The sequence below is a fragment of the Nerophis lumbriciformis genome, linkage group LG16 (assembly GCF_033978685.3).
Source record: "Nerophis lumbriciformis linkage group LG16, RoL_Nlum_v2.1, whole genome shotgun sequence".
In the NCBI taxonomy this organism is placed as follows: Eukaryota; Metazoa; Chordata; class Actinopteri; order Syngnathiformes; family Syngnathidae; genus Nerophis; species Nerophis lumbriciformis.
This window is the reverse complement of record NC_084563.2, coordinates 39,118,170-39,190,258: the sequence shown is the minus strand read 5'-3', so window position 1 is coordinate 39,190,258 and position 72,089 is coordinate 39,118,170. Positions and strand designations below refer to the sequence as shown.

The 72,089-nt window shown below is 40.5% G+C and overlaps 2 protein-coding genes across 7 annotated transcripts; both read left to right on the top strand.

Moving 5' to 3' along the window:
- Positions 1–11,861: 11,861 nt before the first annotated feature.
- LOC133617262 (SWI/SNF-related matrix-associated actin-dependent regulator of chromatin subfamily E member 1-like) lies at positions 11,862–45,342 on the top strand. 6 transcript variants are annotated; one of them, XM_061977144.2, is made up of 13 exons: positions 11,884–11,998; positions 12,220–12,340; positions 12,831–12,876; positions 14,842–14,887; positions 23,092–23,135; positions 26,992–27,096; positions 29,046–29,126; positions 29,438–29,569; positions 29,797–29,968; positions 32,771–32,943; positions 33,018–33,119; positions 33,519–33,765; positions 43,970–45,342. In XM_061977144.2, the coding sequence occupies exons 4-13, from the start codon at positions 14,881–14,883 to the stop codon at positions 44,173–44,175; spliced, it is 1,269 nt and encodes a 422-aa protein (XP_061833128.1). In that variant the 5' UTR covers positions 11,884–11,998; positions 12,220–12,340; positions 12,831–12,876; positions 14,842–14,880; the 3' UTR covers positions 44,176–45,342. The 6 variants fall into 6 exon arrangements, with proteins under 6 accessions (XP_061833129.1, XP_061833127.1, XP_061833131.1 ...); XM_061977145.2 differs by lacking the exon at positions 12,220–12,340 and having other exon boundaries at positions 11,862–11,998; positions 26,992–27,090; XM_061977143.2 differs by lacking the exon at positions 12,220–12,340 and having other exon boundaries at positions 11,862–11,998.
- Positions 45,343–56,536: 11,194 nt separating this feature from the next.
- Positions 56,537–71,278, top strand: ccr7 (chemokine (C-C motif) receptor 7). Its single transcript, XM_061977273.2, has 2 exons — positions 56,537–56,551; positions 66,745–71,278. Exon 2 carries the CDS (start codon positions 66,856–66,858, stop codon positions 67,789–67,791), a length of 936 nt encoding a protein of 311 aa, XP_061833257.2. The 5' UTR covers positions 56,537–56,551; positions 66,745–66,855; the 3' UTR covers positions 67,792–71,278.
- Positions 71,279–72,089: the final 811 nt, after the last annotated feature.

Below are 72,089 nucleotides of genomic sequence, written 5' to 3'. Positions count from 1 at the left end.
TGTGCAGTGATTTCTCCAGATTCTCTGAACCTTTTGATGATATTACGGACTGTAGATGGTGAAATACCTAAATTCCTTGCAATGACTTATTGAGAAATGTTGATCTTAAACTGTTCGACAATTTGCTCACGCATTTGTGGTGACCCGAGCCCCATCCTTGTTTGTAAATGACTGAGCATTTAATGGAAGCAGCTTTTATACCCAATTATGGAACCCACCTGTTCCCAATTAGCATGTTCACCTGTGGGATGTTCCAAATAAGTGTTTGATGGACATTCAACTTTCTCAGTCTTTTTTGCCACTTGTGCCAGCTTTTTTGAAACATGTTGCAGGCATCAAATTCCAATTGAGCTAATATTTGCAAAAAATAACAAAGTTTACCAGTTCGAACGTTAAGTATCTTGTCTTTGCAGTCTATTCAATTGAATATAGGTTGAAAATGATTTGCAAATCATTGCATTCTGTTTTTATTCACGATTTACACAACGTGCCAACTTCACCAGTTTTGGGTTTTGTAGAAAAAAATGTGAATCACCTTTTTTCTTGCTTAAAAGGAGACTGTTGGCTACATTTCTGAATATAAACACTAAAAATAATAACTTAAAGTCAAAAACCTGCAACGTTCGCTCACTCGACAGTACACTGGGGCCACGACAACGGAAGTGAAGCTCAAGAGACATTACGTAAAACAGAAAATCAGAAATTAATCAGTAAACATACTGCTGAAAATACAAAATATTAGGGTTATTTTTTGTACTTGTTTGTTACAAATGTATATCCGTTTTTTCTTTTAAAATATATTTATAGTTGAGGTTTGTTACTAAAATAAAAATTCATGTTTTCATATTGATGAATAATCGTGTTATTAATCATGATTTCAATATCTATCAAAATAATCATGTTTATAATACTCGATATGGAAGCGGTAAAAAACTACAACATGGCTGACGGGTAGAAGACAGTCGAAATAGGTGTTCACAAAACAGCCCACAAAAAAGCGACTTGAAGTTGGTCTGTAAAAGATAATCTATGCAACATTTTGACCAAAGAACCACCATTACATGTTATGTAGAGCAGTGTTTTTCAACCACTGCGCGGCGTGAGATACAGTCTGGTGTGCCATGGGAGATTATCTAGTTTCACCTATTTGGGTTAAAAATATTTTTTGCAAACCAGTAATTATGGTCTGCAAATTATTAGTGAGTGTGTGAATTATATTTATATAGCGCTTTTTCTCTAGTGACTCAAAGCGCTTTACATAGTGAAACCCAATATCTAAGTTACATTTAAACCAGTGTGGGTGGCACTGGGAGCAGGTGGGTAGAGTGTCTTGCCCAAGGACACAACGGCAGTGACTACGATGGCGGAAGCGGGGATTGAACCTGGAACCCTCAAGTTGCTGGCACGGCCACTCTACCAACAGAGCTATACCGCCCGTGTTGTTGTTGAGTTTCTGTACTGTCTGGAGATCAGCAGACTTACCACGTTATACTCTTCCATATCAGTAGGTGGCAGCCGGTAGCTAATTGCTTTGTAGATGTCGGAAATAACGGAAGGTAGGGTGCGGGTAAAAAGGTGTCTAATGCTTAAACCAAAAATAAACAAAAGGTGAGTGTCCCTAAGAAAAGGCATTGAAGCTTAGGGAAGGCTATGCAGAATGAAACTAAAACTGATCTGGCTACAAAGTAAACAAAAACAGAATGCTGGAAGACAGCAAAGACTTACTGTGGAGCAAAGACAATGTACATCCGAACATGACATGACAATCAACAATGTCCCCACAAAGAAGGATAAAAACAACTGAAATATTTTTGATTGCTAAAACAAAGTAGATGCGGGAAATATCCCTCAAAGCAAGACATGAAACTGGTACAGGAAAATACCAAAAAAAGAGAAAAAGCCACCAAAATAGGAGCGCAAGACAAGAACTAAAACACTACACACAGGAAAACAGCAATAAACTCAAAATAAGTCAGGGCGTGATGTGACAGGTGGTGACAGTACACCTACTTTGAGACAAGAGCTATATTGATGTATGCTTGGTTATGCTTTAAAGTCATATCCAACAATTGCGACAACAACTCTTTACTGTCAACTGAGTTTTGTTTTTTAATGATTTCTGCTGGTGGTGTGCCTCCGCATTTTTTCAACGCAAAAAATGTGCCTTGGCTCAAAAAAGGTTGAAAAACACTGATGTAGAGCACAATTTTAAATGTAGAAAAAAAATCATTAATATACCCCTTTAAATAAAAATAATCATTTAAATATATTTGAATACAAGTATGCTGTTAGTGTCAACGTTGGCGTATTCAAAACAGGCATACATTTATCATTTTATTTTTCTTAAGGCACAGGTTGGCTGACCCCCTTCCTCTCGGGCTTGGTAAATAAAAAGATACCAAGCAGAAATAAATGAAGTGTCCAGTCAATGTACGAGAAGGGCACATGGCCACAGTGAACACAATCAATTAATATAACTAAAACAAGCGTAATTCAGCATGAAGGGCCAGAGATGTAGGCTAAACTCAGAGGGGTTTGGACTGTGTATATTTAGGGATCTCACTATTACAACTACGACTCGGGCAACGCTCCAAAAATGTGAACAAGAATGCAAAGTATTTTACTTCTAATAACACACCGACCTGGATTTTTTTTCCCGCTGATATTTGCTACATAACCTACACGGCGGTGTAGGCCATTATGTACCGTAGTATAAAATAGGTGGGTGGGGGTGGCATGGTGTTTGGTGAGTTTTTTTGTCCTAGTATTGATAGTACAGATACCAAGGGGAGCATCAGTATCAAATCGATACTGACCTGATGAGATCGACTTTATATTTATTGCATTGTTGTATTTATATTTTGTCAAATTGTTAAATTTAAAATTAAAATTATTTAGAGGAGATAATGTGGTCGGCAACCCGTGGCTCTAGAGCAGACCTGTGCAATTATTTTGCCTCCGGGGGCCACATTTGGAGAAAAAAAATGTGTCTGGGGGCCGATATCTATTTTTAGGAACACTAATATACATACTTGCCAACCCTCCCGGATTTTCCGGGAGACTCCGGAAATTCAGCGCCTCTCCCGAAAATCTCCCGAAATTCAGGCGAACCTGAGTGACGTGTCGACAGCCTGTTTTCACGTCCGCTTTCCCACAATATAAACAGCGTGCCTGCCCAATCACGTTATAACTGTAGAATGATTGAGGGCGAGTTCTTGGTTTCTTATGTGGGTTTATTGTTAGGCAGTTTCATTAATGTCCTCCCAGCGCGGTAACAACACACAACAACAGCAGTCACGTTTTCGTCTACCGTAAAGCAGTTCGTCTGCTGTGACACTCATAAACAGGACAATACTGCCATCTACTGTAAATAAATATATGGGTTATACTTGTATAGCGCTTTTCTACCTTCAAGGTACATGCATATGTGACAATAACATCTACGGCTTTTAGAGAGTGCAGTGCACAACTGCGCACACAAGGAGACGAAGCAGAATGCATCATCAGAGAGGGTGTTCAGCATGGTTAGAAAAATAGTGACAGAGAATAGAACAAGGATGGACAATTTAACCCTTAATGATCTCAATGAGTAGATGAGTGTTATGTGTGTGTATATATGTGTAAATAAATGAACACTGAAATTCAATCAAGTATTTCTCTTATTTATATATATATACACATACATATATATATATATATATATATATATATATATATATATATATATATGTAATAAAATAAATATATATATAATAAAATAAATATATATATATATATATATATATATATATAAAAATACTTGACTTGGTGAATTCTAGCTGTAAATATACTCCTCCCCTCTTAACCACGCCCCCAACCACGCCCCCCGACCACGCCCCCACCCCTCGAAATCGGAGGTCTCGAGGTTGGCAAGTATGCTAATATAAAACCTCACAATAATGTCTGAATGCCAAAAACGTTATGACAGACAGCCTTAAAAAACTAAATGAAATTTTACATTTTTTTACTGAATGAGACACCCACAATGTGCATGAAAATAAAGAATGTGGGATTTACAATATTAACTATGAACGATAAAACACTGAATATTGACGACATATGAACGTCACACCCCCTCTCCATTGACATATTTTACAATCAACAAAAATGCAACAAACACAGCGAAATATGAACACGAAGGGTAAAAAAAAACCCACCTACTATCTGATATATCACTAATCTCCTTCCGTGTCTGTCTCTGACACCCACATTTTAGGCTGACACTCTGTGGAAACGCTCCCCACCCACACTGCTTGGTGCCTCAGCTGAGCTGCTGTGACTTAGATTACCATAGTAACTAATTAGATTACCATAGTATCTAATTATATAGTATCTAGTACATCATGCAAAAGTGCACATTCCAACCATTGAAATACTTTGTATAATTCAAGACTTATGGTCATTTGAAAACATCACTGCACATCACAATGATAGCTAGAGTTTTGATCTTAAAGATCTGACAAAATTATTTGGGAATGTTCGCTGAGCTCAACACAAGAATCTGGGCTCGAAGGCATTGCAAACTCCTTCCAGATAGCAAAAAATAATGAACCAATCAGGATTGCCGGGCGGGATTTCAAAGATGTGACGTAGCGTCGAAGGGACTGTTTGATTCAAACAACAATGCCACGGAGCGAGGAGTCGTGTGCTGACATTGATTCTGCTATTGCAACTGTTTTGCGACATCGATTGAATATTAATTATTTAAAAGATGAACAGAGAACGGTTTTGAAGGAATTTATTGGTTGCAAGGATGTTTTGGCTATTCTTCCGACCGGGTTTGGATTTCCCAGCGCCACTCTCATCAGCGTCACTGGTCGATTTCGATGTGAGTGGTTGAAGAAGTAGCACGTCATTCAAGATAATGGACAAGTGGTTTATCCAATCCATCCATCCATCCATCCATCCATCCATCTTCTTCCGCTTATCCGAGGTCGGGTCGCGGGGGCAGCAGCTTAAGCAGGGAAGCCCAGACTTCCCTCCCCCCAGCCACTTCGTCCAGCTCCTCCCGGGGGATCCCGAGGCGTTCCCAGGCCAGCCGGGAGAGATAGTCTTCCCAGCGTGTCCTGGATCTTCCCCGTGGCCTCCTACCGGTCGGACGTGCCCGAAACACCTTCCTAGGGAGGCATTCGGGTGGCATCCTGACCAGATGCCCGAACCACCTCATCTGGCTCCTCTCGATGTGGAGGAGCAGCGGCTTTACTTTGAGCTCCCCCCGAATGACAGAGCTTCTCACCCTATCTCTAAGGGAGAGCCCCGCCACTCGGCGGAGGAAACTCATTTCGGCCGCTTGTACCCGTGATCTTGTCCTTCTCATAGGTGAGGATGGGAACGTAGATCGACCGGTAAATCGAGAGCTTTGCCTTCCGGCTCAGCTCCTTCTTCACCACAACGGATCGATACAGCGTCCGCATTACTGAAGACACCGCACCGATCCGCCTGTCGATCTCACGATCCACTCTTCCTCCACTCGTGAACAAGACTCCGAGGTACTTGAACTCCTCCACTTGGGGCAAGATCTCCTCCCCAACCCGGAGATGGCACTCCACACTTTTCCGGGAGAGAACCATGGACTCGGACTTGGAGGTGCTGATTCCCATCCCAGTCGCTTCACTCTCTGCTGCGAACCGATCCAGTGAGAGCTGAAGATCTTGGCCGGAGGAAGCCATCAGGACCACATCATCTGCAAATAGCAGTGACCTAATCCTGGAGCCACCAAACCAGATCCCCTCAACGCCCTGACTGCGCCTAGAAATTCTGTCCATAAAGGTTATGAACAGAATCGGTGACAAAGGGCAGCCTTGGCGGAGTCCAACCCTCACTGGAAACGTGTCCGACTTACTGCCGGCAATGCGGACCAAGCTCTGACACTGATTATACAGGGAGCGAACTGCCACAATAAGACAGTCCGTTACCCCATACTCTCTGAGCACTCCCCACAGGACTTCCCGGGGTACACGGTCGAATGCCTTCTCCAAGTCCACAAAGCACATGTAGACTGGTTGGGCAAACTCCCACGCACCCTCAAGGACCCTGCCGAGAGTATAGAGCTGGTCCACAGTTCCACGACCAGGACGAAAACCACACTGTTCCTCCTGAATCCGAGGTTCGACTATCCGGCGTAGCCTCCTCTCCAGTACACCTGAATAGACCTTACCGGGAAGGCTGAGGAGTGTGATCCCATGATAGTTGGAACACACCCTCCGGTTCCCCTTCTTAAAGAGAGGAACCACCACCCCGGTCTGCTAATCCAGAGGTACCGCCCCCGTTGTCCACGCGATGTTGCAGAGTCTTGTCAACCAAGACAGCCCCACAACATCCAGAGCCTTAAGGAACTCCGGGCGGATCTCATCCACCCCCGGGGCCTTGCCACCGAGGAGCTTTTTAACTACCTCGGCAACCTCAGCCCCAGAAATAGGAGAGCCCACCACAGATTTCCCCAGGCCCTGCTTCCTTATAGGAAGACGTGCTGGTAGGATTGAGGAGGTCTTCGAAGTATTCCCTCCACCGATCAACAACATCCGCAGTCGAGGTCAGCAGAGCACCATCCCCACCATATACGGTGTTGACACTGCACTGCTTCCCCTTCCTGAGGCGGCGGATGGTGGTCCAGAATTGCTTCGAAGCCGTCCGGAAGTCTTTTTCCATGGCCTCCCCGAACTCCTCCCATGTCCGAGTTTTTGCCTCCGCGACCGCTGAAGCCGCACACCGCTTGGCCTGTCGGTACCTGTCTGCTGCCTCAGAGGAGTCCCATGAGCCAAAAGAACCCGATAGGACTCCTTCTTCAGCCTGACGGCATCCCTCACCGCCGGCGTCCACCAACGGGTTCTAGGATTACCGCCACGACAGGCACCAACCACCTTGCGGCCACAGCTCCAATCGGCCGCCTCGACAATAGAGGTACGGAACATTGTCCACTCGGACTCAATGTCCAGCACCTCCCTCGTGACATGTTCAAAGTTCTTCCGGAGGTGGGAATTGAAACTCTCTCTGACAGGAGACTCTGCCAGGCGTTCCCAGCAAACCCTCACAATGCGTTTGGGCCTGCCAGGTCTGTCCGGCATCCTCCCCCACCATCGCAGCCAACTCACCACCAGGTGGTGATCGGTAGAAAGCTCCGCCCCTCTCTTCACCCGAGTGTCCAAAACATGAGGCCGCAAATCCGATGACACAACTACAAAGTCGATCATGGAACTGCGGCCTAGGGTGTCCTGGTGCCAAGTGCACATATGGACACCCTTATGTTTGAACATGGTGTTTGTTATCGACAATCTGTGACGAGCACAAAAGTCCAATAACAGAACACCACTCGGGTTCAGATCCGGGCGGCCATTCTTCCCAATCACACCTCTCCAGGTTTCACTGTCGCTGCCAACATGAGCGTTGAAGTCCCCCAGTAGAACAAGGGAATCACCCGGGGGAGCACTCTCCAGTACTCCCTCGAGTGAATCCAAAAAGGGTGGGTACTCTGAGCTGCTGTTTGGCGCGTAAACGCAAACAACAGTCAGAATCCGTCCCCCCACCCGAAGGTGGAGGGAAGCTACCCTCTCGTCCACCGGGTTGAACTCCAATGTGCAGGCTTTGAGCCAAGGGGCAACAAGAATTGCCACCCCAGCCCGTCGCCTCTCACTGCCGGCAACGCCAGAGTGGAAGAGAGTCCATCCCCTCTCAAGAGAAGTAGTTCCAGAGCCCTTGCTGTGCGTCGAAGTGAGTTCGACTATATCTAGCCGGAACTTCTCCACCTCACGCACTAGCTCAGGCTCCTTCCCCCCCAGCAAAGTGACGTTCCACGTCCCAAGAGCCAGCTTATGTAGCCGAGGATCGGACCGCCAAGTGCTCTGCCCTCGGCTGCCGCCCAGCTCACACTGCACCCGACCTCTATGGCCCCTGCTATGGGTGGTGAGCCCATTGGAGGGGGGACCCACGTTGCCTCTTCGGGCTGTGCCCGGCCGGGCCCCATGGGGACAGGCCCGGCCACCAGGCGCTCGCCATCGTGCCCCACCTCCGGGCCTGGCTCCAGAGGGGGGCCCCGGTGACCCGCGTCCGGGCGAGGGAAATCTGGGTCCTTGGTTTGTGTTCTTCATCGAGGTCTTCGAGCTGCTCTTTGTCTGATCCCTCACCTAGGACCAGTTTGCCTTGGGAGACCCTACCAGGGGGCATAGAAACCCCCGGACAACATAGCTCCTAGGATCATTGGGACACGCAAACTCCTCTACCACGGTAAGGTGGCAGCTCAGAGAGGAGTTTATCCAATCACATACAATGATTTTTTTACAAGGCCCCGCCTTCTGAAATACATCTCCTATTGAGAACTCCCAGATCAATGTGTGGAGCTCAGCAAACGACAAGGATCTGGCGAGAGTCAGGTTAGGAATGTCCGGCAGGCCAGATTGAAAAGCTTAACGGGACGCATGTGGCCCCCGGGCCTTAATTTGCCCAGGTCTACTTGAGAGCCACATGCGGCTCTTTAGCGCCGCCCTAGTGGCACCCTGAAGCTTTTTCAAAAATGTATAAAAAATATGTTTTTGTGTTTCTTTTAATATGGTTTCGGTTGTGGGACAAACATGACACAAAACCTTCCTAATTGTTAGAAAGCTCCCTGTTTAATATGTTTGTGTTTTTGCTTCACTGATAAGGAGTACGTGGCAAGCACTGTTTTGTCCTACTAATATCGGCAGTCCATCCGTAGATGGACGTACTTGGTCTGAGGAAATATTCTAACTTTTTGAGATGGGATTTTTGAGTTTTCTTAAGCTGTATGCCATAATCAGCAATATTAAAATAATAAAAGGCTTGCAATATTTCAGTTGATGTGTAATTAATCCAGAATGTATGACATTTTTGTTTTTAAATTGCATTACAGAAAATAAAAGGACTTTATCACAATATTCTAATTTTCTGAGACAGTCCTGTATATTAAAGCAGTATGAAGAACAACGTTTTAATGTAGACACATAGAATCATCATACTGCTGTGATTATATGCATCAAGCGTTCATTCAAGGCAAAGGCAAAATATCGAGATATATATTGTGTATCGTGACATAGCCTAAAAATATCGAGATATTAGGCCATATCGCCCAGCCCTAATTACAGGTAAAAATCACAAAATCAATCAAGGATCTTGAAAAATGTCAAGTAAAAACTATAGGTATCGCAACCCTGGCCTGATATTTACTTGGTATCGGACACATGGGGACGGCGTGGCGAGGTTGGGAGAGCGGCCGTGCCAGCAACCTGAGGGTTCCTGGTTCGATCCCCAGCTTCTACCAAGCTCGTCACGTCCGTTGTGTCCCTGAGCAAGACACTTCACCCTTGCTACTGATGGGTCGTGGTTAGGGACTTGCATGGCAGCTCCCACCATCAGTGTGTGAATGTATGTGTGAGTGGGTGAATGTGGAAATAGTGTCAAAGCGCTTTGAGTACCTTGAAGGTAGAAAGGGGCTATACAAGTATAACCCATTTACCATTTGCCCTGGGAGAGGCAAAGTCGGACACACTCTGTCACCTGTGGTGTCCCTCAAGGATCAGTCCTCGGCCCCACCCTTTTCACACACTACATGCTCCCCCTTGGCCGTGTCATCAGCCAGCACGGAATATCATTCCACTGCTATGCCGATGACACTCAACTTTACCTGAAAACAAACCCAACCCCCTCTGCAGCCCTGCCATTATCCACACTTACAAACTGCCTGGAGGAGATAAAGGCGTGGATGAAACAATTTTCTTCAACTAAACAGCTCCAAAACCGAAGCCATTCTCGTCGGCACCCCACATCAGACTCAGTCATACACCATCACCAGCATCACCTTCTCCGGCCACGACATTCACCTCTCATCCTCAGTCACTAATCTGGGTGTTAGAATGGACCCTCACCTGACCTTTGAGGCTCAAATAAAACAACTGTGCAAGACCTCCTTCTACAACCTCAGGAACATTGCTAAACTCCGCCCCTCACTCACTCTCTCTGATGCCTAGAGGCTCGTCCACGCCTTTGTCTCCTCCAGGCTAGACTACTGCAACACACTTTTTGTCGGGATCCCCAGCAAGAACATCCAGAAGCTGCAATACATACAAAATAGTGCCGCCAGGATCCTGATGAGAGTGCGGAAATACGACCACATCACACCAATTCTCAAATCCCTTCACTGGCTTCCTGTTCCACTCAGGATTGAATACAAAGTCTCCCTACTAACCCACCAGTGCCTCCATGGAAATGCCCCCCTCTACCTCAAAGAACTCCTCACCCCCAAATCCTCCGCTCCGGACAGGCTAACCTCCTCCAACCTCCGAGGACAAAGCTACGAACTATGGGAGACCGGGCTTTCTGCTCCGCCGCTCCCAGTCTGTGGAATGCTCTCCCTGACCACCCGAGGGCACCACAGACTGTGGATGATTTTAAAAAAGGCTTAAAAAATTTTTTTTTTTTTTTTTTTTAATACTTTTTATAGATATATGCATACTAGTTCTAGCTATTAGGCTGTTCTAGTTTTTATATATTTTTTTTATTTTCTTTTTATTATTTCATTTTTTTTTTCAATACACTGTAGCACTTTGAGGTTGTTTGCTCAATGTAAAGTGCTTTTTACAAATAAAATCTATTATTATCATTACTATTTACCAGGGGCGTCACTAGCTTTTAAGGACAGGGGGGGCCTAGTCCCCAGGAGAGCGAACGTAGTGCACGAGCACAAAACTTCACAAACGGCTAACAAAGACTTAGAAATGATTCATTGTTATTTAAAAAATGCACGGGACGAAATGAAATGGGACGATGGCTTTAAACCATTTTTTTTCTTTTTATGTATTTATTCATTTTACATGTTATATTAAATGTATTGGTTTTTCCTCCCTCTGAAAATCCTATGAAATGTTTAAAAAGCCATCCCATAATAATACAATATTAATGTAACAATACAATAAAACAAATATATTTAATGATGTTTTTTTCATTATTTTAACATTAGGCTAATGTATATTACTTTATATAGATTCTACAAGAGTAATGTAGGCATTTTCTAGATGAACAAGTCCAAGGACCGCAGGCAAGGTCGCAGAGAAAATGTGGACTGGATTTTGAGTGATGTGGGCATTTTCTATATGAACAAGTGGAATGGATTGGATACCGACACACTAAAGGGGCTCTCTACCTTAAAGTACCAATGATTGTCACACACACACACACACACCACACACACTAGGTGTGGTGAAATGTGTCCTCTGCATTTGACCCATCCCCTTGTTCACCTCCTGGGAGGTGAGGGGAGCAGTGGGCAGCAGCGGTGCCGCGCCCGGGAATAATTTTTGGTGATTTACGCTATGAAGTGAGGGGAATCTGAGTGAATAATGACAGGTTATATGATTAATTTATTTAAACTCATAGTCGGGCCACTTTATAATGAATATGTCGGCATGTATTTGTAATATATATATATATATATATATATATATATATATATATATAAATAAATAAAAAACACCAAATTATTTAGGGGGGCTTAAGAATATTTTAGGGGGGCTTGAGCCCCCCTAATATAGGCCTACAAAGTTTGGTAAGTACTGCAAATGTTTGTATGTAAATAGTATTCACATACAAACATTTGCAGTACTTACCAAACTTTGTAGGCTATTACAGGATAAACCATATCGACTAATTTTCAAAATACGGGTGTACATTGTTAAAGGCAATAGTTGATATACTCTAATATTGTTTATAATGGGTCACAACCTACCTGTTTGTCCTTTATGCGACAACTTATTTCGACTGCTTTTTAACATGAGACCGCGGCGAGGGGCGATGCTATTGTGTGAGAGCTGAGCATGCGCACCTCTAGAACATTCTGCAGCTCTCCTCCGCGCCAGCCCCTATTTATTCTTGAGGAAGCAAGCTATCCGGATAGCCATCCCCAGTCAAAGCCACAGCATAATTCATACAGTGGTGAGGGGGAAAAGCGTTTATGGTAGGTGTTATATTGAATTTGAGAGTCACGGTGTTATTAAAAATGACGAGAATTGACTTGGTTTGGAAATGCTAATGTCTTTAAGACGCTACTGTACCCCGAAGTAGCCAGCTAGCCAGCGCCTCATCGGCATGCTAACGTCCATTTCTCATAAATTGTATTTATTACCATTCCACAAACGAATCTAAATCCTTACTTATGCACCATTACCACATTCATAGGGTCTATTGCAACCTAGGAGGACGGTATAGCTCGGTTGGTAGAGTGGCCGTGCCAGCAACTTGAGGGTTCCAGGTTCGATTCCCGCTTCCGCCATCCTAGTCACTGCAGTTGTGTCCTTGGGTAAGACACTTTACCTGCCTGCTCCCAGTGCCACCCACACTGGTTTAAATGTAACTTAGATATTGGGTTTCACTATGTAAAGCGCTTTGAGTCACTAGAGAAAAGCGCTATATAAATATAATTCACAATTCACTTCACTTGCCGATGTAACATAGTTTGTTTGCCTTGCATGAGCTTGTTTATTGTGTTTTTGACTAACACTAGGTAAAAATCCACATCAGTTCCAGTCTATTTTTGTCATTTTCCACTTAAACATGTAAAATTACACGCTGGCTGCAATCATCAGTAACCACTGTTGCCATTTGTCTTGGGGATCGCCATTACATTGATAACTAGTTATCCACTCAAGCTGCAAATTGAGACACAGGCTTGCTAAACCTCAACCTACCGGTAGTTGAAAGCTTTACTTTGCAAACACCTTTGTTACACCAGTGTCTTTTGCTCAATGTCAACATTTACCAAATTGCTGTCTTATTCTTTTGTGTTGCAGCACCGATGAGATTGAAGTGATACATTTATCTGTGCCAACATGTCAAGTAAGGAATTCATCATGTTTTGCGGTTATTTGTGCCTTTTAAAAATATATTGTGTCATAAGGCATACTCGCCAACCCTCCCGATTTTCCTGGGAGACTCCCGAATTTCAGTGCCCCTCCCGAAAATCTCCCGGGGCAACCATTCTCCCGAATTTCTCCCGATTTCCACCCGGACAACAATATTTAGCGCCCTCTCTCACCTGAAAAGGAGACTACCGTATTATATATGTCTCCGTTATCCATAGGTTTATCTATAACTAGGGATGTCCGATAATGGCTTTTTGCCGATATCCGATATTGTCCAACTCTTTAATTACCGATACCGATAACCGATATATACAGTCGTGGAATTAACACATTATTATGCCTAATTTGGACAACCAGGTATGGTGAAGATAAGGTACTTTTTTTTTAAATTAATAAAATAAGAAATAAATTAAAAACATTTTCTTGAATAAAAAAGAAAGTAAAATATAAAAACAGTTACATAGAAACTAGTAATTGATGAAAATTAGTAACATTATCTGTTAAAGGTTAGTACTATTAGTGGACCAGCAGCACGCACAATCATGTGTGCTTACGGACTGTATCCCTTGCAGACTGTATTGATCTATAATGTAGGAACCAGAATATTAATAACAGAAAGAAACAACCCTTTTGTGTGAATGAGTGTAAATGGGGGAGGGAGGTTTTTTTTGGGTTGGTGCACTAATTGTAAGTGTATCTTGTGTTTTTTATGTTGATTTAATACAAAAATAAAAATAAAACGATACCGATACCGATAAAAAAAACGATACCGATAATTTCCGATATTACATTTTAACGCATTTATCGGCCGGCCGATATTATCGGACATCTCTATCTATAACCCATGAAGTAGGCAGGCACGGAGCTATTTCTCAGCGTGTGTTTATTCCAGCCGGCACGTTAATACACTGACACACAACATTCGGATTCCCATCCTGCATTGCTTCAAAACTACGGCAAGTAGTAATGTCCAAAAACATAACAGAGATGAAGCAGAAGAACGAAGAAGAGACATGGCGACGACGAGTAAGAAGAGGAAATACGCTTGCAAGTTCCAAAATGATTGGAAAAAATAATTTCAGTTCATCCAGGACAGCTCGAAGGGGAAGGGGTATGCTGCCTGCACATTTTGTAGATCAGACTTCTCCATTGAACACGGTGGCCGAACGGATATACTCATTAATGAACGGATTATTTATATATATATATATATATATATATATATATATAAAAGAAATACTTGAAAATATATACACCCCCACCCCTCCCATCTCCCGAATTCGGAGGTCTCAAGGTTGGCAAGTATGTCATGTCATTTTTAGAATTTCCATGTCTTGTATTTTGTTTCGGTTTACAACAAATGAGGTTAAATTATATTGGAATTTGTGTTTTTCTTTAATTTTCTTGGGCTTCTGTTAGGTGTGGTCAGCTCAATCTATAAATTAATCATATTGAAACCTAGGGCTGGGCAATATGGACGTAAGAGTATATCTCGATATATTTTTACTTTAACTTGATATATATATATATCTCGATATATTTTCCGGGGAAAGTATACATATAAAGATATTCATTTTTGAGCGAGATTCAGAATATACATAGTTTGTTAGCCACGCATGAGCTTGTTTATTGTGATTCTGACCAACACTAGGTACAAATCCCCATTATTTACTGCACCTACGGTTTCCACTTAAACATGTTATATTACACATTGTAACCACTGTTGCCTTTTGTCTTGGGGATCGCCGTTGCATTAATAACTTTGTCTCAATTCTCGCATTTTGACCGCAGTTATCCACTCAAGCTGCAAATTGAGACACAGGCTTGCTAAACCTCAACCTAGTTAAAAGCTTTATTTTGCAAACACCTTTGTTAAACCAGTGTCTTTTGCTCAATGTGAACATTTACCAAATTGCTGTCTTATTCTTTTGTGTTGCAGCACCGATGAGATTGAAGTGAAACATTTATCTGTGCCAAGATGTCAAGTAAGGAATTCATCATGTTTTGCGGTTATTGTGCCTTTTAAAAATATATTGTGTCATAAACCAATTTTTAGAATTTCCATGTGTTGTACTTTGTTTCGGTATACAACAAATGCAGTTGAATTATATTGGAGTTATGGTGTGTTTATTTTATTTTCGTGGAATTCTGTTTGGTGTGGTCAGCTAAATATCAATCATATTGAAACCAATGGTAGTAGGATATGTATGTAATGTACTTTTTTCTAGTGTAATATTTCTTCTGTGCAATATTGTATGTCATTACAGTTGTCAGTTGGGTTATTGTGCAGAAATATGGGAAAACAACTACAAAAGTAACCCTTCATTCATTAACGGTGTTACAAAAAAGATCAGTTAGAATAATACATAATGTTGGATATAGAGAACATACAAACCCTTTATTCATTGAATCGAAAATACTGAAATTCCACAACATAGTGAATTTGCAAATAGCTAAAATTATACACAAAGCACACTACAATCTGCTACCCAATAATATACAACAATTCTCAACAAAAGAGGATAAATATAATCTTAGAGAAAAATTTAATTTAAAACATTTGTACGCACGTACAACACTTAAGACCTTCAGTATATCAGTATATGGAATTTAATTATGGAATAGATTAAGCAAATAAATCAAACAATGTACTAATATAATCCACTTCAAGAAACTCTTCAAACTTAGTGTTTACAAAGTACAAAGAAGAACCATGATAAACATTCTGAATTTATTTCATCATCCATTCATTTTCTAGATAATCTTACTTATCTCACCATATGAATATATAACTTACTTCAGTAATTATTATTTAGTTCTTTTTATTGTTATTACTTATATTGTGAATAAATTGAAAACAGGAAGTGAACAAAAGTTTTAGCAACTGCTATGTAAAGCAAAAGGGGTAGGATTAAATAAGCTCTGCTTCTTTCTACTCCTTTTCAAACATGTTGAATAGAGAAACTGGAAATTCTGATGTATCATGTTGTATGTATGCATGCATGCATGTTCGAAATAAACACAAAAAACTCAATAGTTGTTAAAGTGTTATTGATTTTCCATTCTATTAATTCCATATATCATTATATCTTAATTTTACTCATTTTAATTTGTACCCTGTTTAAATGTAAAGTGTATACTGCAACTGTGGAATTTAAGGCTGCAGCTAACGATTCTTTTTCTATCGATTAATCTATAGATTATTTTTTCGATTAATCGGTTAATCTATAGATTATTTTTTTCGATTAATCTATAGATTATTTTTCCTTTTACCGATTATTTTTTTTATTTAAAATGAAGATGAAAAAATAAATGTAGGCCAGTTTTTTCAAAAGGCATGGCTTTTATTTACAAAAAAAAAAAGTATGGCCACTCAGTCAACATTGACAACAACATGACAAAATATTCTGTAACAATGTAAACATTTAACAAAATTAAAAGTAGCTTATTTGCTTTTAATGTGCAAATATAAAAGTAAACATCCAGTGCAAATCTTAATATTCTGCAATAGTATAAGCATTTCAAAAGTAAAAGTATTGCTTATTTTGCTTTAAAATGTGCAAAAATAAAGATAAACATCCAATTCAAAAAAGTGCAAAACGGAAATATTCTGTAACAACAGTGTAAACATTTCAACAAAAGTAAAAGTATTGCTTATTTGCTAAAATGTGCAAAAATAGAGATAAACATCCAATACAAAAAAGTGCAAAACGAAATATTCTGTAACAACAGTGTAAACATTTCAACAAAAGTAAAACTTTTGCTTATTTTGCTTAACACAACAATGATAGTATGATTAAAGTGAAAGTTAATTGTTCGTTTGTACATAGTATACGTAATTGTTAATGTTGTAAAAGGTATTTGCACAACTAATTAACGTTAGCGTTAAAGAGGAGCGCGTCTTTGTAAACACTGAACAGGCACGCCAAACGCTCCTCTCAGAGCGAAACGGTGCTTTAGTTTATGAATTTACAACGCAGATACAAATGACACATTCATGTTTTTGTGTAATGATGACAACGTATACTCACGCGGACGATTGACTAGTTGATGGTGATGGCAAGAACGCTGCCGTTGTGCTGCTATGATAGGTCATTTCCGCTCGACACAGTGTGCATACAACAACATTATTAGCAGAGGTGGGTAGAGTAGCCAGAAATTGTACTCAAGTAAGAGTACTGTTACTTTAAAGATTTATTACTCAAGTAAAAGTAAGGAGTAGTCACCCAAATATTTACTTGAGTAAAAGTAAAAAGTATGTTGTGAAAAAACTACTCAAGTACTGAGTAACATACACACACATATTATATATATATATATATATACAGTATATAATTTATATTTATTTATTTTGCCGTTTTTGTTTACATGTTAAAGGTGTTTTAATGAATATACATGCATGTTTAACATATAGATTCCTTTCTTTCATGAAGACAAGAATATAAGTTGGTGTATTACCTGATTCTGATGACTTGCATTGATTGTAATCAGGAAGTAGTGCTGGTAACGTCCACGTTTTCAAATGGAGGAGAAAAAAAGTTCCTCCTTTCTGTCTAATACCACATGAAAGTGGTTGTTATTTGGCATCTTATTTGTCCACCTTCCATATTCGTTTTTATACCCTTTACAAGAAATACATTGGCGGCAAACTCCGTAGCTTGCTAGCTTGTTTGCGCTGGCTTTCGGAGACTCTTATTTTGAAAGCGCAGGCGCGATGGAGCGGGACTTTTATTGTGAAGACAGGAACTGTGCAGTCAGTCTTTACGGTTGAAATAAAAAAAGGGTCTTTTTTCCTTCACACTTTTGATTGATTGATTGGAACTTTTATTAGTAGATTGCACAGTACAGTACATATTCCGTACAATTGACCACTAAATGGTAACACCCGAAGTTAGCTCGGAGCCAGTCAGGTCATGTGACCCCTGGCTCTGTTTGATTGGTCCAACGTCACCAGTGACTGCATCTCATTGGTGGAACGAAGTGAAACGTCACCAGTAAGGCAGGCACTATGAAGGTCTGTCTGACAGACCAAAACAAACAAAGCGTGCATTAACAGATCGATAAAAATTAGTAGCGAGTAGCGAGCTGAATGTAGATAAAAGTAGCGGAGTAAAAGTAGCGTTTCTTCTTAGGCCGTTTATTGAAATACTCCCACACTTTTGACGACTTTTGGCGTGCTTTTTTTCCCCTCGCTCGCACCGCTCGCATCGTCTGCTTTGCGCTCCGCCATGACGGTAGTGTGACGTAAATAGGCGACGCGTCGACGAACAAAAACGTCCTGGACGTATTTACGTAACCGATGACGTCGACTACGTCGACGCGTCGACGTTGTCGACGCGTCGACATAGTCGACGCGTCGTTTCAGCCCTAGTGGAATTTTCCCAGAGCTGATAACAGCGATATATGCTTTCAAGTTAGAGTCTCCAATATCTACAACAGGGTCACACTTGTTTTCGTTATGGGCCACATTGCAGTTAGGGCTGTCCTTTTACAGTAAATGGAAAATCTCAGCTTAGTGGCCAGAATTTTACTGTAAAGTGTACTGTAAATGGAAAAACGGCACCACTGTTTTTTTTAATTCTGGGTTTTTTTAACCGTCAAAATGTGCAACCCTTTTTCCGTTTACAGTAATACACGGTAAAAACAACAAGCGTAGATTTTACCATGACAAAAAGCTCAGTTGACAGAATTTTACGGTTATAAAAAAAGGTTTTATTTCTATTTTAGGTTAATATGTGTCATGACTTGGACTATGGCTTGGTTTGTTCTCCTGAGGTGCAAGTGAATTGGACTGGTCATGGCGTGAAGGTGAAGACATTATTTATTTTACACTAACAAAGGAACAAAAAGCGCGCTCAAGGCGGAAGTAGAAACTTGACTAACGAAACAAAAAGACTTGCACGTGAGCAAAAAAAACTATGTACATGAACAAAAGTCGCTAACTGTGGCATGAATACAAAAAAAACTTACTTGACATGGTATGAAGTGCGCAGCGGTAAACAGAGTGTGAAGCAGGGTGTCAGGGGTATGAATACGGGGATGTCGTCAGGACGAACAACAGAAAATGAAAAGCTTAAATAACACAGACATGATTAACGAAAACAGGTGCGTGACTCAAAACGTGAAACAGGTGCGTGACGTGACAGGTGAAAACTAATGGTTGCTATGGTGACAAACAAGAGTGCACAATGAGTCCAAACGTGGAACAGGTGAAACTAATGGGTAATCATGCAAACAAGACAAGGGAGTGAAAAGCCAGAAACTAAACAAAACATGACTTAAAACAAAACATGATTACACAGACATGACAATATGCTGTAAAAAAAAAATCAAATTTAACCCCCGCCATCTACAGTGAACAATTTGATGGTTAACTTGCTTTGAAATCCTAGTTCAAGCAAATATCTGAAGCATTTGTTTCAACTTCAACCCCAAAAATTGTTTGGAAAGTATGACAATACAATATTTGTTGCAATATAGGTTAATATTAAAGTTGAAAAAATTAGCAATTTCATGCAGTATGTACATTTTTTACTGTCCAAACGGAAAGAACAAATACATTTAGTAAGCAAAGATATAGTACCTTATTGACGGATATTTTTCCAGGCCTTTAAGGGCCATATAAAATGGCGCGGCGGGCCAGACCTGGCCCCCGGGCCTTGAGTTTGACACCTGTGATCTACAATATGCAATACGATCGGAAGAATCCCGATATTTGTAGCTTATTCGAAAATGACTATCTAAAGAAGTCCGGGTACTCGCTAATTATAGCAACAAAATTGCTAAGTTGGCAACCTTCATGTTTCATCTTCTTATTCTCTGGCAGACAAATGAGGTGCGTTAAAAAGCGGAGTGACGGAGCCATCTACTGTACAGACTTGTAACGACAAGCTGCATTCACAGACAGACCCATTTTAATGTGTTTATGAGCAATGGCGTAACAGACAGCGCCAAATCTATTTGAAGCAATCCAAATACTTAGCCCCACTTTTTTGACAGTCTGCTGAATTTCACAGAGGAGATCCTCAGGAAAAGTACGCAAAGACAATATCTCCTATGGAAGCTCAGTGCCTTCACAAAAACAATTTAAAAACGGTCCTTTTCCCTTCATTGAGAGCATCATTGCATTCCAAATAACCTGCTGGTTTCATTCAATCAGCCCTAAGGACAAAAAGACGCCTGCTAAAAAAGTAACGGTCTGATCTAAAATAGTTGTGACCTCTCTTAGATCTTAGTTTGTGATTATCTTAAATGCAAGGTAGCAGGCTGTATTATACGAGATCCTCCACATGCTCTGTAACCCCAAATTTGAGTGGCTACCATCAGGCCGCAGGCTTCGCAGTCGAGCCTGTAGAATAGAGATCGACCGATAGGGTTTTTTTCAGGGCCGATACTGATTGTTAGTAGTCAAAGGGGTCGATAAGCGATATTTGGAGCCTATATTCATTTGCAGTAAAAGTTATTTCAACATTAATAGTATACATCAGTAAACAGCTGGACAAAGCTCTAAGTTTGTTTTTGGGGGTTTTTTTTACATTATTTTTTAGGAAACGTTGCACTAGTAGAGACATGTTTATTGCAGCGCTAATGTTGTGGTTAATTTAGCACCAAACAACATCAGAGGATTTCACAAACACCTTTATTACGTGTGTCTAATGGTGCTGGTCAGAGGAGCATCAACATTTGCATTTCAATGTATGAGAAATCTCCTGGGAAAATTTGTTAAATATGTGATTTCTCTACATCACATTAACTCGTCATCTACTCAATTTTATAACAGATTTAATACATTATAAGGTTTCCTCGTGAGTACCTCTAAAACATTGTGAACGTTTAAATAAAGTCATGTGTGGTCGCGTTAATGCTGCTGTGGAAAAATAAGAAGCAACTTTTTACACGCAGAGCAAACGAGCTGATGCTTGAACAGTGGTTATTATTTTTGTACTTCACTAATTATTTATTTTTCAAATACTACATACTGGTTATATCTGCTGATGTAGTTCTGTTGTAGTTGTAAAAACAAGCATGAAAAAAAAAAAAGACTGATACGTGTAGCCATTACGAATCGGCTTGTCGCTTTAAAGTAAAAAGCTGGGTTTAGTACTTGTCTGATGCGCTTCCTGTTTCAACAGTAAAGCGCACACACAGTTCCAGGATGCAATGTCGTGAATGATTTAATGAAGTAGCAGAATGTAAAAAAGGAAACCTGCTTAGTTTGTAGTAGAAGTGTCCAAAGCTTTCAATAAAGCGCCCAAAGTCTCCTACAAACCGTGCAATATAGCGTTAGAACAGCGGTCAACAAAAAGTATGGTTATCCAGCTCAACTTTCTTCTCTCGCCATGCCAAATGCAGATAATAACACACCTATTATATTGCTTCCCTCTAATGTCATGTGACACATACTTCTGTTCTGTGAATACACACCTACAAACACACAATGTTACCTTGAATGGGTAACGGGACGGCGTGGTGAAGTTGGTAGAGTGGCCGTGCCAGCAATCGGAGTGTTGCTGGTTACTGGGGTTCAATCCCCACCTTCTACCATCCTAGTCACGTCCGTTGTGTCCTTGGGCAAGACACTTCACCCCTTGCTCCTGATGGCTGCATGGCAGCTCCCGCCATCAATGTGTGAATGTGTGTGTGAATGTGGTAATACTGTCAAAGCGCTTTGAGTACCTTGAAGGTAGAAAAGCGCTATACAAGTATAACCCATTTATTTATTTATTTACCTTATATACACATCCCTGGCTCCTATAATACCGATTAAAAAAGACGCTGATACCAATATACGTAAAAAATGCCAAATATTGTCGCCGATAATTGGTTGATCTCTGCTGTACAACTCATAGGAGGGGGTCAACTTTTGTGTCTAAACCATGCTATTCATTAACCCACAGCATTCATTATGAACATGTATAGGATGCACCGTTGAATTGTTCACAAATTAGTTTGTTGATTAATTTAGTCTGAAAATAATCGTCCAAATCATTCAATTATTTTAAAACCTTTCTAGTACAAAGTGTCAGTATTTTTAATACTGGCCCTTACTTGGTGGAGGATCTATACCAGGAACCCGCGGCTCCGGAGCCGCATGCGGCTCTTTGATCAGTCTGATGCGGCTCAGCCGCTTACTTGCCGACCCCCCCCCCCTGCCCGATTTTCCCCGGGAGACTTCCGGATTTCAGTGCCTCTTGCAGAAAACTCCCGGGATTAATATTCTCCGATTTTCACCCTTACATTAATAATAAGGGCGTGCCATGATGGTACAGCATTTAGCGCCCTCTACAATCTGTATAAACAGCGTGCCAACCCAGCCTCTTGTTATATGCATCTTCTGCTTGCACACGTAAGTGACAGCAAGGCATACTTGGTCAACAGCCACACAGGTTACACTGACGGTGGCCATTTAAAACAACTTTAACACTCTTACTAATAATGTGCCACACTTTGAACCAAAACCAAACAAGAATGACAAACACATTCCGGGAGAACATCTGCACCTTAACACAACATTAACACAACAGAACAAATAGGGCTGCATGGGATTCTGGGTATTTGTTCTGTTGTGTTTATGTTGTGTTAAGGTGCAGATGTTCTCCCGGAATGTGTTTGTCATTCTTGTTTGGTTTTGGTTCAAAGTGTGGCGCATTATTAGTAAGACTGTTAAAGTTTTTTTATTACAGCCACCGTCAGTGTAACCTGTGTGGTTGTTGACCAAGTATGCCTTGCTGTCACTTGTGTGCAAGCAGAAGCCCCATACAACGTGTGGCTGGGCCGGCACGCTGATTTTAGTGGGCGCTAAATGCTGTACCATCACGGCAAGTTTGAGAGAACAGTTGCCTTGACAATCATAGTCTGCCGGAAAAATCGGGATGGTTGACAAGTATGACGCTGTCACGCGCCATTCATATAAACCCGCGGGCCGTACTAACATTCAATTTTCATATTAAGGTGTGGGCTGCGTGTCTGAGATCCTTGGTTTATACATAGCACAAAGCAAGAAAAAAAACTTTGTATGCAGTGTTATTTCATTTTAAATTTCAAAGTAATTTTGTGGCTCCCATTGTTTTCTTTAATTTGTGAAACTGGTCAAAATGGCTCTTTGACTGGTAAAGGTTGCCGACCCCTGATCTATACCAATCTAGTTTTGCACAACCCTAACTTTTTTTTTTTACCTTTTTTGTTTTAGAGAGGCCGTCCTATGCTCCTCCCCCTCCCCCTGTCCCTACAACAGTAAGTATAAGTCCACATATTTAACTTCACTGACCTGGGGCTCATGTATGAAGACTTTTGTGGATTTCCTTCTAAAAAAAAAATTTAAAAAAAATTAATGTGTGCGCACACATTAATTCAAGCACATTTCTCTCATACAGTGCATCTGGAAAGTATTCACAGCGCTTCACCTTCTCCACATTTTATGTTACAGCCTTATTCCAAAATGTAATAATTAATTTTTAGTCTCCAAAAATTCTACAGACAATAACCCATAATGACAATGTGAAAAGTATTTTTTTGCAAATGTATTCAAACTGTTAAGTTCCACTCTTCTACTCCAAAAAGGACCTACAGACAATTCACGATTTCCAATTGATCAACTTTTTATTTTCCAACTTGAAGCATTGTTGGTTTCATTTCAGTTGATCTTCAAATAATCAGGTTGTAAACCTTCAAACCACAGAAACAGAGATATTAATGTGATTACACAGGTATTTTCAAACAATGTTTTACAAATGCTTTTAAACCTCTGAATAATGTTTTAAACTTTCTACATAATGTTTTAACTTTTAGCAAGAGTTACCGTAAACATGAATTTATCCTTTAAACCTCTGAATAATGTTCTAAACTTTCTACATATTGTTTTAACTTTAAACATTAAACCATAAGCTTTGACTTTAAACCTTTTAGCTTAAACCATTTAACATTTTAACTTAAGCTTAAACCATTTAACATTTTAACTTCAGCTTTAAACTTTTACGTGTGCTTTAAACTGGTCAAACACAGTATGCAATCAATGCTCAAAGTGTAATGCAGTAATTCAACTTGAACCCAGCAGTTTAAACAAACAAATTACCTAAGATAGTTCAGTAAGCAAATTAACAAGCTTGCAGGTACAAGTTAAGCATATCAAAGTATCGTCATCAAATGAACCATATTCACCGACCATTGGTGTGTTTGGAGAAACTTGTAGAGTAGATCTTGCGGGTTGTGGCTGCTTGCTGTTCTTCCTTGCACGCAGCTTGTTTGGTGAATGAGTCTGACTGAACCTTCTTCCTTTTCAGGTGTTTTCAATCAGTAATTTGGTGGCCATTTTACCATGGCATTCTGGGAATTGTAGTTTTCAATGATTTTGACCATGTAGGGCATGGATTACTGACACTTCTGAGTTTTTAACTCCACACAAACTAAAAAATCACATTTACATAAGTATTTCCAGTTCAATACTTTGTTGATGCACCTTTAGCAGCAAGTCTTTTTGAATACAGTGCTACAAGCTAGGCACACCTACAGTATCTTTAGGCAGTTTCGCCCATTATTCTTTGCAGCACCTCTCAGGCCCCATCAGGTTGGATGAGAAGCGTTGGTTTTCATTCTGGATGTCTATGTGCATTGCTGCATTCAGGGGACGAGTTAAAAACCTGTTCTAACATGATTCAATTTAAAAGACTGTTTTAAAAAAGAAGTACTGAAGAAGTACGAGGAGGAAAGAGAGTGATGCCCTCAGAACAGAGCGATGGGAGAGAGGTGTATGGTCAGAGGGTTTGTGCGTGCGTGCGTGCGTGCATGCGTGCGTGCGTGCGTGCGTGTGTGTGTGTGTTTTGTCTCGTCTTGTCTTGTCTCATAGTAACAGTGGTACTATTGTATTGTTAGTGTACAGGAGCTTTTCTTGTTTTTGTTTGTATAGTATTGTTCTTGTATTATATTGTTTATGTTAAATGTGGAATGAGTGAGAGGAGTTAAGATATTATAAGCATTTGCTTCATCCAACCCCTTTTCAAGCCTTGCATAAATGTCTTTGCCAAAATGTAAAAAAAAAAATAGTGTGTTGTTGTACTGTACAGGTTTGAAATAAATAATTTAATTCACTTCAATTCATCTTTCCCTCTATCCTGAAAAGTCTACCAGTTCCTGCCGCTAAAAACATCCCCACTGCATGATGCTGCCACTACCATGCCTCACTGTCGGGATGGTATTGGCCTGGTGATGAGCGGTACCTGGTTTCCTCAAGAACATGACATCTTTCATTCACCCCAAGGAGTTCAATCGTTATCTCATCATACCAAATAATTTTGTTTCTCATGGTCCGAGAGTCTTTCGGGCGCATTTTGGCAAACATTTTACTAGGAATGACTTCCGTCTGGCTACTATACCATACCGTTTTTTCTGCAGAGATGCTTGTCTTTTTGGAAGGTTTTCTTCTCTCCACAAAGGAATGCTGTAGCTCTAAGAGAGTTACCATTGGGTTCTTGGTCACCTCCTTGCCTAGATCAATGCAGCAATGTACAGAGACATCCTGGATGAAAACCAACGGTTATCATCCAATCTGATGGAGCTTGAGAGGTGCTGCAAAGAGGAATGGGCGAAACTGCCCAAAGATAGGTGTGCTAAGCTTGTGGCATCATATTAAAAAAGATTTAGGACTGTAATTGCTGTTAAAGGTGCATCAACAAAGTATTGAGCAAATTACGTAAATACTTATGTTCGTGTGATTTTTTTCGTAGTTTTTTTTTTTTTTTTTTCAAATTGAAAGCAATGCGAAGGTCATGAGTTCAATCCCGGGCTTCGGTATCTTTCTGTGTGAAGTTTGCATGTTCTCCCCGTGACTGCGTGGGTTCCCTCCGGGTTCTCCAGCTTCCTCCAACCTCCAAAAACATGCACCTGGGGATAGGTTGATTGGCAACACAAAATTGGCCCTAGTGTGTGAATGTGAGTGTGAATGTTGTCTGTCTATCTGTGTTGGCCCTGCGGTGAGGTGGCGACTTGTCCAGGGTGTACCCAGCCTTCCGCCCGAATGCAGCTGAGATAGGCTCCAGCGACTCCCCGGGGCCCCGAAAGGGACAAGCGGTAGAAAATGGATGGATGGATGAAAGCATTTTTGAAGAAAAAAAAACTTTGACATTGCCATCTGAAAAAGTTTGAGGACAAAATGAATGACTGTAACAAATTGTGGAAAAGGTAAAGCGTAGTGAATACTTTCCAGTTGCACTGTATATCCAATCAATGTAGAATTAGGTCAAATGTTGGAGTAGCTGCGCCACTCCCTGTCCACGCCCCCATTTAAATACACAAATGATATTGAAATTACTCTGAGATTTCTGACTCGCACAGTCAGAGATACTGAGCAAGACGGCAAAAAAATTAATTTCACCTACAATGACTTGGAAGTGTTTCTTGCTGCGGTGTAAAAATGTACTCTATTTCACTATTGTTGCATGTTAGTAAAGCAGGGCATGCGCCAGGGAAAAGGTGTGGTTTAGTATTTCACATTTTACGCACAGGTTTTTAACATGAGTGTAATTTGCACACAGAGACTAGACAATCAGGGGCTTGGTTGAAAGATCTTAAGATGTAGTTTAACCAGAAAAAAACAGCAACTCACTAACTTTAACCACTGACTCGTAATGATGCTGTAAAGAGGGGATATACGGTACTGTAAAATTTCAGGGGCACATGTGCCACGAAATTAATATTAGGAAGTACATAAATAAATGTAATCACCAAGAAGCCACAAATCACGCACAATGCCAGCTTGTAGCCTGTTCCCAACCATGCTGTTACTTAGAATGTAAAATCATGCATTAAACCAGGCCACATCTCTACAATGTTGCCAAAATATCCATAGCTTACGTTGGCCATGAAGTTGGGGTGAGGCACCGCACATTTCCACGTTCATTTGACTCTTGATGCATCTCGACTTTGCAGTGAAAAAGGGCGTACGCCAGGTTTTTGTGTGTACACTCTTACTACATGAGCCCCTGGTATCTCACTTTAATCAGATCTTATTTCTTATTAGCTGACAAGTTATTTTGTTTGTTTGTTTTACCAACCCTTTTTTGTGTTATTTGTCATCTGTCTCATGTGTTCCCATTAGCAAATGCCCAACAATTCAGGGTTTGTGGGGTACAATCCCTACAGCCATCTGGCCTACAACAACTACAGACTGGGAGGGAGCCAAAGCAGCAACAGTCGGGTAACGGTATGAATATTATCCTCGCAAAAACAAAACCAGGTGTATCCCCATAAATGTAGTACACCGCACATTAGCTGCCTTGCTCAAGGCAAAGCATTGTTCAGCTAAGCATTTGTGAGTAAAACAAACTACAGACATTGCTTAGCTTTGCTTTTAGTGTGACAAGCCCAAACTCAACTGCTATTGCTGACTTCATCACAGTGCAAACTGGCTTAGCAGCAATATGTGTATTCAAACGCCACCTGCCTTCAAAATCTGCATTTCTGACAGCCTTGTTTAGTAACCCATGCCATCTCTGTTGCCATGGATTTACACACTCGTTGCTTGGCATGTCTTTGGCTGCCCAACAGTAATTCAGTCACTGCATGCAAGCTGCGCTTGGCTAACTCTGGTAATGGCATTATGTCTCACAGCAGGCAAATCTCAGCTTTGGAGAGATTTTCTTTGCTTTTTTTTCATAGTGAGTGGCACTTTGTTGTATAATTCTGTACATAGCTCAACTATTATGGGCCTCACTATTCTATTTAATTTCATAAGAAATATACTATATTCATGTTGTTGTTTTGCTTGTTTTTAAATCTATTTTTGATAATAACTATAATGCCTAATAGGCATGTCCCGATACAACTTTTTCACTTCTGATACGATACAAAATATTGGAGCCTTGAGTATTGGCCAATACCGATATTTATCCAATTTCATATCAGCACAAACATACATAGTTTTATTAATTTGTAGTGTGGAATGTTAGAAAAGGCTTGATCAAGTGAAATTAATCAAACAATTGTAGACGGACACTACCCTATTTATTATTAAACCGTCTGGAACAGATGTATGATGTCTTTAAGTTAAAGTGAAGGGGTAATTTATTTTGGTGACAGCTAGTGGCTACAATAATTCAATACATCAAGCTCATGACGCAGTAATTTAAATGATGTGGACACGTTTGTTACTGGATACTTTCTGATGTGCATCTATCTGCCTTTGAGATTTTGCATGTGTAAGTAATATGCAACTATAATTGTTTATATAATTATACATACACTTGTTTATATTAACAAATGTATTGTTTTAAGCCACAATATTGTTCAATTAAAAACACTTTTTACTAGGGCACGCGCGCACGCACACAGACGCATGCATGCGCGCACATTACTCCTACTACGGGGGGGATAATGAATATCTAATAAAGTATCAATCATCAACAATAAGCCTACAGTACCCCGTTTGTGGACAAAGAGAGACACAGCCAATCACGTTCAATCACTTTATTAACTATTAGTGAAAAGGTTCCACAGGCGCTGCCATCAATAATCTCCTTCCAGTCCAAAGACCACCAATTCTTAGCTAAAACAGCCAATGAAGGCACACTCGCTGACGTCACGCGAGGGCGCCTTAAAAATACAGTCTTTTAAAGGAACACACACTCACCTACTCTTTTCTCATGAAACATCTCTCAAATAACCTGGTGTTTGAAAGTTTTAAAAAAAGTAATAGGAGTAATCATTAATTACTTTTCCCTGGTAATAAATTAATCTATTAAAGAAAAATTGTTAGCAATTAATTTAACTTTTTGGGAAAGTAACTGTAATTAATTACTTTTTAAAGTTATTTTCCTAACACTGCTTATAACCTACCATCTTTACCATTTGAAAATGACTTGACTAAAATACAAGAAAAAACAATATTGTATGCTTTTTGGAGGACATTTAGATATTAACTGGCTGTCCATCTTTGCACAAGTTAACACGCTGCAGGACTGCTTGTACTAAGCTTATAGCAAAGATTTTAGATGCACGTGGTATGAACTAATACTTGTCTTTGTTGATATCGAACCGATACCAATATCAGATTGCGAAATTCCTAATCGCAAACATAGATTTGGTTGGCCCGTTTAAATGTTTTCTGAAAATACAACCAATTTTTAAAGGTCTTTTTTCTTTTTTTAATGTCAGAATTCCCCCGGAATAAATATTCCAAAACCACCCAAGCCACCCGATAAGCCATTGATGCCATACATGAGATACAGTCGAAAGGTACGTTTGTGAAATGAGTGTATTTGGTGTCATGTGCATTGTTGGAATACATTGATTCAGTAAAGTAAAATATGAACTTTGTTTGACATGTTAGTGTTTTTTGCATGTTAAGGTAGATTTGTAGGTTGCTATAAATTAAGACAGGACACAGGTAGGACTGTCCATATTCCTTTAGTGGGATTTATCAACTTGGAGATGGAGCTTAAAGCACACGGCCTCCTCTGGTTTGTGACCTCTCTGCAAAGTGATAACCACGTATAGCCCCTCCAACCCAGCCCAATCCCACCCCCATGTCTGGTTCTCATCACCAGGTTTGGGATCAAGTAAAAGCCTCCAATCCTGATCTGAAGCTATGGGAAATTGGGAAGATAATCGGTGGCATGTGGAGGGACCTCACTGATGAGGAGAAACAGGATTATTTGAATGACTACGAAGCAGAGAAGGTTGGTTGTTTTACAAGGGATGTGTCTGGGTCTTTTCTGATGGATGACCATTAGATGTGTGTCTCCCAACAGATGTGGGCCCCTGTTGTCATAATTTCTTCCTTTTGTAACAAATGATCTGTAACCTCTTCCCTTATCTTGACCAAGGTGATAGAAACAAGGGTCCACATGTGTTCCAGTTTGCCTTCTCTGTTTCTTTGTCATTCCTGTCATCTCCTCCAACATAGATCGAATATAACGAAAGCATGAAGGCTTATCACAACTCGCCAGCATACCTGGCTTACATCAATGCAAAAAGCCGGGCTGAGGCGGCACTGGAAGAGGAGAGCCGCCAGAGGCAGTCCAGACTTGACAAAGGGGAGCCTTACATGAGTATTCAGCCAGCTGAGGATCCAGATGGTAAGCCCACTCATCTTAATTCTTTGTATACCAGCCTTGACAGTATTTTGACACTGCTGAAATTACTTTAGCAGGACCACACAGAGGATCTCGTTTTCCTCTCCAGGTACAAATCTTTTAAATACATGTAGTATTTTTAAATGAACATAATTTTCCTGTTGTTTTATAGAGTGACACACAAATCAGAATATAGTGCCAGGGAAATGTTGCTCTCCCGGGGTATAGAATAATTGCAGTTAAAGATAACAATATTCAGGTAGAAATCTAGCTGGTTGCAAGTGCACATCAGATTAGATTCAGCCTTGAATTTGCATTTAGCACTCAATTTGATGGATATTGCATTATATCCAACAAATAGCTTGTTGGGTTTAGAGCAGGCTTTTCGTGTGTGCGTGCGAGCGAGACTGGGCTTTATGACTGTTGAGTGGTTCTGCACGCTTCCACACCTTGCATTTCACAGCCGTGGTAATATACACCGAGGTGCCCTGCATAATGTAAAGAAGTATTTCGATCTCAGTAACAGAGCAGATACTTCGCCTTCGCCATTTGTGACTGTCTGTATTTAATTACGAACTACCAGGTAATACATGAAACAACAAACAATTCCTGACTTCCACATGTAATTCTTACTGCGTGGGAATTTAGAGCAGAGTTTCGATGCATACTGACAATGTTAACAGATATATATTACTATAGCAAACTTTAAGTCCAGAGTCTTGTGCTTGTACGGGTCCAAATGAAATAATCCAGAGCCACCACACCAGTCAAATATCAGTGTGGATGGATTAAAGTTTACATGCCAGTCGTCATCTTCTACTGTTGTCTATTGCTATATTCCTTTTAAAGCGTGCATGTTGCTTTTGTCAGTTGCAAAGAATAAAAAGGACTGCATGAATGTGCACTTCTCTGGTGAAACTCAATGGATGACTTTTGGGTGATGTTTGGTACGCAGGCTGAATATAGAGAGGTTCGGATTTTCGTTACATTTCCCACAATGCGTTGCCGGTATTTTTATGCAGCAATATTCATAATGCCAACGACATGTGCTATTGTCAACTGTCACAATCGAGCAGGAAGGGATAAAATTAGCTTTTACCGAATTCCTATGGTTATTTATGGCCAGGGAGAAACCACCAAAAAGAAGTGTGAAAGGCAAAAGCGAGCATGAATTGCTGCAATTAACTGAGCAAATGTAACGGGCTATGAACATCTTCGTGTTTGTTCAGCTCATTTAATTTTAGGTCTTTGAAGTAGGCAGCATCCAGTAAGCAGGTTTCTGAGTTCCTTTACTCACTTCCCTTATTCGAACTGTAGCCTCCACATAAAACAAAACTGAAGCCACATGTAAACAGCATTCTCCCAATTCTGTCTTACAGTCACAGTGTGCTGAGATGCCCTTAGATTTGTTATCCCTACTTATCCAGGGTGTTAAACTTGGCTTCGATAATTTATGTTCGTGCATGACTCTCGCTTTGATGATCAAGTCTCTTATAGTTTTGAAAGTCCTTTAAAGTGTAAAATTGGCTCGGTTGGAAAATAAGAGTTCACCAAGTCCGGGTATGAGACATGGAGGAAGATGTTGTGGTCTCTGCTCCACTCAGACTTGTCGATCCTTACATCCCATCACGGCCGCTTCCTCCTTGTAACGACGAAGGACTTCTGATCCAAGGACTCGCTGTTTTGTCTCCATCTTATCACAGCTTTTGCAAAGTTATTTTCCTCAGAAAAGTTCCTCAGCATTGCATGTAGCGCTATCGAGAACATTGGTGCTCGCCCTTCAAAACGGATTCCGGCTAAGCATTGTGGGATACTTCTGGGAAAAATCTCTATAGATTTTTATTGCTCTACAGTATAGCTAGTTACCTGCTGATGACACTCTGTAACACTATGCACAGTGATCACTTCTTTTTGGGAACATCCTGTTAGAAGCCTGTTTCGGTACTATTGGATGAATTGTTAGTTGTGGTCTTGGTCTCATGATGATGTGGACAGTATGATGAAGATGTCAGTTTAATTACCAGTTCTAATTGAACCAAGATTTGTATCGATGCATTCGTGCGTCACACATGTGTTGTAAATTTTGTCATTCAGTTCCTTTTTAGAAAACAACCAGTTGTGCAAAAGGTAGTGAAACACTCAACAGCTGAACATAAATTTTTGAATGCATATGTTCAACTCATTGTATTCTCAGGGGTTTTAATGGATTGCAAAACGTCTTCTAAGAAGAACTGTACACTTAGGTTGAAATCCTGAGAATACAATGATCTAAATGGTAATGGTAAATGGGTTAAACTTGTATAGCGCTTTTCTACCGTCAAGGTACTCAAAGCGCTTTGATACTATTTCCACATTCACACACTGATGGCGGGACCTGCCATGCAAGGCCCTAACCACGATCCATCAGGAGCAAGAGTGAAGTGTCTTGCTCAAGTACACAACGGACGTGACTAGGATAACAAGCTGGGTATTGAACCAGGAACCCTCAAGTTGCTGGCACGGCCGCTCTACCAACCGAGCCATGCCGTCCCCAAAACCTAATTGATTGAGAACATCCATAGGCAGTTGAACATATGCATTCAAAAGTTCAAAGATGGTTACATGTTCACCTGTAAAGTTTACAGTGCATGCTAGCTTCAGGCTGAAATTTCAGCCAGAAGCTGAATATCCTTAACTTTTTGTGAGGAGTGTACATATTTACACACTATACTTATGTCATTTGTATCTTGTATGGGGAAACTTGAATGACTGTAATAAATTACTTCTAAGGCCTGAACATCCAAACTTTTTCTAATGCTTCTCTAGATTATGATGATGGATTTTCAGTAAAGCACTCGGCAGCTGCCCGTTTCCAGCGCAACCACCGTCTGATAAGTGAGATTCTCAGTGAGAGTGTAGTCCCTGATGTGCGGTCTGTTGTGACCACTGCTCGTATGCAGGTCCTCAAACGCCAGGTTCAGTCTTTGATGGTTCACCAGGTATAATCACCTTCTTACCATTACGTCATTCAACCATGGCAGAACTTCTTTTAACTTTGCGTCTCTTGTCACAGAGAAAGTTGGAAGCTGAGTTGCTTCAGATTGAAGACCGCCACCAGGATAAGAAAAGAAAATTCATTGAAGCCACAGAGTCGTTCACAAATGAGCTCAAAAGAGTATGGCCTCTTTTCTTTTTTTTTTTTAATACCTCAAACTAGGTCCCTACTTACTCTCACGCAAGGCTTATTTTGCATGTTTAACTGTACAATGAAAAGCTGTGGTAAAATGCCAGTCTACATCTGCCTCACAGCCACCAGCTGCTGGTAACTCAATCCACATGTTTTGGCAGTAACATGTTTGTCATCATCTATGATTTGTTGCTCTGAAATAAATAGCGAAATTTTTGGGCTGCACTTGCAACAGGCGACGCCATTTGTTCTTGATGATGCCTTTTAATGCACTCTGGTGGAAAACTATAAAAATGTATTATAAAGTTCAAACATTAGGCATTATGTTAAAAGTGTTACTAGTTTCTGACTAAATCTGAATATTTCTAATAAAACTTGTTTTTTCAGCTTTGCTGTATGAAAGTGGAAGTGGACATGGAGAAGATATCTGCAGATATGTCTGCAGCAGAAGAGGCAGCCCGCAAACGAATGGCTGAACGAGAGAAAGATACAGGAGGAGTTAAAGAGGCGCCCAGCTGTGTCTTAACAGAAGAAGAAAAACATGCAACTCATGGCAAATCCCAACAGAATACACTGAGTGAAAGTACTACCAAGGAAGGCGAGGATATTGAGGCTGCCATCAAAGATCCACGAGGTGAGTTCTTCAACTAGTCATTGCGCTAGTTCACGTCGTTTCTCATAGGACCAGAATTTATCTGTAGTGGTGGGTTGTAGGGGTTCGCAAAGTGTGGTTATTGTCTAAATTGCATAATTGGCTGTGACACAACACTCTAGTTTCTTTATTTAAATGTGCAAGTTTTCAAATCTAATTTATTTAAAAATACTAAGTTATTGACCTACTGGGGTAGGTTTAATTTCGTACAGCGGTGGACACTCGTGCTTGCGACTTATAACACGCACCAGCCATTAAAAAAATCAAAATCATTCCTTCATGTAAATGTGCGCTGATTTTAATGTTAATGTAGGGGGAGAGCAGGGTTTTTTGTAACACTTTTTACTCTTGTTTGTATTGCTTATCAAAACATCGTTCCGTCGCTATTCCTACATTGAAGTGGCAAAATCAGCTTTTCTCACCTATTGGTACTTGCTGTTGTACATTTGGGATCTGCATAAGTCCGGTGTGGAGGCATTGCGGATATATTTAATTTTGCCTTCCTTCCTACTTCCGCCAAACGAGCTGTTTGGAATTTGCTCCATTTGTGACATTTTGCAGTGTGTGACATCAGCGGATTATCCATATATGGTAGAATTGTACCCAGAGTGCCTTGCGCACTGTAGTCAATAAGCTGCTCCTTTTTTGCTATCCTCTTGTTGTGGGACAGACTAGGTCTTGCATGGACTTGCATTCTCTTGCATTCTAATACAAAGTAGCGTAGTTTGAACTTATATCTGTCAATAGACATACAATAGAGGGCGTGAAAAACGACAACAAAGTTGGAGTGAGGAAGACAGTCAAAGTGGAGCCACGAAAATTAGACGCGCACACAATACGGTACATCTTGAAGGGACGGTCAGAAAGCAGCTTGAAGATGGTCTGTAAACATAATCAATGCACAATTTTGATTTAAGAATCGCTTCGAAGCCGCCCGGAAGTCGTTTTCCATGGCTATTTATGTAGACAACAAGGAAGTGTTTTAAATGTAGAAGAAAATAATCATAATATGACCCATTTAGATTAACTGTGTTTCCCTCTCATTTTGCAGCCCATTTTAACAAAGAAGTAATAAACCATCAGAGATGCATCTGTGATAGAACACAACCGGCTTGTATATGTTACTATTAGTGCTTTAACAGAATGAAGCAAAAAATGAGCTGTTTGGCCACAATACCCAGCAATATATTTGAAGGAGAAAAGGTGAGGCCTTTAATCCCAGGAACACCATGTATATACATACGCATTTTGTTTATAGTTAAATAAAAATTAATCACGATTAATCGCAGATAGGTATAATTTTTCATCATTAATATGTGTAACCTCGACATATCATTTTCAGGGGGGATGGCTTCATATTGCTGCATGACAATGTTTTAACCTGCTCTATTAATTAATAAAATGTAATATTTAGCATGCTAATCATTTTGTAATTGAGGACTCGAGCAGAATATGGTATAAAAGAATTAACACAATATTTCAGCCAGCCAGAAGAATACACCCCCACCCCACTCCACCCGCCCCCATATTCCTAAACTGATCTATTAGCATTTTTTTAGGTACAAATATCACAGAATAACATTACAAAGCATCTCTAACAAATCATGATCGTAATGTAAGACATTGTTATTTATTTAATGTTAGGGTTTTCCCTAAATTGCCAAAATACCTGTGGCGGTGGGGGCGTGATTAGGGGCGTGGTCGATATGACGTCATTGCATGATTTGCTATGATGCATATATTCTTTTAAAGGGATTTGATTACACATTTAAAGCAAATATGTTATTATTAAGTATATTAAAATATAATAAAATAGATTATTTTTATATTAACATATATTTTTTTCTTACATAATATTGTTTTGTTACTTTTAAATTGTTGCTGCTTATTGTACAATGTACTTTGTTGAGAATTTGTTTTAATTTTTATTTAGATTTGTTCAATCCTTTTAGTCACTTTTTCTGTAATAAAAACAACTAGCAACAAATCTAGCATCTATTTTTGGTGTTACTGGCAACTGTACTCGTGTTTAGAGACTGTTTAGATTCTGTCGCGCCATGTCCATGACGGAAAGCACACTTGCTTCGCGTTGCTGGGAGCCCTTCTCTCGTTAAAAACCGCCAGTGTCATCTTAAATTGTGAAGACCGCTGTCCGCGGGTATATCTCGAATATATTAAAGTGCGTCCACAGTGCGGACAAGCTGCCTTTGCTCCAGACAACCTTGTGCGTATGGCTGGTGTTAATGTGTATGTTAGTGTATTATGGTTGTCATTTTTCCCATGGTCTTTGAACACACCGTGTGGGCAGAGATTGAACAAGTGTTTTGTCTAGGAGTGAAACACTGAGACAGATGTGTGTGCACGGAGGAAATACTTGGTGTAATTGGACCCAATGTTAGCATAAAATTGGCCATAAAAGCTAAAAAGAGCGTCAGACTGGACGCTACAATACATTCTATTACTTTATTTTGTTAGGTGTGGCGGTTAGTATAAAGGCCGTAGGAGGAGAAACCCTAAGCGTAGGTAAACTGGATGTATAGTGTAGAGCTTTTATTTTGAAGCCAGAAAAGTGTGTGATTGGTTTGAGAAAGTATCTTGGCATGTTTTGATGTTGGATCGACTGTTTGCAATAAAAAAAGGGTCCTTTCGACAATCTGCCGACTGCCATTCATTTCTCTCATTTATGTTGTCTTACTTACTAAATCAGTTGCAGTAAAAATCTAAATGTTATGTTATCACTGCACCTTAATCGTAATCTGAACACTGAAGTGAAGCACCACCCACTTCTAGAAAGACGCGTGCAGCAGGCGTTTGCTGCAGGGATGTCGCCTCTTCTCACAGCAAAAAATAGGCCTTTTTTGTCGGGAGAACAACTTGCCATGGCTTTTAACCTGATATTTTCATAATGTGCCCTTTGCTTTATCCATTTCTGCTCGCTTGTGGCTCATCAGTAGCAAGTGAACTGCAGCCAAGTTCCCCCTGCTCCAACACGGCAGGAAAGTCAAAAAGGAAGTGTTGGCGTTAATCGCCCATTAAAAATATGCCCTAGTGTGTAAAATGAAGTGGCGGGAATGTTTAGGATAAACACATTTTACTGTAATTCAACACAAACATAATGCTCAAATGTTCTAATCATACTACAAATATGTATTTTTAAGTGCAAATTGTGCAGGAACATCCACTGTTTCAAGCAAATATTTAAAAACTTACAGATGTATATCTTTAAAGTGATAATGTAAACATTCGGTGTAAAATAGTAATGTTCACTTTAATGTCTTTCAACGTTTACTTTCTGACAAGCAGTTTCCTCCTCAGTGGACATGTTTATATCCGTCTGGAAAATGTTGTTTCCAAGAAAAGCTAACTAACAATTAAACTTTTAATAATGTAGGGACCTAACGATATCAAAATGTGACGGTATGATTTTATCGCGGTATTAAGGCCACAGTACAATATTATTGCGGTATATGTCCTAAAAAAAAGCCTTAAAAATGTTCAAGTGTGTAAAATTATGTGGCAGGAATGTTTAGAATAAACTAACTTACTGTAATTGGACACAAACATAATGCTAAAAAAAAATTCTTATCATATTTATTATTACAAATTATGGCTGTCAAAGTTAACACGATAATAACGCGTTAACTATAAATTTCAATAACGGGACTAATTTTTTTAACAAGCGAATACCGCAAACAGATCCTTTTTGACCCTCGGGGCGTGCCGTAGAAGGGTGAACTTGGCTGCAGTTCACTTGCTACTGAACAGAAGCGAACAGAAATGGACAAAGGAAAGTTGTCAAACTTATGAAAATATCAGATTCAAAGCTATGGCAAGAAAGGACTATTTTTCGCCCTGTGAAGAGGGGACGCCCGCCTCACGTTTCTTTCAGAGGTGGGTGGTGCTTCACTTCTGTGTTCAGATTACGGTTAAGGTGCAGTGACAACATCACATTTAGATATTTACTGTGACTGCTTTAGTAAGTAAGATGACATAAAATCTCAACAGAAATGTTGGCTTGCAGGATGTCGAAAGGAGACAGTTTTTATTGCAAATTGTCAATCAGACATCAAAGCATGTCAAGACACTTTCTCAAACCAATCACACACTTTTACGTTTAGGGTTTCTCCTTCATTTTAGCCGCCACACCTAACAAAATAAAGTAGCATAATGTATTGTAGCCTCCTCTCTGAGCTGCCACCTTAACGTGGTAGAGGAGTTTGCGTGTCCCAATGATCCTAGGAGCTATGTTGTCCGGGGGCTTTATGCCCCCTGGTAGGGTCTCCCAAGACAAACTGGTCCTAGGTGAGGGATCAGACAAAGAGCAGCTCGAAGACCTCTATGAAGAAAACAAGCAAGGAACCCAGATTTCCCTTGCCCGGACGCGGGTCACCGGGGCCCCCCTCTGGAGCCAGGCCCGGAGGTGGGGCACGATGGCGAGCGCCTGGTGGCCGGGCCTGTCCCCATGGGGCCCGGCCGGGCACAGCCCGAAGAGGCAACGTGGGTCCCCCCTCCAATGGGCTCACCACCCATAGTAGGGGTCATAGAGGTCGGGTGCGGTGTGAGCTGGGCGGCAGCCGAGGGCAGGGCACTTGGCGGTCCGATCCTCGGCTACAGAAGCTAGCTCTTGCGACGTGGAACGTCACCTCGCTGGGGGGGAAGGAGCCTGAGCTAGTGCGCGAGGTGGAGAAGTTCCGGCTAGATATAGTCGGACTCACTTCGACGCACAGCAAGGGCTCTGGAACCAGTTCTCTCGAGAGGGGCTGGACTCTCTTCCACTCTGGCGTTGCCGGCAGTGAGAGGCGACGGGCTGGGGTGGCAATTCTTGTTTCCCCCCGGCTCAGAGCCTGTACGTTGGAGTTCAACCCGGTGGACGAGAGGGTAGCTTCCCTCCGCCTTCGGGTGGGGGGACGGGTCCTGACTGTTGTTTGCGTTTACGCGCCAAACCGCAGCTCAGAGTACCCACCCTTTTTGGATTCACTCGAGGGAGTACTTGAGAGTGCTCCCCCGGGTGATTCCCTTGTTCTACTGGGGGACTTCAATGCTCATGTTGGCAGCGACAGTGAAACCTGGAGAGGCGTGATTGGGAAGAATGGCTGCCCGGATCTGAACCCGAGCGGTGTTATGTTATTGGACTTTTGTGCCCGTCACAGATTGTCCATAACGAACACCATGTTCAAACATAATGCCGGACAGACCTGGCAGGCCCAAACGCATTGTGAGGGTTTGCTGGGAACGTCTGGCAGAGTCTCCTGTCAGAGAGAGTTTCAATTCCCACCTCCGGAAGAACTTTGAACATGTCACGAGGGAGGTGCTGGACATTGAGTCCGAATGGACCATGTTCCGCGCCTCTATTGTCGAGGCGGCTGATTGGAGCTGTGGCCGCAAGGTAGTTGGTGCTTGTCGTGGCGGTAATCCTAGAACCCGTTGGTGGACACCGGCGGTGAGGGATGCCGTCAAGCTGAAGAAGGAGTCCTATCGGGTTCTTTTGGCTCATAGGACTCCTGAGGCAGCGGACAAGTACCGACAGGCCAAGCGGTGTGCGGCTTCAGCGGTCGCAGAGGCAAAAACTCGGACATGGGAGGAGTTCGGTGAGGCCATGGAAAACGACTTCCGGACGGCTTCGAAGCAATTCTGGACCACCATCCGCCGCCTCAGGAAGGGAAAGCAGTGCACTATCAACACCGTGTATGGCGAGGATGGTGTTCTGCTGACCTCGACTGCGGATGTTGTGGATCGGTGGAGGGAATACTTCGAAGACCTCCTCAATCCCACCAACATGTCTTCCTATGAGGAAGCAGTGCCTGAAGAGTCTGTGGTGGGCTCTCCTATTTCTGGGGCTGAGGTTGCTGAGGTAGTTAAAAAGCTCCTCGGTGGCAAGGCCCCGGGGGTAGATGAGATCCGCCCGGAGTTCCTTAAGGCTCTGGATGCTGTGGGGCTGTCTTGGTTGACAAGACTCTGCAGCATCGCGTGGACATCGGGGGCGGCACCACTGGATTGGCAGACCGGGGTGGTGGTTCCTCTCTTTAAGAAGGGGAACCGGAGGGTGTGTTCTATCTATCGTGGGATCACACTCCTCAGCCTTCCCGGTAAGGTCTATTCAGGTGTACTGGAGAGGAGGCTACGCCGGATAGTCGAACCTCGGATTCAGGAGGAACAGTGTGGTTTTCGTCCTGGTCGTGGAACTGTGGACCAGCTCTATACTCTCGGCAGGGTCCTTGAGGGTGCATGGGAGTTTGCCCAACCAGTCTACATGTGTTTTGTGGACTTGGAGAAGGCATTCGACCGTGTCCCTCGGGAAGTCCTGTGGGGAGTGCTCAGAGAGTACGGGGTATCGGTCTGTCTGATTGTGGCAGTCCGCTCCCTGTATGATCAGTGCCAGAGCTTGGTCCGCATTGCCGGTAGTAAGTCGGACACGTTTCCAGTGAGGGTTGGACTCCGCCAAGGCTGCCCTTTGTCACCGATTCTGTTCATAACTTTTATGGACAGAATTTCTAGGCGCAGTCATGGCGTTGAGGGGATCTGGTTTGGTGGCTGCAGGATTAGGTCTCTGCTTTTTGCAGATGATGTGGTCCTGATGGCTTCATCTGGCCAGGATCTTCAGCTCTCACTGGATCGGTTCGCAGCTGAGTGTGAAGCGACTGGGATGAGAATCAGCACCTCCAAGTCCGAGTCCATGGTTCTCGCCCGGAAAAGGGTGGAGTGCCATCTCCAGGTTGGGGAGGAGATCTTGCCCCAAGTGGAGGAGTTCAAGTACCTCGGAGTCTTGTTCACGAGTGAGGGAAGAGTGGATCGTGAGATCGACAGGCGGATCGGTGCGGCGTCTTCAGTAATGCGGACGCTGTATCGATCCGTTGTGGTGAAGAAGGAGCTGAGCCGGAAGGCAAAGCTCTCAATTTACCGGTCGATCTACGTTCCCATCCTCACCTATGGTCATGAGCTTTGGGTTATGACCGAAAGGACAAGATCACTGGTACAAGCGGCCGAAATGAGTTTCCTCCGCCGGGTGGCGGGGCTCTCGCTTAGAGATAGGGTGAGAAGCTCTGCCATCCGGGAGGAGCTCAAAGTAAAGCCGCTGCTCCTCCACATCGAGAGGAGCCAGATGAGGTGGTTCGGGCATCTGGTCAGGATGCCACCCGAACGCCTCCCTAGGGAGGTGTTTAGGGCACGTCCGACCGGTAGGAGGCCGCGGGGAAGACCCAGGACACGTTGGGAAGACTATGTCTCCCGGCTGGCCTGGGAACGCCTCGGGGTCCCACAGGAAGAGCTGGACGAAGTGGCTGGGGAGAGGGAAGTCTGGGCTTCCTTGCTTAGACTGCTGCCCCCGCGACCCGACCTCGGATAAGCGGAAGAAGATGGATGGATGGATGGAATGTATTGTAGCGTCCAGAAATAAACAAAGTCTCACGCTCTTTTTAGATTCCATGGCCAATTTTTTGTTGACAACGGGCCCAATTCCAATAATTATTTTCTCCGTGCACACACGTCTGCCTCAATGCTTCACTCATAGACACACAACCCTTGTTCATTGTCCGCTGACACGGTATGTTCACAGACCATGGGAAAAATGACATGACCATAACACACTAACATACACATTAACACCAGCAGGTAGTTATAGTATGAATATGAATGGCTATACATAGTTTATTATTTGCGCACTGTTGACTAATGATGCACCGAAATTTGGCCGGAAAAAGACATACTTAAATCACCTGAACAGTGCTCCCAAAACCAATGTTGTGATGACGTAAGCAATTTGCACATGGTTGTTTGGAGCGGAGGCAGCTTGTCCGCGCTGTGGACGTAGTTTAATATATTCAAGATATACCCACGGACAGCAATCTTTACAATTTAAGATGTCACTGGCGGTTTTTACTGAGAGAAAGGCTCCCGGCAACACGAAGCAAGTGTGACGTCAGGCGCTCTCTATAGCTTGCTTTTCGTCACGGACATGGCGCGACAGAAGTATCAAACAGAGTCTCTAAACACCAACAATAGATGCTAGTTTTTTTGCCAGTTGTCCTATATTAAAGAAAGAGTGACTAACAGGATTCGAGAAATCTCTAAAAAAACAACAACAAAAAAACATTCTCAGTAAAGTACACTTACATAATATCGTTTTATTATTGTTGCTGCTTATTGTACAGACATTTTTTTGCCTTTTTAAAGAATATATGCATCATAGAAATTCATGCGATGATGTCATATCGACCACACCCCCACCGCCACAGGTAATTTGGCAATTTCGAGAAACCCTGACATGAAAATGTCTTACATTACGATCATGCTTTGTCAGAGATGTTTTGTAATGTTATTCTGTGATATTTGCACCTAAACAAAAGCTAGTACATCAGTTTAGGAATATGGGGGCAGAGAGATTGTTCTGGCAGGCTGAAACATTGTGGAACAAGTCCATGTCAGAAAACCAACAAATTTAGTTGAAATGCACCAATTTTGTCAAGAGGAGTGGTCAAAAATTTAACCAGAAGCTTGTGGATGGCTACCAAAAGAGCCTTATTGCAGTGAAACTTGCCAAGGGACATGTGTCTACTGAAAATGTGACCAAATCTGCTGGGTCAAAAGTATACATACAGCAATATACAAAATCTATTTCGGTGATATAGAAAAGTTACAATCAAATCAAATTAGCTTCATGACACGGCCTCTTAACTTCATGTCAGTGATTATGATTGACGACACCTGTTGACTTCTCTGAGCCCATTTAAATAGGGCTCATGTGATGCAGTCATTAGACTCGGTTACAAACGCGACAATGGGAAAGTCAAAGGAACTCAGCACAGATCTGAAAAAACTAATCATTGACTTGAACAAGTCAGGAAAGTCACTTGGAGCCATTTCAAAGCAGCTTAAGGTCCCAAGAGCAACTGTGCAGACAATTGTTCGTAAGTATAAAGTGCATGGCACAGTTTTGTCATTGTCACGATTAGGAAGTAAACGCAAGCTATCACCTGCTGCTGAGAGAAAATTGGTCAGGATGATCAAGAGTCAACCGAGAACCACCTAAAAGCAGGTTTGCAATGAATTAGGAGCTGCTGAAACACAGGTGTCAGTGTCCACAGTCAAGCGTGTTTTGCATCGCCATGGACTGAGAGGCTACCTTGCAAGAAGGCAAGAAGGAGGCCCTTGCTCCAGAAGCGACACCTTAAGGCTCGTCTAAAGTTTGCTTCTGATCACATGGACAAAGATAAGACCTTCTGGAGGAAAATTCTGTGGTCAAAAATTGAGCTGTTTGGCCACAATACCCAGAAATATGTTTGGAGGAGAAAAGGTAAGGCCTTTAATCCCAGGAACACCAACCTACCGTCAAGCATGGTGGTTGTAGTATTATGTTCTGGGCCTGTTTTGCTGCCAATGGAACTGGTACTTTACAGAGAGTAAATGGGACAATGAAAAAGGAGGATTACCTCCAAATTCTTCAGGACAACCTAAAATCATCAGCCCGGAGGTTGGGTTTGGGCGCAGCTGTGTGTTCCAACAGGACAGTGACCCCAAACACACATCAAAATTGGTAAAGGAATGGCTATATCAGGCTAGAATTAAGGTTTTAGAATGGCCTTCCCAGAGTACTGACTTAAACCCAATTGAGAACATGTGGACAATGCTGAAGAAACAAGTCCATGTCAGAAAACCAACACATTTAGCTGAACTGCACCAATTTTGTCAAGAGGAGTGGTCAAAAATTCAACCAGAAGCTTGTGGGTGGCCACCAAAAGCGCCTTATTGCAGTGAAACTTGCCAAGGGACATGTAACCAAATATTAACATTGCTGTATGTATACTTTTGACCCAGCAGATTTGGTCACATTTTCAGGAGACCCATAATAAATTCATAAAAGAACCAAACTTCATGAATGTTTTTTGTGACCAACAAGTATGTGCTCTAATCACTCTATCACAAAAAAACAAGAGTTTTAGAAATTATTGGAAACTCAAGACAGCCATGACATTATGTTCTTTACAAGTGTATGTAAACTTTTGATCGCGACTGTATATATACATCCATCCATTTTCTACCGCTTGTCCCTTTCGGGGTATATATATATACGTATATATATATATATATACATTATGTTCTTCACAAGTGTATGTAAACTTTTGGTATAATGTACATATATATACTGACATTGTGTTTTAAAATAAATGTCAACTGTCTTTGAACGATGCAGGGAAGCAGAAGGCCTCAGAGAAACTTGAGGCTCCGCCTGGCAGTGAAGAAGGAGCATCCGAGGACAAGGAGAGTGTCCTGGAGGGAGCCATAGAAGAGGGAACCAGTGACAGCAACACAGGCTCTGAGACCACGTCTGCTCAGACAGAAGATGCTCTGACAAGTGAACCATCAGAAAGTAGCAGCAGGGCAAGAGCAGCCCACTAAGTCAGCCGCTGTTTGTTTTATCAGAACTAATTCATCCTTCACCTTCAATCATCTCTTTTTGACAGAACAAGCCTGAAGATGAAATGGCATATACCGTATTTTTCAGAGTATAAGTCGCACCTGCCGAAAATGCATAATAAAAACGGAAAAAAACATATATAAGTCGCACTGGAGCCCGGTTAAACTATGAAAAAAACAGCGACTTATAGAAAAATACGGTACATTGAAATGTTTGACTCTCATCTCAAAACTGTCTGATGACAGTGGCACTTGTTTATTATCCTATTGCTAAAAAGTGCCCGCTGAAGTCGACCATGATATACATGATCATCCGCTTTTGACGACAGCATTTGAGACTCAAAGGGATCATTTATACGATAAATAGGTCAGTTAGTGATAGTGTTTTTACAAAAGCTGACTTTTGGTTACGTCAGTGAAAACAAAAGAAGTGGGCGAGGCAATGGAAAAAAAAAAAAGCATCCTTTCTTCCTGCAGCCCACAAAATGCACAAGTTTAAATTTGCACAAATGAAGGAAAAACATTTTAAAAATGTTATATCACCCGTTGTTTTGGTTCTGGACAAAAACATGTAGAAGCCACGGCGGTGGCTGGATTATTTTGACAACCGCTTATGTCGCCGTAAGCCTTTGCTGTTGCAATTTATGTCGGGTGATGAATGGAAACAAACGCAGTGTTTTATGTTACAGTGTTATTGTTTGCTAATTGTTTTTGCATGTTGGACAAAACGTTGAATAATTTTCCGTGGTTGTCAGGAAGTGTGTGAGATATTTTGTTTACTACCAGTATTCGCATCAGTGATTTTCTTTTTGTCTCAGGAGTTTTTAGTACAATACTGCTATTTATTATCAATGTTTTATTGTTCTTTTGTATTAGTTATTGCTGCCAAGCTTAGGTATTAGATGTGTCACATGACCATTGTTGCTGTACAAAGCTCAACAACAAACAGTGTTGTCAAATTTTGCTTGCTGTCTATCAAATCCAGAGCAGTATGTGTTGTGTTTATATACAATACAGTGATTGTGCTGACACTGCAATGCTGGAATAAGAATATTTGGGATCATATACATACAGCAGCTGGAAGAACAGTCCAGAACATGAATATTCTAGTGCATATTTTTTATTAATAAACTTTTGTATCTCGTAGAAGTTGTCGATTTTAAGGTGATCACACCTTACAGGATAGATCCACAAAGAAAAGAAGAAGCTCTGAGTTCTCTTAATGGAACAGCACCAAGACATTGGTACAGATATGTGGATGACATGCAGCACATTAACTCAGTGGACAAAAAAAATCCAGTTGACACGTGAGTATGTCAGAGACGGTAAGTTGCCTTTTTTAGACTTTGATGTTTACATTGGGGCAAACCTGTCGGGGTTTACCGAAAACCCACACATAGCGATCAATACCTACTTTTTAACTCATACCACCCACTGGAACAGCTACTGGGCGTTATCAGAACCCTACAATACAGAGCTGATAATGTTTCTACCAGATCACAGACCAAAGAGAAAGAGCATAGGCATTTGAGGGAAGCACTCAAAACCTGTAGTTGCCCCAATTGGTTGGTTGTGAAAAATGCATCCTGTTCCAGGAATAACAAGAACAGAGTGGATGAGGAGGAAAAATGTGACAGACGCAAAGATATTGTCATTCCATATGTATCAGGTCTATCTGAGAAACTCAGAAGAATTTTTAACCAACACAACAGCCTAGTACACTTCAAACAGAACAATGTCCCTGGTGGATCAATAAAGTTTGTCCAAGTCTAAACAAGGCAACACCCAACTGGTGCATCCTAAAGACCGGACATCCCACACCCACAAAAACAATCTGGTGTAGGCTATCCAGTGTAATGATGAATGCACTGATTTATATATTGGGGAAACAAAACAACCACTAAGCCAACGCATGGCACAGCATAGACGGGCAGACTCTTCAGGCCAAGACTCAGCTGTCTACCTGCACCTCAGGGAGAAACAGCACTCCTTTGAGAACAAAAATGTACAGATTCTGGACAGGGAGGACGGATGGTACGAAAGAGGAGTGAGGAAAGCCATGCCTGAACAGAGGAGGTGGTCTGACACACCACCTGTCTCCCACATACAATACTGTCCTTTTAACCATTCCTACAAGACTCTGCAATTTAACCTCCCAACAAATACACTATATTACCAAAAGTATTTGGCCACCCATCCAAATGATCACAATCAGATGTCCTAATCACTTGGCCCGGCCACAAATGTATAAAATCAAGCACATAGGCATGGAGACTGTTTCTACAAACATTTGTGAAAGAATGGGCTGCTCTCAAGAGATCAGAGATTTCCAGCGTGGAACTGTCACAGGATGCCACCTGTGCAACAAAATCCAGTCGTGAAATTTCCTCGCTCCTAAATATTCCAAAGTCAACTGTTGTATTATAAGAAAATGGAAGAGTTTGGGAATAACAGCAACTCAGCCACGAAGTGGTAGGCTGAAGCGCATAGTGCAAAGACTTTCTGCGCAGTCAGTTGCTGCAGAGCTCAAAACTTCATGTGACCTTCCAATTAGCCCACATACAGTACGCAGAGAGCTTCATGGAATGGGTTTCCATGGCCGAGCAACTGCATCTAAGCCACACATCACCAGGTCCAATGAGAAACGTCGGATGAAGTGGTCTAAAGCTTGTTGCCACTGGACTCTAGAGCAGTGGAGACGCCTTCTCTGGAGTGATGGATCACGCTTTTCCATCCGTCTGGCAATCTGATGGACGAGTCTGAGTTTGGAGGTTGCCGGGAGAACGGTACATTTTGGACTGCAGTGTGCCGAGTGTGAAATTTGGTGGAGGAAGAATTATGATGCGGGGTAGTTTTTCAGGAGTTGGGCTTGGCCCCTTAGTTCCAGTGAAAGGAACTTTGAATGCTCCAGGATACCAAAACATTTTGGACAATTCCATGCTCTCAACCTTGTGGTAACAGTTTGGAGCGGGCCCCTTCCTCTTCCAACATGACTGTGCACCAGTGCACAAAGCAAGGTCCATAAAGACATGAATGACAGAGTCTGGTGTGGATGAACTTGACTGGCCTGCACAGAGTCCTGACCTGAACCTGGTAGAACACCTTTGGGATGAATTAGAACAGAGACTGAGAGCCAGGCCTTCTCGACCAACATCAGTGTGTGACCTCACCAATGCACTTTTGGAAGAATGGTGGGAAATTCCTATAAACACACTGTCCTTGTGGACAGCCGTCCCAGAAGAGTTGAAGCTGTAATGGCTGCAAAAGGTGGACCGACATCATATTGAAAAACAGTTGTTTTTCTCACTACGTTGGGGCGAAGCCATCCTTGCCCAGGCACACCCTCCTGGTTTTTTCGGAGTATAAATATTTGGGGTTTTGGCACCAGCCGCTAGATTAGATCTGACCAATCTAAGTCTATGAGCATGAACTGATGACGCCTTCTTGGATGAGAGGCAAAACGTCTGCTAAGACAAACCAAACAGTCAAGTTGCGATTGTAAAATAAATGAGTGTATAGGCTGTTTTGTACCTTTGCAGCTCCAGACAATTTTTATTTCATGGAATAGCGGGCAAAGTTGCTCTTTTGATAGAAAAGATTGTCGACCCCTGACCTAGACAGTAGGCGTGGGCGATACCGCAAATGTACACATTTCTCGACTATAGAGCCCACCTTTATATAAACCGCACCCTCTAAATGTTAGGGGGAATAGTATATTAGCCGCACCGGACTATAAGCTGCAGATATATAAGTTGTAAAATGATAATAATGATAAATGGGTTGTACTTGTACAGCGCTTTTCTACCTTCAAGGTACTCAAAGCGCTTTGACACTACTTCCACATTTACCCATTCACACACACATTCACACACTGATGGAGGGAGCTGCCATGCAAGGCGCTAACCAGCACCCATCAGGAGCAAGGGTGAAGTGTCTTGCTCAGGACACAACGGACATGACGAGGTTGGTACTAGGTGGGGATTGAACAAGGGACCCTCGGGTTGCGCACGGCCACTCTTCCACTGCGCCATTATTTACACAAATATTTTCTAAATATTTATTTGCATGTCTTAATTGTGGCAGTAAAACGGTTGATCAAACAAAACAGGACCCACACGCTGCAGAAGCCAGCTCTCCCAACAGCTAAATAGACTCAATAAAACCTCGGTGACGTCTTGGTGAGATTACTGAAGAATTTGTGAAACTGTAAAAATACAATCCGAATGCTAACACAGACACTCGTAAACGTGTTAGCATATTAGCTCATGCACGGACAAATATGCATGAAAACACTCCTACAGACATCACACATGGGATGGTTTAGTAAGTTTGAATAGTTTAGTTATACTGTAAAACGTGCAAAAGTTGCATGGAGTTATGAATGAAGAATCCATATGAGTAGAAATGCTATTGACAATTAGGAGACAGAACGGCACTTCTACTTACGGTTCACCTGCAGTGAGCAAACACGTCCAAAAGATGGTGCCAAAGCACAAACAATAACACACCATTTAAGTGTATTTGCACGTGTTTAATAAAAACTATTCACTTAATGTCCCTAAATTAGCTGCACAGTTTTATAAACCGCAGGGTTCAAAGCGTAGAAAAAAGAATCGGCTTACAGTCCGGAATTTGCTTACTGTTGAATTTTGTGATTTTGCCTTTAATTTGTTCATCTTCAATCAAATAAATTAGGAATCCAACGTTTTCTATCAACAAATAATACATACACATATATATGTATATATATATATATATATATATATATATGTATACATATATATATATATACGTATATATATATATATATACATCTATACGTGTACATATATATATATAATGTATGTATATGTATATATGTGTGTGTACATATGTATGTATCTATATATATACTGTATATATATATACGTGTGCATATATATATGTATACATATATGTGTATACACATATATATGTATAAATATATATATATACATATGTATACATAAACGTATATATATGTATACATATATATATATACACATATATGTATATATATCTATACATGTACATATATATAGATATGTGTGTACATATATATATATATATATACATATCTGTATATATATACGTGTACATATATATACATATCTATATATATATATACTGTACGTGTACATATATATATATATATGTATGCATATATATATATGTATACATACATACATACATATATATATATATGTATACATACATACATACATACATACATATATATATATATATATATATATATATATATATATATATATATATATATATATATATATATCAGTGACGTGCAGTGAGGTTGATGGCTGGTGAGGCACTGACTTCTTCACAGTCAGATTTACAAACATATGAACCCTAAAGAGTATCTTATTCACCATTTGATTGGCAGCAGTTAACGGGTTATGTTTAAAAGCTCATACCAGCATTCTTCCCTGCTTGGCACTCAGCATCAAGGGTTGGAATTGGGGGTTAGATCACCAAAAATGATTCCCGGGCACGGCGCCGCTGCTGCCCACTGCTCCCCTCACCTCCCAGGGGGTGATCAAGGGGATGGGTCAAATGCAGAGGACAAATTTCACCACATGCACCTAGTGTGTGTGACAATCATTGGTACTTTAACTTAACTTTAACTTTACACATACAAACTGTAGCACACAAAAAAAGCACATTTAATAAAAAAAACGTTATTATGGTCTTACCTTTACTTATATATGAAGTCCTTGCGCCGCTCCTTCTGAACAAAAGCATCGATAACTTGTTTATAGAAGTCTTCCTTATCTTTCTTCAGTTTTAAAAGTCTCTCTGTCTCGATGGAGATCTTTCTTTAAGTATTACCTCCTGCTTCGATTGAAAGTCCAGTTTGGAAAACTTTTATTTTTGATATGTAATCCTCCATGTTAAAAGTCCAGGCGAGAGGAAAAAATAAACGATCGCTGCTAACTGCTGCTGCTTGTTGTCACTTATTCTGCAGCCGAGTAGTCGCATGAATGATCTCTGGGATCACTAGTGCCCTCTACCACCAGGAGGCGGGATTACTGCGAGCCTCAGCCAGTGCGTCTTCGCAGCCGTTTTATGATTGCTCAGCACAAGAAATACGTTACACACATATAGTTGTTGACAAAATACACTGTACATTATATACCTCAGCTAACTAAATTATGGAAATGTATAATATAGTTCGTATAGCAATACGGTCTCACTGCACAGCAGGCCAGCAGTTAGCCGAGTCTGCAGTTCATGGTGAGGCACAACTGAGTGACGTGCCTCAACTGGCTGCTGTTCACCGCACCGTCCGTCTCTTCTCAGTATTTGAACGGCAAATGTGAAAATTCAGCGATTTTAAATAAAAATAATCTAAAACTGGTGAAGTTAAATGGAAAATAACTTTATAGTATAATCACTGGATACATATAACAATTTAATTAAAAAAAAAAAAATTTACATTTTTTTTCTTTCCATAATGGCAGGTGAGGCCCCTCTAGTGACTGCACGTCACTGATATATATATATATATATATATATATATATATATATATATCCATCCATCCATCCATTTACTACCGCTTATTCCCTTCGGGGTTGCGGGGGGGCGCTGGAGCCGATCTCAGCTACAATCGGGCGGAAGGCAGGGTACACCCTGGACAAGTCGCCACCTCATCGCAGGGCATATATATATATATATATATATATATATATATATATGCAGCACCCCCCCGCAACCCCAAAAGGGACAAGCGGTAGAAAATGGATGGATGTGTGTGTATATATACAGGTATATATTTATATATATATATAATGTATGTATACATATACATATAGAGCTGAGAATGGAAAATGGATGGATGGATATACATATATACATATACTGTATATATATATATATATATATACATATACATATATGAATTAAAGGATCCATGGCTACATGACTCGAGTCTTACATTAAAACATTAAGAAAACGGCAACAATGTATTTTGTAAAAAATATATAATGTCATCTTTTCCAAATATAACTGTAAATAGGGAAATAAAACAAAATGTTAGTGAATATCGTTACCTGCGTGTCATTTTAGACCCGACACTTAAAAAACATATCAAACAGATGTGCCAGAGTCTTAAGTGCAACATAAAAATGTTCAAATGTATCCACTGGAGGCAGCTCAAACGTATTTAAATGTCTCGTCTTTACCATTGTTTAACAGGTTGGTCCCAGACAAGGAATGTCACACTGAGGCCATTGGAAAACCTGCACAAAAACAACAGCAACACTATCCCTGTTTCGTACTTCAAAAATACACACTGTTACATTTTGACAACATTCAAAGATTAGCATCAACACGAATCGAATCCTAAACAACACTGCACCAGCGCCACTTCAGCACTTTGTCCAGTTTACACCTGCTGTGACAACTAGAAACACCCGAGCTTCCACTAGGGGGCAGTGTCGCATACCCAGATGTAAAGCCTCTTTTGCAAGTGTACTTGTAATGTACAAGTATGTGTCAATGAGAGGGCATTTAATGACTGTTCTTAATTTGATTACATGCTATAGCACATGTGTCAAACTCAAGGCCCGGGGGCCAGATGTGCCCCGCCACTTCATTTTATTTGGCCCTCGAAAGCCTGGAAATAATATGTATCAATAAAGTACTGTAACGTTTCTTACTAAATGTATTCTTTCTTTCTATTTTGGGAGAAAACAAATACATTTGTACTCCCATGTAATCGCAAGTTATGTTAACTTAAATATTGTGTAATTATGCAAAAGTATATTATCAAACATTCCAAAAAAAATTAAAATCTAAATAAATACTAATAATATTGATTTCAAAGCAAGTAATTTATCAAATTGTGCAATGTAAAAGAAGCAATAGATTTCATGGTAAAATTGTGAAATGTACTGCTGTTTTTACAGCATTTTTCTGTAGATTAAAAAAACAATACTTTTTTGACTGTTTTAAATTTACAGTAATACAACGAAAAATCTACAGTTGTTGATTTGCGGTTTAAAAAAAAACCCCAAAACAAACTGGCAGCTCAGGTGCCAAAATGTTACTATAAAATTGCATTTTTTTTAAAATTTACAACAGGATCGAACCCAGGACCTTCGTATTGTGAGGCACACGCACTAACCCCTGTTCTGCCCGATATTAAAATCACCCATTATAATTATATTATCTGCGTGTGTCACAACATCAGGAACAAACTCTGAAAATACAGTGATAAAGTCCGAATAGGGTCCAGTGGGGCGATAGATTTCATGGTAAAATTGTGAAATGTACTGCTGTTTTTACAGCATTTTTCTCTAAATTAAAAAAACAATACTTTTTTTACTCTAATAAATTTACAGTAATACACCGAAAAATCTACAGTTGTTGATTTGCGGTTTAAAAAAACCCAAAACAAACTGGCAGCTCAGGTGCCAAAATGTTACTGTAAAATTGCAAGTTTTTTTTTTTTATTTACAATAAAAAAACAGGTCAATTTTACAGTACCATTCTGGCAATTGAGCTGCCTTTTTTTTTAACATAAAAACAGCAGTACTGTCTTTCCAACATACATTACATTTTGAGGTGAAATTATTGCAACTTACCTTTTTTTTTACATTTTAGTTTAAAAAAAATCTGCTAATAAAATGCATTAAAAAAACTGCGACGTGGCCCTCAGTGAAAACGACTTTGACACCCCTGTGCTATAGTATAATTTGATTGTAATAATTGTTTTGCATGTTATTGTATATTTTTTAATCGAGGTAACCAAGTACCGTACTGCAGATGGAAATGAGCTATATGCAGAACATATCTGTCTTTGAACCTAATGTCTGTGTGCATTGTGCCTTTAAATTAAGACTTAACAAACAAACTGATTTAACACCTCAAAAGTGCAACTTCTCTAAAGTGTGTCGTACTGATAATGCGTGCAGTTGTGTTCAAGTAGCAGTGCATTATTGCACCTTTGTAGTTTGTGGTTTACCCTGCACATAAATGATATATAAAAAAAACAACCACAACCACAGGTGTACTCATCTCGTGAGACGGAGCTCACTGTATATTTGTCTGGCTTCTTCCTGGTTCTGTGTGACAGCAGGGCCCTCCAAATGTTTTATACGGAAAAGTATAAGATGCAGGGGCCACGCTCAGACCAACCCTGTGCTGAGTGTCATTCAAATAACTCAACATAGGACTTCCTCAAAAACATGAAAACTAAATATCTTATGCTTGTGTATTAAGCAAATGAACAAACAAAAAAATAGCCCGTAGGTCCGTGTACCTTCCATTCATTCTATTTTCAATTCTGAAACACAAATCAAAAAATTAAATTAGGGCCGTTTTTCGATTTTTTTTATATATGGCAGATTTTAAAACAAAACAAAAAAGGGTTGATTTTCATTAGAAAATTGCCATAAAATTGCATTTTATGCTGTTTTCCTTTCATGGATTTGATCTTTTTCAGATAAACACAAAAATCGAAAAATATGTTAATCCATCCATTCATCCATTTTCTACCGCTTGTCCCTTTCGGGGTCGTGGGGGGTGCTGGAGCCTATCTCAGCTGCATTCGGGCGGTAGGACAAGATGCTACCTCATTGCAGGGCCAACACAGATAGACAGACAACATTCACACTCACATTCACACACTAGGGCCAATTGAGTGTTGCCAATCAACCTACCCCCAGGTGCATGTCTTTGGAAGTGGGAGAAAGCCGGAATACCCGGAGGGAACCCACGCAGTCACAGGGAGAACATGCAAACTCCACACAGAAAGATCCCGAGCCCAGGATTGAACCCAGGACCTTCGTATTGTGAGGCACACACACTAACCCCTGTTCTGCCCGATATTAAAATCACCATTGGGACGGCGTGGCGCAGAGGAAGAATGGCCGTGCGCGACCCGAGGGTCCCTGGTTCAATCCCCACCTAGTACCAACCTCGTCATGTCCGTTGTGTCTTGAGCAAGACACTTCACCCTTGCTCCTGATGGCTGCTGGTTAGCGCCTTGCATGGCAGCTCCCTCCATCAGTGTGTGAATGTGTGTGTGAATGGGTAAATGTGGAAGTAGTGTCAAAGCGCTTTGAGTACCTTGAAGGTAGAAAAGCGCTATACAAGTACAACCCATTTATCATTTATTTATCATTATAATTATATGATCTGCGTATATATATATATATATATATATATATGTGTGTGTGTATATATATACAGTATATGTGTATGTATATATATATATATATATACAGTATATGTGTATATATATATATATACAGTATATGTGCATTTTTTCTCAGCAAATAAACAAAACAAAAAAAAAACCCATTAAAAGCAGTAACTGTTAACAAATACAGAGGACCCTGTTATTTCTGGCTAATTAAAAATGTTTTGGTTAAAACATGGTAAAGTAAATTCATATGAAAAGAAGCTTGGTAAAGCGGGGTAGAATTTGTGTGTACATTGGTGGATAGACCATTCACATATACTAACAATAGCCCCGTTAGAACGTCATAAGTGACTGTAAATAGTGCATTGTTTGTGGTATATGTAGTAGTGTCTCTATCACACACACACACGCCGAATATAGTTGTGCAAGTACCATTGAAAATAGCTACTAAATATATCAGAAGTTACTCAACAGTTACTCAGTCCTTGAGTAGTTTTTTTGCACTGAATAATTACTTGTACTAATTAAATAAATATTTGGATTACTAAATTTGACTTTTGCTTGAATTATGTCACTCTGTTAGTACTATTTCTCTTGCTTAACCCACCTCTGCTCATTTGTTTGTGTACATCTGGTGGAAAATATGTATAATATATACACTTGTAAATATAATAAGTGTAAAAATAAAAAACGAGGTTTAATCGTATTGCTGTCTTTTATCCTATTTTCAGCGTGGGGCTAAATCTTCTTTATAATGTTCTGATGTGGCTTAAAGTCTTGTGACAGCTAATTTATATGTGCTTCCTAAAATGTTTGATCATAGATGCCAGCTCATTTAAATGACTGACATAGAACAATGAACAGCTTCAACAAATAATGTTATCTCTTAATAATAATACTGCGTTGTATCACGTCTGTGTTGTGTATTTCAGTGGCATCGTTGTTTAATATTATAATCCTTCACGTTGATAATGACAACTTTCAGTAATGTTTTTTTTTAAAGGGAAACCGCCAGACAATGCTGAGGTAAAGCACTTCTGCCTTTAGTGGCTTTACCTGCAGCTCTCAGGCAACATGACTTTTGCCAGGGGTAAGTAAGCTAACTCATTTAATAGTAGAAGACTTGTTGTTTGTAGAACATGCATATACAAAAGGGAAGCAGTGACTGATTTTATATATATATATATATGTGTGTATATACATGTATATTTTTTTTAAATATATTTTTGCATATATGTGTATGTATATATATGTATGCATGTGTGTAAATATGTATATATATATATATATATATATATTTGCATATATGTGTATGTATATATATATATGTATGTATATGTGTATATATATATATACATATATATACTTGTATGTATATACATACATATATATACATACACATATATGCAAATATATATATATGTATGTATATATATGTATGTGTACCGGTATATATGTGTGTATATATAGGTTTATATATGTATGTGTATATATATATATACACACTGTATGTATGTATATATATATATATATATATATATATATTTGCATATGTGTATGTATATATATATAGATAGACATATATACATATATATACTTGTATGTACATACATATATATGCAAATATATATATACACACTGTATGTATATATATATATATATATTTGCATATGTGTATGTATATATATATAGATAGACATATATACATATAAATACTTGTATGTACATGCATATATATGCAAATATATATATATACATATATATATTTGCATATATGTGTATGTATATATATATATAGATATATATATATACATATATATATACTTGCATGTATATACATACATATATATATATACACATATATGCAAATATATATATGTACATACTGTATGTATGTGTGTGTGTGTGATTGTGTATGTATATATATGTATGTATATACATATATATACATAATATGTATTTTTAAATATGAAAGAGATGTATATATATGTAACAATATTTGCTAAATACAATCCTAAATTCATGTTACTTTTTTGTGTGAGGTCATTCATCACTAAATGTATCATCTTGTGACAATGTAATGTGTCTTTCTTGTTTTAGTTATGGATCATCTATTTTTTTTAGGTTTTCCAAGTTTTCTGCCAGTTTTCCACTTGTGGTCGATTATTTACAAGGTAAGAAAGTTTTCCAACACAAATTGAAATGACTCTCTCGGTTGAAGTGGGAAATTCGGAGGAGCACTAAAAAGTGGTACCTCGGTTTCGTAGGATTTGTTTTTCAATATTTGGACCCCAAATTTTGTTAGCGTATCGCATCACAAACTTATTTATTCATTATGTATATGTATTTATTATATACTTACTTAGTTATTTTGATGAGTGACAATGATGTTGAAATGTTAGCTATGCACTAGCGATGCAGCGGCCGATATAGTAATTATCGACCGATGATGGCAATTATGAAGTCATATAAATAATTCGGATAATGAAAAATCAACCTGATAAAATGAGCTGATAATAGTCAATGCTTACCATTTCCGTGTTTGTCGTTACTCTCTCTGTTGTGGCTTTGCTGCTGCCTGGCTCGTCAACCCCTCTCATACGGTATGGTCGCATATTTGTGATGTCATGATATTGTTTATTGAATGGATTCCCATTAGCTGACGCCAAGGCGACTGCTAGTCTTCCTGGGGTCCATATAGGAGCATACAAAATGAAAAATGCAAAGAATACATGCAATAACAGACATTATACAATGGAAAAATACAACATAAGATAAAAAGCTAGTTAAAACCAGTATTAAAAATTCTCGTCATGTGGGCAGCTGCAATAGGTGTATCTTCAAAGCTGTCTTGAATGACAATTTACTTTGTGAGAGATTAATGTGAGATGGCAACCCATTCCAAAATGATGTACATCTATACATGACTATATGTTTGAGGAGATTGGTCCTGGGAGCAGGAAGTGCCAAATAGCCATTGCTGGCATTCCTAGTGTCATGAATATGTGTGTTAGTTGATTTTAAAAACTGTTTGTAAAAATAATCTGGTGATTGATCTAAAATGATAGTTCTAAAGAACATAATGAGACTACAATGCATCTTTTGTTCAACAGACAACCAGGACAGGCGTGAATGCATAAATGCAATATTAGTGTGCAAAGAACATTTAAGTACCAGTCTAGCCGCTCTGTTCTGAACAAGTTGCAGTTTGTTCAGGTCAGACTTAGTCGTAGCGGACCATATTATAGGACAGTAATGAAGATGACAGAAAACCAAGGACTGTATGACTTGAGCCATTGTTGAGGATGTCAAGAAGGTGGAGCACCTCCTGACCATGGCTAAACCTCTTCCCATTCTCATTGAAATACCATTAATATGATCGGACCATGACAGTTGACTGTCTAATAGCACACCAAGCAATTTTGCTTTTTTGACCTGCTCATTACGTATGTCTGACATTAAAATATGAAGCTGTGAGTCATCAATAAGCATATGCCTGGATCCAAAAAGAATGCTTTTTGTTTTGTCAATATTCACAACAAGTTTACTATCATTTACCCAGCGGGACACTCTCTCCAGGTCCTGATTTAAGTTGTTTTCTAGGTCATTTAAGGTAGAGGCAGTACTGTATAGAGTTGTGTCATCTGCATACATAACCATATTGGTGTTTGTTGTAACACAGGGAAGATCATTAGTAAAAATAATAAAAAGTAAAGGACCTAAGCAGCTTCCTTGAGGCACGCCGCAGTAATTGTACTTGCGTTCAGATAGGCTACCATTAAAACACACTCTCTGTGATCTTGCTGATAGATAGCTCAACATCCAAGAAAGTGACATACTATTAAAACCATATTTTCTCAGTTTGGAGATCATTATGTTGTGATCTATGACATCGAATGCCGCACTAAAGTCAATCAGGACAGTACCAACCATCTTCTTGACATCCATTTGTGACAGCCAGTCATCAGTCAGCTGAGCTAGAGCAGTAGATGTTGAGTGACCTTGCCTATAAGCATGCTGAGAACCCGACATCAGTTTGTTGTAGGTAAAGTAATCTTGAATTTGTTTGAAAACAACTTTTTCCATCAATTTACTAAGAACAGGAAGTATGCTTATTGGTCTACTGTTTTTAACAGTAAAATCTTTATTTTTGTCCTTGGGTAGAGGGATGACCTTAGCCTCCTTCCAAACCCCAGGAAAGACTCCATATCTTAATGATTTATTAAATATATGACAAATCGGAGTTGATACATGGCATGCCGCAATTCTTAACAATTTGCCATCTAGCATGTCCGTCCCAGCAGGTTTATCAGATGGCAGTGATAACAACAATTTCTCAATATCAGAACTACTAACTGGTACAAAATCGAACCTGCAGTTTTTACCCTTCATTGTATGATTTTCAATTAATGTGCATGAGGAGGAGCCATCAGAAGGCGTCATATTCACTCTCAGATTTTCCACCTTGTTTGTGAAGTAATTATTCAAATATGTGGCAATTTCCATTGGCTTAGTCAGGTAAGCTCCATCAACTTCTATATACGAATTTGTTTTACATGATGCTGATCTTCCCATTATTTGATTTAAAATTTTCCACAATTGTTTTCCATCATGTCTAAAGTCATAGATCTTTGTCTGATAATATACCTTTTTATTACTTCTATTTATTTTAGTTACACGATTTCTTAATTTACGATAGATCATCGCATCAGAAAGTAGACCAGAAGAGTCTGCCAACTTTTTAGCCTGGTTACGTTGCTTCATAAGTGCTTTGAGCTCATTCCCTAACCAGGGGGCGCCATTTGCCTTGACAGTTGTTTTCCTGACAGGAGCATGCTTATCTACAATCTGCAAAAATAACTTCATGAATGTGCTCAAAGCAGCTTCGGGATCCTCCTCAAGACACACAATTTCTCAGTTAACATGTTTCACTTCATCTATAAATTTTACTTCATTAAAATATTTATAAGATCTTTTATGTATAGTCACACTAGGAGCTTTGGAGAGCTTGGTCTTCCTCCTTATTGCAATTAAGTTGTGATCCGTAAAGCCAAGAGCTATTGATACTGTTTTAGTGCATTTATCAGGAACATTAGTGAATAGGTGGTCAATGCATTTGGATGACTTTAGCCCATTTCTATTTATAGTTGATCTGGTTGGTAGTGTAATAGTCTGTGTGAGGTTACAGGCATTAGTTACAGCAATAAGTTTCTTTTTCAGCGGGCACATAGCAGACCAATCAATGTTTGTGTCCCCTGTAAAATATATCTCTCTGTTTTCATCACTAGATTTATCCAACATCTTGCATATTAAATCCAGGTATTTTATATCGGCACTAGGTGGTCTATAGCAGTACCCAACCAGTATGGGTTTGGTCTGTGGCAGGTGAACCTGGATCCACAGGGCCTCAATATCAGCCAACATTAAATCATGTCTTACTTTCACAGGAATGTGACTCTGCACATACACAGCTACACCTCCACCATATCTTGTTCTATCCTTCCTAAAAATTGTGTATCCATCTACAGCTAATTCATCATCCTCAAAAGAGGAGTCAAGATGGGTTTCAGATATTGCCATAATGTGTATATCATTAGACTTCATTATCATACATAAATCAGGGATTTTATTTCTTAAGCTACAGATATTCAAGTGAGCTATCAGTAGGCCTTTGCCGGGTAGTTTAAGGTTGTATGAAACCATGATGAAGAGAGAGAGCGATTGATGACTTATATTGCTTTTTACAATTGACCCTGAAACACAGTAGTGTAGGCCTGCTTTGAGGCATAAAAAGCCGTACAGGTAGACATATATAACAACGCCCAACTAGTACATAGGCATGACATCTGCAACTGCAGCAAACAACTAAAGAATTAAAAAAACTAAAGAATAAAAAAGGGAAACAATGAGTGACAGTCATGATGTGTGTGTGAAAAGTGTCCATGAGTAGACACAGGGGTCCTACATCGCTGCAGATAGTTCCTCAGATATCGAATTTGTCCAAATCACTGATGTCGTTGATGACCATGACTTTCTCCTCTTCTGGGGTGGTACCATTCAGCTTGATAAACACTTTACAGCTAGCAGTCCATGTAGACTGAATTTTGCTTTGCTTCCTCGGGATTCGTGCGCGCCTGGCGATCTCACCATTCCTTTTGGTGAGGTGTTCGTTAATGTACACCTCCGTTCCTTTTAATTTGCGACCCTGTTTTAGGATCGCGATCTTGTTCTTTCTGTTGGTGAAGCGAATGATGATCGCTGGTGTTGCTCCTTTGGTTCTCGTAGGCAGGGTGTGACAGGCTTCAATGTCGCTCCTGTCCACGGAGATCCTCCTGCTCCCCAAAAAGCTGACCACCTGCTGCTCCAGTGATTCCACCTCTGACTCCGATTGAACTCCCTCCCGCCCTACGGGACCGTTCTCCCGGGCTGCCACACTGGCGTATGACCGATGCTTGGTCTTAAGTCCGCTGACGATCACGTTGTTCATGCGGGAGTACTGCTCCAAGTCGGCCACGCGACATTCCAAAACTTTTATAGCTTTGTCTTTCTCCGTGTTCAGTCTTTTGAGTGACTGAATGTCACCCATCAGATCCACAATTTTCTTTTGCTGGTCAGCAATTGTTGCGATCTCAGCCGACAAGAACTCAAGAGATTTCTTAATTTCTTCCATGTCGTCCTCAGGGGGGCTAACCACTCTCCTTGGCTTCGGACCCATGCTAACCTGGGCCACGGCTGAAGGTGAGCCGAGCCCGGCTGCAGTGCAACTTGGATCTAGGCTAGAAACGAGCCACACCAACGTAGACACTTAGCGACGCCGGAATTGACTATTTTACCGGGCACTCAAGGGCTAATGCCCGCCCGAGTGGCACAGCACACGCCGCTCTGGTCGCTCTGTTGCTGCACGCCGTGAGAAAGTTTCGCCCTGCTTCCTTGACTGCAGGTAGTGCAGGATAGGTAGTGTTGTGTTGATACTGCTTGTGTACAGAGAAAAGCATCATGGCGTAGTAGTCACCAATGTGGGCTTTCTTTACGGTGTCAGAAGAGGACATTTCAGTCCTGGTTTCCAAAACATGCTCTGCAGGAATCAAACAGTGTGGGTTAAAGACGAGCTTCAACACAATACAATCTGATAAGTCACCTTAAAATTCACTAACATGAAGATTTATGGAAGCAGTATGAAGCTGCCTGTGTTGCTAAGACGAGACCTAGCGTTAATAGCAGCGACCGCAGTAAACGTAAATGCCTTTGGGAGAAAAAAAACTTGATTACAAAATTAGTTGTTTATGTTTAATTTCATGGTTTATCTGGAGGCAAAGGTAACTGTCAACTTTTATGATTTCTTAGTGGAACAAATTCACAAATTTTTTTTAACTCTGATTTCTTTATGTTCTAAAATTGAAGATGTCAGGTTCAAACACTGATGACATCTATTAAACAAGACAAGAAGCAAGGAATTAAACAGAGACAGAACTACATTTGTCTCAATGAGAAGAAACGCGAACACCTGTGCCCTTGTACAGTGTCACCACGCTCTGACGAAAGATTGTACGCCTCCTCTTTTATTTGGACTTTCCCTGATTACATGGCAACAGCTGTTTCTAAGGGAGGGGGGTCGTAAACAGCCATCGCCTTTGATTACAAAACAGTTAAAAAAAAAAAGGTCTTAAAACAGTTCAAAGAAAAGGTGCCTGGAGGGAGGTCAGGCCCTGCTTCCTCTCCGCTTTGTAGATCTCGGGTCAAGACAAAATATTCCTGTGGATTACAATACATCAAAGAAACAGAACACCATGTTGCTTCCCATCCTGCACAGTGGAGTTTTACAAGCCTTCTTCTTGGTAGGATCAAAGACATCTTTTGTCTGCTCGCCGGGAATTCATGGCAACACAAAGTTTTGTGATAATTTAGATACAATTATTCTGACAGAATGTTGCTTATTTAAGGAACAGGCACTTATTCCTGTAAGGGAAAAATATGTATTTATTTATTTTATTTTTGTCAATCAACAAGAAATGTGCCTCAACTTGTTTCGGTGTTGTTGGTCACTGCAATGCAGAATCTTATTGACTTAGATCTATTGCCCTCATTTACATGTGTTGTGTTACAAAAATAGTTTTCATTTTATGAAAACATATTCAGAATGTCTGAGTTGCTTGTTGCCTATCAAAAAACTGATTGAAAAGTGAAAATCAATAAATTCCAAAATTTGCATGGGTCAGAATTATCATCGGAAGTGTATTTCTACTCAAAGTATAGTTGAGTTAAATAAATATATTAGTTGACATTATCCTTATCACTACAATAGATGTGTATATTTTTTGTTAGAGTGTATACATTTTGGACAAAAGTGTGAACTGTTAAATAATATTTTTTCTCAAAACATCTTGTGTGAATATATATACATAAATATCGGTTATCAGTATCGGTTGTAAAGGTCTGGAGATTATCAGTTATCTTTATCGGTTTAAATTGCCATCTCTACTCTGTACCAGTATCTGTAAGTATATCAATTTTGTTTATTAATTAGTCCAACTTTTTATTAAATAATTGTTCAAGGATTTGGGAAAAGTTGGAGAGGAAGGAAACTAGTCTAAAATTTGTGAATTGGTGTTGGTCTCCTGTTTTGTACAAGACCCAAAACCAGTGAAGTTGGCACATTGTGTAAATGGTAAATAAAAACAGAATACAATGATTTGCAAATCCTTTTCAACTTATATTCAATTGAAGGCATGGGTAACTTACACACCAGTGAAAGCACCATTAATGCTGAAAGGTACATACAGGATTTTTTCATAGACGCCCCTGCTTATTTCAGCAAGGCAATGCCAAGCCACATGTTACAACAGAGTGGCTTCGTAGTAAAAGAGTGCGGGTACAAGACTGGCCTGCCTGTAGACCAGACCTGTCTCCCATTGAAAATGTGAGGTGCATTATGAAGCCTAAAATACCACAACGGAGACCCCGCACTGTTGAACAACTTAAGCTGTACATCAAGCAAGAATGGGAAATAATTCCACCTTAAAAGCTTCAAAAATTGGTTTCCTCTGTTCCCAAACATTTACTGAGTCATGTTAAAAGGAAAGGCCATGTAACACAGTGGTAAAAATGCCCCTGTGCCAACTTTTTTGCAATATGTTGCTGCCATTAAATTCTAAGTTAATGATTATTTGCACAAAAAAAATTACGTTTCTCAGTTCGAACATTAAATATCTTGTCTTTGCAGTCTATTCAATTGAATATAAGTTGAAAAGGATTTGCAAATCATTGTATTCTGTTTTTATTCTGTTTTAACTTCACTGGTTTTGGGCTTTGTATATCGATACTACTTTTGCTGTTTTCATTTTGTTTGCGAATTTGCCTGTTTGAAATGATAAATTGTTGATATAAGTTAAAGGTTCTGAAATCTCATTATTAACCTTTTTTTAATTATTTTCATATTGATTTTGTTGTACTCGGTTAATTTTTTAGGTTTGCATTCATTCATAATATTAATTATCCCTGTAGACAGCAAGCAGGTCTGAGCTACAAACCCCGTTTCCATATGAGTTGGGAAATTGTGTTAGATGTAAATATAAACGGAATACAATGATTTGCAAATCCTTTTCAACCCATATTCAATTGAATGCACTCCAAAGAAAAGATATTTGATGTTCAAACTCATAAACTTTATTTTTTTTACCAAGCCTTTTGCTTGGTAAGATCAAAGACAGCTTTTGTCCTCTCGCCGGGAACTCATGGTAACACAAAGTTTTGTGATAACTTAGATACAATTATTCTGACACCCTGTGAGAAACAATGACCTGGATGAATGAGAACAATCATAGACACTGGGAGCAAGGTGGGTGAAGAGTCTTGCCCAAGGACATAACGGCAGTGACTTGGAGAGTGGAAGCTGGATTCATTAGTACAGGAACCCTCAAGTTTCTGGTTGGCTGCTCTAACGTCTGAGCCTCGCCACTCCATCTATTAACAACTAAGGAGTAATGGAATTGTACAAATACGTTTTTGCACACTCTCGGCATTCTCTCGATGAGCTTCAAAAGGTAGTCACCTGAAATGGTTTTCACTTCACAGGTGTGTTTGAACTTTATCGAGAGAATGCCAAGAGTGTGCAAAGCAGTAATCAGAGCAAAGGGTAGCTATTTTGAAGAAACTAGAATATAAAACATGTTTTCAGTTACTTCATCTTTTTTGTGTTAGGTACATAACTCCACACGTGTTCATTCATTGTTTTGATGCCTTCAGTGACAATCTACAGCAGTGTTTTTCAACCTTTTTTGAGCCAAGGCACATTTTTTGCGTTGAAAAAATGCGGAGGCACACCACCAGCAGAAATCATTAAAAAACGAAACTCAGTTGACAGTAAAAAGTCGTCGCAATTGTTGGATGTGACTTTAAACCATAACCAACCATGCATCACTATAGCTCTTGTCTCAAAGTAGTAGTAGTTTTCCTGCGTGTGGTGTTTTAGTTCTTGTCTTGTGCTCCTATTTTGGTGTCTTTTTCTCTTTTTTTGGTATTTTCCTGTAGCAGTTTCATGTCTTCCTTTGAGCGATATTTCCCGCATCTACTTTGTTTGTATCCTTCTTCGTGGGGACATTGTCGATTGTCATGTCATTTTCGGGATGTACATTGTGGACGCCATCTTTGCTCCACAGTAAGTCTTTGCTGTCGTCCAGCATTCTGTTTTTGTTTACTTTGTAGCCAGTTCAGTTTTAGTTTCGTTCTGCATAGCCTTCCCTGAGTTTCAAAGCCTTTACTTAAGGGGCACTCACCTTTTGTTTATTTTTTGTATAAGCATTCGATACCTTTTTACCTGCACCCTGCCTCCCCGTGTTTCCGACATCTACAAAGCAATTAGCTACCTGCTGCCACCTACTGATATAGAAGAGTATTACACGGTTACTCTGCCGAGCTCTAGACAGCACGGACACTCAACAACAACACATCATTTGCAGATTATATTTACTGGTTTGCAAAAAATATTTTTCACCCCAAATAGGTGAAATTAGATAATCTCCCACGGCACACCAGACTGTATCTCACGGCACACTAGTGTGCCGCGGCACAGTGGTTGAAAAACACTGATCTAAAGTCATGAAAATAAAGAATTGAATGAGGTGTGTCCAAACTTTTAGCTTGTACTGTATGTGTTATTGAAAATACTTCATCTGCAGTAGCTTTATGATTGTGAAGTGCGTAAAGACCAGGAATACTGACAATGTTTGAGTATCCCCAAATAAAGCAGTTCTGCGAATTAGTGTCATAATTGTGTGTTAATTAGTATTGTATGTACAAACCCCATTTCCATATGAGTTGGGAAATTGTGTTAGATGTAAATATAAACGGAATACAATGATTTGCAAATCCTTTTCAACCCATATTCAATTGAATGCACTACAAAGACAACATATTTGATGTTCAAACTCATAAACTTTTTTTTTTTTTGCAAATAATAATTAACTTAGAATTTCATGGCTGCAACACGTGCCAAAGTAGTTGGGAAAGGGCATGTTCACCACTGTGTTACATGGCCTTTCCTTTTAACAACACTCAGTAAACGTTTGGGAACTGAGGAGACACATTTTTTAAGCTTCTCAGGTGGAATTCTTTCCCATTCTTGCTTGATGTACAGCTTAAGTTGTTCAACAGTCCGGGGGTCTCCGTTGTGGTATTTTAGGCTTCATAATGCGCCACACATTTTCAACGGGAGACAGGTCTGGACTACAGGCAGGCCAGTCTAGTACCCGTACTCTTTTACTATGACGCCACGTTGATGATGCTTGGCATTGTCTTGCTGAAATAAGCAGGGGCGTCCATGGTAACGTTGCTTGGATGGCAACATATGTTGCTCCAAAACCTGTATGTACCTTTCAGCATTAATGGTGCCTTCACAGATGTGTAAGTTACCCATGTCTTGGGCACTAATACACCCCCATACCATCACAGATGCTGGCTTTTCAACTTTGCGCCTATAACAATCCGGATGGTTCTTTTCCTCTTTGGTCCGGAGGACATGACGTCCACAGTTTCCAAAAACAATTTGAAATGTGGACTCGTCAGACCACAGAACACTTTTCCACTTTCTATCAGTCCATCTTAGATGAGCTCAGGCCCAGCGAAGTCGACTGCATTTCTGGGTGTTGTTGATAAACGGTTTTCGCCTTGCATAGGAGAGTTTTAACTTGCACTTACAGATGTAGCGACCAACTGTAGTTACTGACAGTGGGTTTCTGAAGTGTTCCTGAACCCATGTGGTGATATCCTTTACACACATATTTACATCTAACACAATTTCCCAACTCATATGGAAACAGGGTTTGTACATGAGCCCCACCCATTATTTACGTTGATGTGACTTTGATTGCAGGTGTGTTTATGCCAAACAGAGGAGACGGACTACTCTCTCGTCACCTTCGACTACAGCGGCTTTCCACAGCCTTGTGAGAAAGACCTCAACCAACAGTTCCGCCTGTGGTTCATGTCTCCTTTCTTCACTGCCATCAGCTGCACGGGACTGTTGGGGAACCTCCTGGTCATCCTCACCTTCGTCCACTTTAACCGCCTCAAGACCATGACGGACGTGTACCTGCTCAACTTGGCGTTTGCAGACCTGCTATTCGCGCTGTTGCTTCCCTTCTGGGCAGCCAGCTACGTGGCCGAGTGGCCGTTGGGCGTCGCCATGTGCAAGACGATGCACACGGTTTCTAAGGTCACGTCTTACAGCAGCATGTTCCTGCTCTGTCTGATCAGCGTGGACCGCTACTTTGCCATCGCCAAGGCTGTTTCCGCCCGCCGACTGCGCTCCCGGACTGTGTTCGTCAGCAAGGTGTCGTCCGTTATAGTCTGGATCACAGCTCTGATCAGTTCCATACCAGAAATGAAATACACAACAGTCACCAACAACATCTGCACTCCTTTCACCAGTTTGTCCGACCCGTTTCGCGTTGGCATCCAGACCAGCCAGATTGTTCTCGCCTTTGCGCTTCCGTTGTTGGTCATGAGCTTCTGTTACAGTAAAATCGTGCAGACACTTTGTCAGACTCAAAACTTTGAGCGCAACAAGGCCGTCAAAGTGATCCTCGTCGTCGTCGTGGTCTTCGTGGTCTGTCAGGTGCCGTACAACGTGGTCTTGTTCTGGGCTACCGTCTTCGCAGCCAACGGAGGAACTTCGGACTGTGCGTACGAGAACAATCTCGTCTACGCGACTGACGTCACTCAGTGCGTGGCCTTCCTTCGCTGCGCCCTCAACCCTTTCGTGTACGCCTTTGTTGGTGTTAAATTTCGCCATGACCTCTTGAGGCTAATGAGGAAATTGGGTTGCGTGAGTCAGGAGAGGTTCCTCAGGTACACGTGTAGCAGGAGAAATATCCCTGGTTCCTTAGACACAGACACCACCACCACGTTCTCGCTATAAGAAACTTAAACCATAGACCACACAACTGCAATACTTCCATATCCCAACTGATCAGGGTTCGCTTTTTGTGTAATCTTCCATTACTTCTAGAGATGTCCGATAATATCGGCAGTCCGATATTATCGGCCGATAAATGCTTTAAAATGTAATATCGGAAATTATCGCTATAAGAAACTTAAACTATAGACCACACAAATGCAAAACTTCCATATCCCAACTGATCAGGGTTCGCTTTTTGTGTAATCTTCCATTACTTCTAGAGATGTCCGATAATATCGGCAGTCCGATATTATCGGCCGATAAATGCTTTAAAATGTAATATCGGAAATTATCGCTATAAGAAACTTAAACTATAGACCACACAAATGCAAAACTTCCATATCCCAACTGATCAGGGTTCGCTTTTTGTGTAATCTTCCATTACTTCTAGAGATGTCCGATAATATCGGCAGTCCGATATTATCGGCCGATAAATGCTTTAAAATGTAATATCGGAAATTATCGCTATAAGAAACTTAAACTATAGACCACACAACTGCAATACTTCCATATCCCAACTGATCAGGGTTCGCTTTTTGTGTAATCTTCCATTACTTCTAGAGATGTCCGATAATATCGGACTGCCGATATTATCGGTCGATAAATACTTTAAAATATAATATCGGAAATTATCGGTATCGGTTTCAAAATTATCGGTATCGGTTTCAAAAAGTAAAATGTATGACTTTTTAAAACGCCGCTGTGTACACGGGCGTAGGGAGAAGTACAGAGCGCCAATAAACCTTAAAGGCACTGCCTTTGCGTGCCGGCTCAGTCACATAATTTCTACGGCTTTACACGCACACAAGTGAATGCAAGACAAACTTGGTCAACAGCCATACAGGTCAAACTGAGGGTGGCCGTATAAACAACTTTAGCACTGTTACAAATATGCGCCACACTGTGAACCCACACCAAACAATAATGACAAACACATTTCGGGAGAACATCCGCACCGTAACACAACAGAACAAATACCCAGAACCCCTTGCTACAATATACACCCCCCGCTAAACCCCCCACCCCCCCAAATTCCAAGCTGCTGTTTTGAGGCATTTAAAAAAAAAAAAAATGCACTTTGTGGCTTCAATAATAAATATGGCATTTTTTTCCATAACTTGAGTTGATTTATTTTGGAAAACCTTTGTTTAATGCATCCAGCGGGGCATCACAACAAAATTAGGCATAATAATGTGTTAATTCCACGACTGTATAAATCGGTATCGGTTGATATCGGAATCGGTAATTAAGAGTTGGACAATACCGGAATATCGGCAAAAAAGCCATTATCGGACATCTCTAATTACTTCCTTTTATTTTGTTACATTTGTGTCCTGTTTTGTGTTCCTTTACTCCTTGTTGAGGCTACAGGGTGCAGCTCTTACACCTGATTTCCTGTGGTGCGTAATCGGCGTGGAACGGCACCGCCATCTGCCTTCCTTCAATCCCCACCGCCGTTATATTGCGGCTCCGCCGTGCAGCGAAACAGCGCAGACTTTTACGAGATCTCTCGAATCCGCGCATAATCATGTGATAAAGTAAACATGGAAGTAAACCCCGCAGAACGTCTCGAGCGTCGCCGTTTGTCCATCAATACCCACATTGACTTGATTCATGAAAAAGACGACAGTTTCTCCTCGCAGAACGACAACTTTATTTTTTTTTGTAGTGAAGCGTATTTGCGGTCTTGTCATCCTCGTCCGGACAGAAGAATGACACGGCAGTGCGGCTGGATCAAAAGTTGCTTTATTACAAGCGAGCATAATTTTTCAGCGCCTGGAGAACGAAGTCAAAAAGATATCTCTCCTAACTTGGAGAAGCCGAAACATCAGTTTTATATTTCTCCTTCCTGTCTCTCTGTGTGTGTGCTAAGTCAGGAGAGCACATCCTGACCATAAAAGGAGATGTTTGTTTGTAAGTGTCTGGAAAACAACTGCTTTAAGTCATATAACGTTGAGCTAGACAGGTAGTCTCTTCTCAAGGATAGGGCTATCACTTTTGCATTCCGAAGACCCAATTAGAGCCTCTTTTCCTACGAGAAGTGATCCAATCCACCTTCGAATATCAAACTAAGGGGCCTTATCTTATTATGTGCTCAAACTGAAATAGCACTATTTACTTAAACTTGGTGGTTCGCCTTCGCCCAGTTGGATGTAAATCATCACCATAAGCAAAATATGATATAAGTTAATTAATTCACTTCAGTAGCAAGCAACAACACAAAAGTAACATCATCCACGGCGGGCGTTGTAGGCACACACAACTCCAACAAACCACGCCCCTGCTTCCCCGGCCCCCGTATCAGCTGGCATTTGACACAGGACCCTATATGCGCACATAGCTGCCCGGGATATGCCTGTATGTTATTCCTAAATTTGCACTTTCAGAATCTGTATTTACAAACCCCGTTTCCATATGAGTTGGGAAATTGTGTTGGATGTAAATATAAACGGAATACAATGATTTGCAAATCCTTTTCAACCCATATTCCATTGAATGCACTATAAAGACAAGATATTTGATGTTCAAATTCATAAACTTAATTTTTTTTTTTGCAAATAATAATTAACTTAGAATTTCATGGCTGCAACACGTGCCAAAGTAGTTGGGAAAGGGCATGTTCACCACTGTGTTACATGGCCTTTTCTTTTAACAACACTCAGTAAACGTTTGGGAACTGAGGAGACACATTTTTTAAGCTTCTCAGGTGGAATTCTTTCCCATTCTTGCTTGATGTACAGCTTAAGTTGTTCAACAGTGCGAGGGTCTCCGTTGTTGTATTTTAGGCTTCATAATGCGCCACACATTTTCAATGGGAGACAGGTCTGGACTACAGGCAGGCCAGTCTAGTACCTGCACTCTTTTACTATGAAGCCACGTTGATGTAACACGTGGCTGGGCATTGTCTTGCTGAAATAAGCAGGGGCGTCCATGGTAACGTTGCTTGGATGGCAACATATGTTGCTCCATTGGGCCTGTGATGAGGTGGCGACTTGTCCAGGGTGTACCCCGCTTTCCGCCCGATTGTAGCTGAGCTAGGCTCCAGCGACCCCGAAGGGATTAAGCGGTAGAAAATGGATGGATGGATGGATATGTTGCTCCAAAACCTGTATGTACCTTTCAGCATTAATGGCACCTTCACAGATGTGTAAGTTACCCATGTCTTGGGCACTAATACATCCCCATACCATCACAGATGCTGGCTTTTCAACCATGTGCCTATAACAATCCGGATGGTTCTTTTCCTCTTTGGTCCGGAGGACACGACGTCCACAGTTTCCAAAAACAATTTCAAATGTGGACTCGCAAGACCACAGAACACTTTTCCACTTTGTATCAGTCCATCTTAGATGAGCTCAGGCCCAGCGAAGCCGACGGCGTTTCTGGGTGTTGTTGATAAATGGTTTTCGCCTTGCATAGGAGACTTTTAACTTGCACTTACAGATGTAGCGACCAACTGTAGTTACTGACAGTGGGTTTCTGAAGTGTTCCTGAGCCCATGTGGTGATATCCTTTACACACTGATGTCGCTTGTTGATGCAGTACAGCCTGAGGGATCGAAGGTCACGGGCTTAGCTGCTTACGTGCAGTGATTTCTCCAGATTCTCTGAACCCTTTGATGATATTACGGACCGTAGATGGTGAAATCCCTAAATTCCTTGCAATAACTGGTTGAGAAAGGTTTTTCTTAAACTGTTCAACAATTTGCTCACGCATTTGTTGACAAAGTGGTGACCCTCGCCCCATCCTTGTTTGTGAATGACTGAGCATTTCATGGAATCTACTTTTATACCCAATCATGGCACCCACCTGTTCCCAATTTGCCTGTTCACCTGTGGGATGTTCCAAATAAGTGTTTGATGAGCATTCCTCAACTTTATCAGTATTTATTGCCACCTTTCCCAACTTCTTTGTCACGTGTTGCTGGCATCAAATTCTAAAGTTAATGATTATTTGCAAAAAAAAAATGTTTTATCAGTTTGAATATCAAATGTTGTCTTTGTAGCATATTCAACTGAATATGGGTTGAAAATGATTCGCAAATCATTGTATTCCGTTTATATTTACATCCAACACAATTTCCCAACTCATATGGAAACAGGGTTTGTAAGTCAACAAGGTGAAATTACATCTAAAAACCTTTGACAAGTTGACTTAATGTCCTTTACTGCCCATTAGGACATTTAAAGGGGAACAGCACTTTTTTCTGGAATTTTGCCTGTCGTTTACAATCAATATTAAAGACAAGAAGACAAAAG

Bases quoted from the DNA above. Each gene is read 5' to 3' on its own strand.
- ccr7 (XM_061977273.2), top strand. From the start codon at position 66,856: ATGTCTCCTTTCTTCACTGCCATCAGCTGCACGGGACTGTTGGGGAAC.
- LOC133617262 (XM_061977143.2), top strand. The intron at 29,969-32,770 runs GTAAGCCCACTC...ATGCTTCTCTAG, and splicing joins GCCAGCTGAGGATCCAGATG to ATTATGATGATGGATTTTCA. The intron at 33,766-43,969 runs GTGAGTTCTTCA...TGAACGATGCAG, and splicing joins TGCCATCAAAGATCCACGAG to GGAAGCAGAAGGCCTCAGAG.